At 44.5% G+C, this 72,089-nt stretch overlaps 2 protein-coding genes across 2 annotated transcripts; both read left to right on the forward strand.

The window, feature by feature from the left end:
* Nucleotides 1–26,032: 26,032 nt before the first annotated feature.
* Nucleotides 26,033–28,747, forward strand: LOC147864105 (uncharacterized). Its single transcript, XM_087319940.1, has 2 exons — nucleotides 26,033–26,252; nucleotides 27,689–28,747. The coding sequence occupies exons 1-2, from the start codon at nucleotides 26,066–26,068 to the stop codon at nucleotides 28,534–28,536; spliced, it is 1,035 nt and encodes a 344-aa protein (XP_087176066.1). The 5' UTR covers nucleotides 26,033–26,065; the 3' UTR covers nucleotides 28,537–28,747.
* A 5,994-nt stretch (nucleotides 28,748–34,741) lies between these two features.
* On the forward strand, nucleotides 34,742–37,795 carry LOC147864106 (NAC domain-containing protein 37-like). Its single transcript, XM_087320336.1, has 4 exons — nucleotides 34,742–34,881; nucleotides 35,066–35,818; nucleotides 36,443–36,768; nucleotides 37,053–37,795. The coding sequence occupies exons 2-4, from the start codon at nucleotides 35,632–35,634 to the stop codon at nucleotides 37,722–37,724; spliced, it is 1,185 nt and encodes a 394-aa protein (XP_087176462.1). The 5' UTR covers nucleotides 34,742–34,881; nucleotides 35,066–35,631; the 3' UTR covers nucleotides 37,725–37,795.
* The last annotated feature ends 34,294 nt before the right edge of the window (nucleotides 37,796–72,089 follow it).

Genomic DNA, 72,089 nt, shown 5'->3' on the forward strand with positions numbered 1-72,089 from the left:
GTGAGTGACTAGGTGTGAATGCCCAAGGGGCTTGCACCCTTGTGGATCCACCCCTTTGTACCTATTTAACCCCTTATGGGGAATGAATGAAGACAATAACCATTTCTCTCTCTTTCTCTCTCTCCCCTAACGTTGAACCCCCTTGGGAGGGGGGTGGAGCCATTCTAGGCACCACCCCCCACACCGCAATGCTTCTCAATGCTTGTCTTGCATCTTCATGATCTCTCACCATCATACCATTCATCATCTCCACCATTACACCATGTTTATCTTCATCATCAATCATCATCATTATCATTATCATTAATCCTAACTCTAAAAACCTACAACACCTTTTGGTGACCACTAAGGCGACCCCCCTTTGGAGACGGAGTCGAAGAATGATACGTGGAGAAGAATGATGCAACCCTCATCAACGTGAAATCGAATCGACAATGTGCGAGAACTGGTGGAAATGTAAGAAAGAACAATGGCATGATGACTATTCGCTGTAGAAGTATGCAAGAAAAGTGTTACCCGGACCCGGACAGTCAGTTTTACCGAACAAGTGGGAAAGCGTCGAAAACGGAGTCGGTTCGGATCGACTGTTTGGATCAATGACTCAGCAGTAAACGAAGAGAACTAAGTTAGTTAGATAATTTTGTAATTCTTGATAGTAAGTAGGAATAGTTCTTGATGAGAAAAGACCTTCGGTATACCTATAAAAGGGAACCGAAGGCATTGTAAGAAAGGTCGTTTTATTTAGTAATATAAGTTTAAGTTAGGAATATCCTGTACGGATTCGGTGTTCTTTCTATTGTCTATGTTGTTAAGTGCAAGCTTCCTAATTTATAACTAAGTAACGATCACGGTAATTACCAATTAATATAGTATAATTCCGTTCGTAAAACACAATTCCTTGTTAGAACGTTGAGTAGCGACGTTCACTCTTCTGTATCGGTAGTAGTTAGTAATTAACCGATTAACACAGAAGAATTTTGGCACGCCCGGTTACATCTGCAATTAAGCAGAGAACAAATCGAATGGATGTCGTATAAAGAGGAGACACCGGTCAGTTGTAAGCGCCCTCGTACAAGGTCAGTTACGAAGGCAGTGCAGGAAGCGTTCATTGCGCAAGAACAGCCGGAATCAAGCACAAAGTGGTCGAAACTTCCTGACTTATCCGATCAATTACCTTCAGACGAAAAACAGACGGAAGAGGTATCGTTTTACGACATTTGGGACGATATGCCTTAATACTTATTCTAAGTTCCGGGAAGGAACAGATGCGGAAGCACATGTTAGGGATTTCTTAACGACATGGGAGATTAACCATGGAGCTCAGCGATTGTCGGCAGATGCCGAAGATAAGTCAAAAATCGCTGAGTTCGTCTTATCATTAGACGGATATTTTGCCAATTGGTTTGCGCAGAACGGTCTTCAAGGATTTCCATCCTTTGAAGTGTTAACTAGTAAATTTTTACAATTATTTCATCAACAAATTCCGCAGAAGGATTTGATTGCGCAATTTTATGCGTTATATCAAGAAAAAAATGAAACAGTATCTCAGTTTGTGATACGATTTCAGAACTTACAGCTTCAGATTTCAAGGCCGATTCCGGATAATGAATTAAAAGAAGTCTTTCTGGAAGCTGTAAAAGAACCATTAAGGACGACATTGAAAGTGTTCGATTTTCGAAATCAGACTATCGAACAAGTAATTGATAAAGCAATAGAAATGGGTCGACCATCGGTCAATGTTCAGAGTATGGACATGTCGGCATTACACCGTACATTACCGACAATAGAGGAGTTACAATTTCGACAAGCAGTTCAATGCACCACTTGTTTAAATACGGGGCATTCGGCAATTGAATGTACGTTAAGAACACATTGTACAATATGTCATTCAAAATTACATTCAGTAGAACAATGTGAATATAATCTGCTTAATAAGACTACGACGTCAGTATGACAAATTTTTACTGACAATGGTTACCAAAATAACACTAATTTGTTCAATGGTTATCAAAATAATAATTTTTCACAAAATCAGCAAAATGTACAACAAAATCCGGTTCTACAGCCGAATCAGATCTTTTCACAACAAAATATGCAACCCACTCAAGTGACTCAAGCATTTCAACCAGGTTTTGCTCAATCCAACCCACCATTCGTACAGAATCCGAATCAATATTTTCAACAAAATAATCAAAGTTTCCAACAAGGTAACCCACCATTTCAAGGGTTTCAACAGAACTGTCCGAATGTGCAACCGAATTCTACATTTCAACCAAATCCGGCCTTTCAACCGGGTAATATGACCTTTCAACATAATACTCAAACCGTTCCACAAAATAATCAAATGTTTCAACAGAATAATTTTCCGCCAAATCAGGAGTTCGGGATAACACAAAATGTAGCACAACCAAATGATAATACGGAACAATTTAGGCAGAATCGGTATAAAAACAAGAGATTTTACAAACCAAAAGCTACACGTCAATACCAACAAAACCCGAGTGGTAATGAAGAGCAACAATTTAATAACGGCCACTTTGCACATGGAGAGACCAGTGCAACATTTGTACCCACTTGTTATATTTGTCGACAACTAGGCCATTATGCTAATCAATGTCCGGTTAAAGGAAAGGGTCCAGCAGTTAATATGGTAATACCGGAAGTTCAGCAAGTAACGACACGCAGCAAAAGCAAACAATCAGAGTGGGAAATTCAGGAAGAAGTTCGGAAGGCGGCAAAAGAATGGGTTGACGAAGCAAATCAAAGTAATGTGAATCGAATGTTACAAGACAATAACATTGACCAGAACATCGCTGTACAACAGTCATTGGGGAATAAGGAACAGGAAGAAACTTGGAAACTGTTGGCTGATTGCCAAGTGTCATTGCCACTTACGGGCTTACTTAAGTTAGTACCAAGGTTTACAGAAAAAGTGGCAGCATTAATTGCATATAAAGGTTCCGAACAAATAGCAGTACACTACAATCAGCCAAGTAATAACCCTTCGATCATGGATGAACAGAATCCGTCGATTAAGGTAATACTTTACGGGCAAGAAATCGGAAATGTGATTATAGATGGAGGCTCGGGAGTTAATGTGATTAACAAAGCTACATGTGAAAAATTGGGAATCACGGAATGGGAAGCATGTCCGTTTTGGTTACGAATGGCAGATACAAGTACGGTACGCCCGATTGGTTTGCTTCGACAACTGGATGTAATAATCGGGGGACACAGTTTTCAGATTTCGGCAGTAATTTTGCAGTTAGAAACACAGGGAGCATACCCCTTGTTATTGGGGAGACCATGGTTAAAGACAACTAATATTAAACAAAATTGGAAACAAAATGTGCTAACATTTAGGAAAGGAAAAACTAAGGTCAGGATTCCGACGCACAACAAAGTGACAACAAGCAAACAGAGTTTACCTGTACATGTAGAAGCAGTTAATATGATGGAAGGATTGGACGAGGAAGAAGAAAGTCAGTATTTCAATGATAATCAGAAAATCATCCCTCTATTTGAGGTTGATATTTGCAAGCATTAACACCATATGTAGACTCACACGAAGAAGTGCCAATAGATGAGCAAACAATGAAAGAAATACGAATGCAACAAGAAGCTACAGATAAGGAAATGAAGGTATCTCAGAGAGTGCAAGCCTCAGCATTGGAGGAGATCGATTTGGCAGGAGTAGAGGATGCTGAAAGAAAAACAGTCTTGATTGCTAGAGATTTGGCGGAAAATGACAAACGGACATTAACAACATTACTATTACAATATAAAGATGTTTTTGCATGGTCGTTTGACGATATGAAAGGTCTGGATCCCGCTTTTTGTCAACATCAAATCAATTTGCATAAAGATGCAAAGCCAGTACAACAACGCAGGTACAGGTTGAATCCGAATTATGCTATCAAAGTAAAAGAAGATATCGATAAACTCTTAAAAGTAGGATTTATTCAACCCGTCAAAAAATCAACATGGCCGAGTCCGATAGTAGTAGTCCCGAAAAAGAATGGGAAAATTCGCGTATGTGTGGATTACAGAAAATTGAATGCAACGACAATTACGGATGCGTTTCCGTTGCCATTCACAGATGGGATATTAGATGCAGTAGCGGGACATGAAATTTATAGTTTCTTGGATGGGTTCAGTGGGTACAACCAAGTACGGATGAATCCGGAAGATCAGGAAAAGACAGCTTTCGTCACAGAATGGGGTGTCTTTGTGGCAGTAGTAATGATGTTCGGTTTAAAAACAGCTCCAGCTACATTTCAGCGGGTAATACAGGAAATATTCGGGGAATATATTCCAACTTTCATGCAGGTGTTTTTAGATGATTTTGCGGTATATAGTCGGAAAGCTGATCATTTTGAGCATTTACGGCTATGTTTAGAAAAATGTCGAAAAGGGCGTCTTAGCTTAAATCCAGCCAAATGCGCATTCGGAGTAATGAGTGGTACGTTACTTGGGCATATTGTCAGTCAAGAAGGGATTGCAGTGGACCCAGACAAAGTTAAAGCAATTATTGAGGCAACACCACCAACAAATGCTAAAGCTCTAAGTAGATTTTTGGGTCAAATTCGGTGGCACAGTAGAATGATGAGATATCTAGCAGACATTGCTATTCTGTTACACACAGCAGTACACAAAGTTCCTTTTATATGGACAAGTATAGAACAAGATGCATACGAATGTCTCAAGAAGATGCTGACAAAGGTTCCGGTAGTTCAACCACCAGACTGGAACAAACCATTTCATGTTTTCGTCGATGCGTCGGACATTGCCATAGGCAGTGCTTTAATGCAATTATCCGAACCAAACTGGTATAGGCCGGTATACTATGCCAGTAGGAAACTTTCGTCGGCCGAAAGAAACTATTCAACAACCGAAAGAGAAGCTTTGGGAATGATATATAGTGTGAACAAATTTCGACATTACCTTTTGGGTAAGAAATTTACATTTCATGTGGATCATTCGGCTCTACTGTATCTAGTTTCCAAACAAGAATTGACAGGCAAGTTAGCCAGATGGACGTTATTGCTTCAAGAGTTTGAATTCGACATTATACATCGACCAGGAGCACAACACGCGATTGCTGACTATCTCAGTCGGCTTGAGTTTGGAGAAGAAGCGGTTGGGGTTAAAGATGATTTTCCAGATACTCAATTATTTCGGGTTGAGGCAGTAAAAGCACAAGAAGTGAATGAGGAAAAAGAGGATGAATGGATTTCCGAAATGACGATATTTCTATCAACAGGAATTCCGGCCGAACACATGTCGACAGATGAAAGAAAAAGAATTGCAGTACGAAGTCGAAATTTTTGTTTATTTAATGACATGTTGTATCATAAAGGAGCGGATGGAATATGGCGAAGGGCAGTACGGAAATTTGAAAAATCAGCCATATTAACAGAGTCACATTGTGGAATTGCTGGCGGTCATTACGCAGGAGAAGCAACAGCCAGAAAAATATGGAATAGCGGGTTATGGTGGCCAACGGTGATGAAAGATGCTAACGAATACTGTAAGAAATGCGATTTGTGTCAAAGAATGGGGCAACCGACCGAAAAGGATCGAATGCCTTTTCAACCGGTTTTACCTCTTGAGCCATTTCAGAAATGGGGCTTAGATTTTGTTGGCCCATTCAAACTAGCAGCTGCAAGAACCGGTAATCGATATATCATAATTGCGACTGACTATTGCACAAAATGGGTTGAAGCAAAAGCTCTCAGGGACAATACAGCAGCATCCACAGCAAAATTCCTGTATGAAAATATATGGTGTCGATTCGGTTGCCCAATAGAATTGGTAAGCGATCAAGGCACTCATTTTATTAACAAGTTAATTAACCAATTAACCAATTACTATGCCGTAGTTCATAAGAAAAGTACGCCTTACTATCCCCAAGCTAATGGATTGGCAGAATCGACAAATAAAACAATTCAAACAATTTTAAAGAAGATAGTGAATGAAAATCGTACTGATTGGGATCAAAAGTTAAATAGTGCATTATGGGCATATCGTACTTCGTACAAAACATCCATTAAATCAACACCTTTCCGAATGGCATTCGGACTTGAAGCCGTTATGCCGATTGAATTTCAAATTCCGACACTTCGTATCCAAGCGACGAATAAGTTAAATGAAATAGAATCGGAGCAGATACGCAAAGAGGCTTTATTAGTATTAGAAGAAGAACGGATTCAATCAATGTCAGCACTAGAACACAAGCAGAGACAAATCAAGGCATTCGTAAATCGACATCGAAGGAAATCGGAAGAGCAATTCGAAATTGGGAAACCGGTATTGGTATTCCAGACGAGAATGGGACTTATGCCTCGGAAACTCCGGTATAGATGGACAGGTCCAGTATGGATAATTAATAGTAAAAATGGTACGTATCAGCTGGGATCATTAACCGGAGAGGTTTTACCGAAATGGGTAAATGGATTCCGGCTTAAACCGTATTTGGGAGATATGCCGGTAAATCCGTTTATTCAAACGGAAGAGTAAAAAAAAAAATTTTAAAAAAAAAAAATAACTAACTAACTCACTCAATAGTTCTTGTCAAATGCAAAAATACAATCTTGCCATAACAGTTTGAATCGACTATAAATAGAAAGAGGAATTGCATGATTATTAGTAAGTAGTACAACCACTACACGTAGAGTTAATACTAATTAATTCCTACATTAATAGCAATTACTATTCTTTAGTCATAATGCATAAGTTAATATCTTTAAAGCATATTTCTGTATCGTCTGTGTCGCCAAAACAACAGAAACGAGTGCAGATATCGAAACAGTCTGAGCCTTCGTGCCCTAGTTCGCCCAAACTCTGTTTTTCTGATTTTCATCGCTACAGAAGCTGTGCAGATCTCCAACCGTCATCGACAAGTGATTCAGAACAAGCAAACACAGAAGTCATGCCGATTCTTGTGTCTGAAGAACTGCGACTATGGCTTCATGAGAGAAACTTACAAGGTTTCATCAAAGTAGCAGAAGCGGAACCTCATCCGCAGGCGGAAGAATTGGTACAACAGTTAGACATCACCAAGGTCACCACAAAGAAAATACGAAATGCATTACAGATGCCAAGAGGAGGCTTTGAGGCAGTTAAAAAACCTTCATCAGAAGCACTCCAATCGTATTTCGGGGAATACTCACCCTCGGCAAAAGCATATCAGACTTATGGAGGTCGGGATGAGTTTTTCCATGAAGTGGCTAGATTTTTACTAGAGGTGGGATTTGTCAGTCCCCGTTTTTATTGTATGCCGAAAAAAAGGGCTGGGTTTATCATAGCCGCATACGAAAAGGAGGATTTCAACTGGCCACTATTGTCGGGGGAAGCTCTGAGAGAGCAGCTACAAGGGGTGAAAATAGGAAAACCAATGAAGCAAATTTTTGGTCGTTGGCTATCGGTATTGTTTCCGATTCAAGAATCGGAAATTCCTGTTCAGTCAAGAAGACCACCGATAGTACAAGCACCGCGAAGACACCGACCGGTAGTACATGAAGAATGGATAGATGAAGAATCGGCACATGCCGATAATATACAAACGGATACGCCTCAGTCGGAACCACCAAGACCAGAGAATTCCGAAAACAGGCAACCAACAGCCGAACAAGAAACAGTTGACCATTTGATAAACAAGCAGCAGCCGACAGAAAATCGACAACAACCAGAGAAGATGCGACAAAGGACAAGGGTTAAACAAAAGGCTAATAGGCAATTCCAACCAGAAAACAGTGATGGGTCAGCACCGAAAAGGCAACGCACAAAGGAAAATTCGAATACGCCTGTAGTAGCAGAAGTAATAAAACCAGGGAATGAGAGCGTTTCGACACAACCTCAACAAGGCCAATCTTCAAAAGTAGCAATTCGGGAAGCACATGGGTACTTGGATATTCCACCAGCAGCACATGAATTAGCTGCCATTTTACAGTTCGGAACTTCATACGAACTGGTTGAATGGTTGGCTAAAAGATTGACAGAAGTATCAAAACGGCTGGCTCAAGAACATAATGACCGAATAATGATACAGAAAGCCTTACGAGGAGTGTTGGAACCTCAAGAAAAAGCAGAGATAGAGAAAATCGGCCGGAAAAGAAGTGCACAGAATAGAGGGGAGGCTATTGAAATGCCACCATTACATGAAGCACTGGTCGAAATTCATAAAGAATATGAAACGGCACGCAAAGCAGCCAGTGATATGGCTGAAAGATACAAAAGTGTATCAGCATCGGCGGAGGTGCTGAAACATCAGTTTTGTAACATACAGGCAGAAAATAAAGAACTAAAAGAAAGTCTAAACAAATGGGAAACGCAGGCACGACTTATGGCGTCGGAGTCAGAATGGCAGCAGAAATTGGAGGATGTTGAGAAAGCAAGCAGAAACAACAAGGGCCAACAATGTTGTATTTCGAACTACAGAATTAGAAAAACAAATAGAAACCATTTAGAATGGCCAATACAAAGTTCTCGAAGAAAAAAATCAATTAATAAATGAATTACAGAAAAATCTGGAAGAAGCTAAGACGGCCAATCATACATATACTGAACAAATTGAAGAATTCGAAAGGTATATAGTGTCACAGGAAAGTCAATTGACAGAAAAAGAGCGGAGTCTTGAAGAAGTCAATAGAAGAATTACGGAACACCAGGAGGAATGGAGCAAAGAGAAATCGACATTCGAACAACAACTAAACGAAATTCGGAAGATATCGGAACAAAGGCGGCTGGACATATATGTAGTCGAATCCAAATTAATGCGGGCTGAAAGTGAAAACCGAGCCACTATTACGGATTTACGGAAAGAGTTGCAAGCCGCTCAATTCGTCGCAAGCATCACTAGGGACAAAGTGCAGCGCATCATAGGGAAACATCGAAACCTAGCAAAGGAAATGATCAATGAATCCCTTGCGCAAGGATGGAAGTTATGGACGGCACAAGAGGCGGAATTACAGTTATTGCGTGCCGACAAAAATAACCGTCAGGTCCAAGGTGCAGGTTTTTTTAAAATAGCACAAAAGGATATTGACAATATCCAAGAGGATATCATGAAAGATATGGACGAAATTGCGGCATTTTACAGAGAAGAAATTCAACGTATTATGCAAGAATTCGACAAACATGATATAGGCACTTCCGTTCAGTTGGATAAAATTGAAGCTGAAAGAACCAGCAAGACTCCTGGTCTTCAAACTCCTGGAAGAAGTGAACCAGAGCAGCCAACCGAATCACAACATTCAAAACCTGCTCCGAATGATGACTGTGACACAGAAGAAGAGGAAGATATAGAGGGAATACATCCAAGGCCAGAAGAGCCTTCGATTTTTGATATTTTGAACGATTCGGATGAAGAGCTACAGGAATAGGCGTGGGTTCGCTGGACAAGGTCCTGGCCCACGGACGTGCCAAGTGTTACCCGGACCCGGACAGTCAGTTTTACCGAACAAGTGGGAAAGCGTCGAAAACGGAGTCGGTTCGGATCGACTGTTTGGATCAATGACTCAGCAGTAAACGAAGAGAACTAAGTTAGTTAGATAATTTTGTAATTCTTGATAGTAAGTAGGAATAGTTCTTGATGAGAAAAGACCTTCGGTATACCTATAAAAGGGAACCGAAGGCATTGTAAGAAAGGTCGTTTTATTTAGTAATATAAGTTTAAGTTAGGAATATCCTGTACGGATTCGGTGTTCTTTCTATTGTCTATGTTGTTAAGTGCAAGCTTCCTAATTTATAACTAAGTAACGATCACGGTAATTACCGATTAATATAGTATAATTCCGTTCGTAAAACACAATTCCTTGTTAGAACGTTGAGTAGCGACGTTCACTCTTCTGTATCGGTAGTAGTTAGTAATTAACTGATTAACAAAAAGCGGCAAATGATGGCAATGATGTGCGGGAACTGACAATATGTACAAGTGAGTGAGAAATTGAAAATTGACAATGTCTTCATCACAAAGTGGGGAATCGATGAATCGACAAGGAAGTGTTAAGCATCCCTAATCCATGTTTAGTCATAAGTAGAGACAAATATATCCTCTGATGTGTGTTAAAGTAGAGACAAATATGTCCACAATTTACAAGTTAAAGCTCACATGTGTCTCCTCCTAATCACCATTTCAATCATCATCACCATATCCACCTAGATCATTCTTAAAGAAGATGGAGAAGATGACGATGATCATGATGAAGGCGAATATGAACATGAAATGGTGTGTGGTTCGTGGAATCATGTGAAACTCTACCAAGATCATAGACATGAAATATCTTTATATGAAAACCATGGATCATTCGATGTACCAGTAATCATGAGAATTATCGTCAAAATCACATATCTGAGGTAGAAAATGGCTCAAAACAAAAGATTGGAAAGTAGGAGACAAGAAGGCAGAATGGATCGAGAAACGAAGACAACGATCGAAAACGCAAACGGAGTGACGACAATGGCTGTAATGACAACACAGCCAAAGCCTGAACCGGAAATGCCAAACGGAGATGGTTGGACAAGGCCGACAGTGTAGGGGAAGAGATTAACGGCGACAGAAACAACGAAACAACCAGCCGAAAAGCGGCGACCAGACACTCAACGGCTGAACGGAGAAGCACCAGCTGGAGAGCGGCCGAAGTGGCCGGATAGTAGTTGGAGCGGCTAGACAGAAGCCAGAGAGCCGGAATGGCCGGACAATGGCTGAAGGGCAGCCGAACTACAGTCGGAGTGGTTGGAGTGCCCGGATAGTGGCTAAACAACAGCCGACATCCGAACAAATGCCGGTACGACAGGCGGACAACGACGGGCCGGACAGCCGAATAGTGTGGCCGGAGAAACCAGAATGGCAAAACAACGGTCGGAGTGGCCGGAATGGCCGACGACAAATACCGGATGCCGAACGGGTAGAGACGCATAATGCTAGAGGGAGAGGATAGTTGGAGCAAAGGCCAGACAGGGGAAAGACGAAGAAGGACGTTGGATGGAAACAACCAACATGAGATATTGAGTGACGACCAACAACTACGACAACGGTGACAGAAAGAGAGACTCAAAATGGACAACTGAATAGGGATGAATGGAAACCCTAGCCACACCAACTGAGAGCAATGGAGAAGGAAAAGGAACAAAGATATAGAGAAGGAAGCAGAAAATTAGAAGAAACCAAGAAGGAAAACGCAACAAGAAGAAGAAGAAGAAGGAAGGAATCGGAGGACACAGACAAATAGAAAGGAGGGAAACGACACAAGCAAGAGAAAAACAAGAAAACAAGAAAAGAAAAAAGAGGGAAAAAGAGAATGATAAGGGGCATCCGTGGAGTTTTGAAAACCTCAGGGCATCCGAAGATTTCATAAACATAAGGGTACATAATTAAAATTTTAAAAATCAAAGGGCCCCTACAGAATTTCAAAAACTCATGAACCTAAAAGAAATGGACGCGATCCACACACAATTCACAAGATACAAAGAAGTTCAACACACATACACACAATGTCTTTTTGACAACCTGAATGATGTTACCAAAGTTTGTGAGCTGACAGAACAAGAATGTTCGTGTCGATGAAGTCGTTGACCGAAGGAGATGTTCGAGTCAAGCGCCCCGATCGAGGGAGTCGATCGTTGATGTTACCGAAGTTTGTGAACGACAGAATGAGAATGTTCGTGTCGATGAAGATTTGTTGACCGACAAAGAGGTTTGAGTCAAGCGCTCCGATCGAGGGAGTCGATCGTTGAGAGGACCGATGGAAGTTCCGGTCAAAGAAAGATTATGATCAAGGCATGTGGGATCGACATGCAAGGCACTCTCCCACACGCGTAAGATAGATTTCACTTAGCACAGAACAGTAATTATTAATGATTAAGATACAGAACAATAGCACTCCATTAATTATCCGCTAATGATTACAATCTAACCGGGCCCTTTTATAGGTCTTCGGCTTTAGGTACAAACCGGTGCCAACCAGCAACTGGTTACGAACCGGTCCGGATCCGGATCGGCATACCAATCCCGGGTCCGTCCGTTCGCTTCTCAAAATCATAATAATTCTATATTATAAATAATCAGCTCCCGGTTATTAATTATCCCCCTTTTCCCATTCTGGACTTCCCTTGGCGGCCGGCTAACACATGGCACGCTCGTCGAATCCCACGATTCGGCCTTCATTCTTCCTCCAAAATGTCCAGAATGCTTTGATCTAAGGGTTCCAATGGTTCCTCAGGAAGTTGTTTAGTCATATGTTGTTGTTGTGGTTCCTCCTCCTACTATTGCCCTGACTTCTGCTGTTCCTGCAGGTATGGCTGCCCTCGTTGTTGCTTCGGCTCCAACTGTGGCTGCTTCACTTTAGTTTCCTGCGACTCTGTTGGTCTTACTGGCTCTTCCTCCTTTTCTGGCTCTACTGGTCTTACTAGCTCTTCCTCCTTTTCTAGCTCTAATGGTCTTAGCGTCTCCTAGTGCTACTGTCCAACGTGTACCGCTTCTTGCGGATGACCTTCCTTTAGCGGCTCCTCCTGTTGTTGATTTACGGTATGTCGGTTTCCATCCGTCGGCTGCGCCTCCAGAGTTATGTTTGTCTTCTCCTCCTGAGTTCCATATAGCTGGCTTTCCCCCGTTTCGGCTTCTGTCGGTACCTGCTCCGAAGACTGCTCTTCATCACTAATGTTGATCTCCATAGTTCTTCGGACCACTTCATGTCGTCGCCTTTCTCGTTTATACCACTCTAACTAGAGTTGTGTATCCAGCTGGTCATCGTTCCCAAGGAATATCACTTGCAATGAGACGGAAATTGGCAGCATATGTCGAAGCTGGTTGATCACCTTGACGAAGTGTACGAATCTTGTTGATAGTTGTTCTCCCCCATCAGTATCTTCGAAACAAGCCTTAAATTCCTTGATAAATTCCTCGAAATTATTCAGTAGAGGAGAATTGGTCTCTAGCAATGGAGCAAACCACGACAACGCTATGCCAGTCAATAAGGTGCCCACTAGCCCGACTCGTGATGCATCTGTTGGATAACGCGCGAGATGCATTTGAATCACCAACCGTACTTGATTCAAAAAACCTCGGAAATGCGCCCTTGACCCATCAAATTTAGCTGTGAGGCTAATTTTGGGCTCCTTGATAAGTCCCTGACCTTCAACCTTTTGTTGTTGTAACACTATGATTGTCGACTCTAACTGTTGCACTCGTCGCGTGAACTACTCTTGTAGTTGTTGCTTCTCTATAGTAACCTTTTGTAGATCCCCAAGTAGACATTGATTCTCTACTTCAAGAGATGCGAACTTGGATTTAAGGTTCTCCATTTCTGCAACAAGGGTGAGATATTCTTCTGAGTTAATGGCCGCCATGGTTTCAGGATGGTTACAAAGGAGGATGAGAGAGAGAGAGAGAGAGAATTCGAATCAAACTGTCAGAACCAAGGATAAAAGATAGAGTAATGGAAGAAGGATATTAGAGAACACAAGAAGAAAGGAACCAAATACTAAGAGAAGAATGGATGTATAAGATAGAGAAAGAAAGAGAATGGATACAAGATATGTAATAAGAGCTAAAGACTGGTGTTGATTCGAATTGATTTGAGAATACATGTATGCCCTTATTTATAGGTTCCTATAGAATAGCTTAGAGATTTCTAGAATGTTCTAGAATGTTCTAGACCTAGAATGCTCTAGGACATTCTAGAACATTCTAGAATAATCTAGAGTTTTTACAATAATCAATGTAATACAAGAAGTACCTTTTATTGTTTCATATAACAATAAGCTATCTTAATGGTTGAGGTTTTCAAGTATGGATTACAAGGTTCGAGGTTCAAGTCTGGGTGACGCCATAATGGTCATGTGTTCATGACATGATTAGCCAATTCATGCAGAAGCCGACCGTAGAGCATCTTCAATGCGCGCACTGAATACTGTGGTATGTGAGCGGCACGAAGGACCGGGGACTATTATACCAGCGATCTACTGCGACAACATAAGCAGCATGCAGCTCGCCAAGAACCCCGTATTCCATGCTCGCACAAAGCACATAGAAGTGCATTATCACTTCGTGTGTGAGCGTGTCCTAAGCGGTGAGGTCGAACTTCGGTATGCTCACACGGATCGGTAAGTTGTCGACATCTTCACCAAACCACTCGGATCGGACAAGTTGCAGGACTTCACCGAAATGCTTGGTGTTTAGCATCTCGATGTGCCACACTTGAGGGGGAGAACGGGCAAAAACACCAGAACGGGCAAAGGCAAAGAGACTACCGAATGTGCCGGTGAGGGAAGAATCGATAAAGGGAGAGTCAAGAAGAAGAAGGGAGCCGAGTCGACAAAGGAAGTTGACACATCCGAACAAGTCAGAACAAGCGGCAGCGGCGGCAGAGTCAAGAAGGACAAAGCCGACCGGAAGAAGAAGGCCAAGACCCGGACATGGTCCGATGTGGTGAAGGGCCTAGAACCAGAAGAAGAATCGGGAGCAACCGATTCGGACAAGAGCTGGAATGAATCGGAGACAATCGATTCAGTTCAACAGACATATTCGGAAGAACCGGATCAATTCAAGGCCAAGAGGACGAGAAGGTAGTGAAAGTCGACGCCAACACGAAGGAATCGGCGAACCGGCACGCGCCGAAGTCACAGCAGCGAGGGAGCTGAATTAGGCCTGTTGAGCAGACAAGCTGACTAAGGAGGTCAAGGTGCGCAGAACAAGAGGGGTTGCGGCAAACAGAACCGAACCGGACGAGGAGTGCGAGCAAGGCGGAGTGACGTTAGAAGGACCCGAGCAAAAGGACCGGTTGCCACAGACGTTGACACTACGACCGGACCTCAAGTTGTGCTTGAGGGGGAGTGTTGAGCGGCAAGCTCAATTGGAGCCGACTCGGCTGAATAAGCCTGAGCCGTTCAGCGAGACGGATCGGTGAGCCAGTAAGCACCCGGTGAGCAAAGAGCTGGTGAGTTGGGGAGCCGGTTAGCCGGATCCATCAATAACCGGAAACTTAGTAGCAGCTAGACTACTAGGGAGTTATTACACTCGTAGTTAGTGTCAGATGCTCAAGTGAGCATTGAAGTACACCGTACTTCTGTCAGTCCGTATGGACTTGTATAAAAGTGTTCGTTGAACACATACAATGTACAGAGCATTGATATAATTTTTTGAATAGAGATTCTTGTTCTCTCTCTCTCTCTCTCTCTCTCTCTCTCTCTCTCTCTCTCTCTCTCTATGTCTCTCCACGTACTATTAAGGTTTCCATTAAACCTGTTCTCTGTTTTCTGTTTTTATTGCTTTTGCACGCTATTTGTTTTTACAATAGGGGTACAATTTTTGGGTTTTCTTCTAAATATTGGTTGACCTCTTCGTCAGCAAGCCCCTCGAACATGTTTACACCTTCCGCATATAGTGGTGTCAACTCCTTGCCGGTACTCGATCGAGGGTGGGTAGGTACCCTTACTTTAGCCTTTCTTCACCGAAAGGTAATCATGTTTTTCCGCCAGTTTTCTTTGATATGCGCCGTTTTTAGTAATGGGCGGGCCAACAACAGCGGGTAAGCCCCTTGCGCATTGAGCTGGAGAACCACCGCCGAAATGCGGAATGCGTGTCCTCCGATAGTTACGTCTAAATCCCGTATCAAACCGGTAGGTCTTACCGAACTTGTATCCGCCGTCCAGAGCCAAAACGGGCAAGCCTCCCATTCCTAGATTCCTAGGGTATTACAAGTCCGTAGACTAATCACATTCACGCCCGATCCTCCGTCCACTATCGTCCCTGGTAGTTCTCATCCTTTGACGATGGCTGTGATTGTCGGACTATTCGTATCAACTACTGTTGGCCCTTCTTCCGGATTTGAGAAGAATGCAGGAGCCGGCAACAGATTTGATGTGGTCATTCCTTATTTCAGCTCTTCCGTAAACCAGGGCACTAGCTGTAATAATCGACCCAATGGCAGCGTAATTTGACATTCTTGTAATGCTTGCCATGTTGGGTTTTCCGGCTGAATCGTGTCAATGGCCTCTTACGGTTTCTCCTTTTGTTGTTCAAGCTCAGCCACATTCCGCTCATTTGCCTTCTTCACCCACTCGATGGCTTGCTTTCGAATTGCCTCCTGTGTTTCCCACTCCGTTATTTTGCCTTTTGCCCTGGTGGTGACTTGTTGTATGTCGACGACTTCTGCTACCACCATATTTACGGCTGGTCTTTTTCAGCATTCGCTCCGGTACTCGGTTGAGGTCCTATTGGTGGTCAGTTAGGTGCTTGGCCTTGGTTCGGTTGGGTACTTGGTGTGTCCTTGTCCAGCTACCATTGATGGTCCTCCTTTCAAGCGTTCCATTTTTTGTTGAAGCGTTTTTTGTTCCGATAACCCTGTCGGGGCCGATTTTCATAATTGCCTTGATCCTCCCTTCGTTGGTTGTAACCAGGGGAGTGGTCCCGGTTGTATCGCTCATATCGATCACTGTTGTAATCCCGGTAGCTATCCTGCCGGTCTCGGTCGTGAGCGTCTTTTCTGTCGTTGTACCGGACATCTTGCGTTGGTCGGTAACGCTCATCTTGCCGCTAGCATTCTTCTTCCTCCTCTCGGTTACTCCGGGGTTCGATTTGCCTTACCGGTGCCACTTGCCGGTTTAGCAAGTTATATTCGCATCAGTCCATTGTGTGCGCCCTGGAATGGCATAACATGCACTGTGTTTGCATAGTACATTCTATTGCCGAGTGCCCAGCATTGAGACAAGTCGTACATTATATGGCTTGCCGAAAACGTAAGTCGTCTTCTGTTTTCTCCATCTCCCTAACCCGGTCTATGACTTGGTCGATCATGCTGGTGCGGGAATCAATCACTGCGCACACCATACGCAGGGGTTCCCGGAGTGCTGCTAGCAATATTGCTTTAGCCTATGCTTCCGGTGGTGCTTGATTTAGCTGGTTGTGCATTCGTTGGAACCAGATTACGAATTGTTGAATGGTTTCCGTAGGTTCCTGACGTATAGTGCAGAATAGGCTGACCGTCTCCCGTTGATCCACCTCCTTGTTGAAGAACTATAAAAAACTGGTTTTTAAGTCCTCAAACGTCGTTATGGTGCCGGGAGGGTGCGTCAAGCGCCATCGCGTGGCTGGTCCTTCCAAGGTCATGCCGAACTCTACAATCTTCGAGCGTTCTGCTTTGGCGGCGGTCAAGCGTTGCGACACATGGTTTGCTTCCTAGGTTTGTAGAAATGCATAGACATGAGCTTTCGCGTCCGGATCATCCCGATACTTGGGATATTGGAACACGAGATGTCGTCGTCGTCCGGTGTCGGAACACGAGCTGGTGGTGTCGGAGGTCTCCCCTCCTCTTCTTTCTATGTCAGAGGTCTTTCCTCCTCTTGCCGTTCTAGGGCTTCCAGTTCCGTTAATACCGGTTCTGGTGTCGGCAAGGTATCCGACAGCTCGTCCACCGATCCGTCTGGGGTGTCGTGGATGCTATGGTAATTCAAATGGGCGCTGCATTCGCTGTCCATATTCCGATTCGAGGGCCGAGAATGGTTCTAAATCGCCTTCCCCTTTTGTTAATGCTTGCAGAATGGATTCCGCATCCAGGAGATTGCTCAAGCTGCTTCCTTCATCCGGGTGGGGAGTCTGTTGCATGCGGAGTGACTCCGCGGCCACTTGCCGGATTACTTTGGAAAATGATCGATCCGCACGGATCTCTTCTGCCTCCTGCTGGAAAGCCTCTCGCTTCCGCAATCATTCGGCAAGTCTTCTTGCGTCCTCCGTAACCGGGTCATTCGTTGGTCTAGTCATCCATTCCCGCTGCTATTCACTACGTTTGTGCAGGAATCGTGGTCGCCAAAAACTGTGTTAACGCTAGGGCCGGACAATGGCCTAACACAGGGTGTCCCTTTGAGACACTTCACCAAAGGGGTGTTGTGTTGAGATAAACTTAGACCAACTATTAATGAAACCCTAATTGGTTACTCATTGGCAAGATCATTAGTCACAATACACGCGTAAGATAGATTTCACTTAGCACAAAACGGTAATTAACAATGATTAAGATACAGAACAACAACACTCCATTAATTATCCGCTAATTATTAAAATCTAACCGGGCCCTTTTATAGGTCTACGGCTCTAGGTACAAACCGGTGCCAACTGGCAACCGGTTACGAACCGGTCCGGATCCGGATCGGCATACTGATCCCAGGTCCGTCCGTTCACTTCTCAAAATCATAATAATTCTATATTATAAATAATCAGCTCCCGGTTATTAATTATCCCCCTTTTCCCATTTTGGACGTCCCTTGTCGGCCGGCTAACACAAATGAGAGAGCAACAAAGAGTAGGAAGAGACGCAAGAGCGTGTGCGAGAGAGTGAGGCAGAGTTTAGAAAAACTTGCCTAAACCCTAAGCGGGTATTCTCTATTTTACACAGACTTGTAAATCTTCCCTTTGTACCTTTGTTCATAGTGAAAACTTATTGTCCCATGGTTTTTCCCTTTTTAGGGTTTTCCACGTAAATATTGTGTATTGTGCAGTCTTTCTGTATTTGTTGTTTCTCTGTTGTCTATTTCCGATTTGTGTACATTTCAATCTATCGTTCTCATAGATATACGGTCCTATCTCAACATCATACCTATTAAGAACGCTCCTACCACCCCGAGTCGGGTGGAATCCATTAGATATCAATTGGGATGCATATGGATCACAAGGTGTACCTGGATTAAAAATGTTCGAAATTGAGATTAAGTACCATCAAACTTTCCTAGTAGGCTGATCTTTGCCTCCTTGCGGGGGATTTGGAAACTTGAACCTTCTTGATGTAAATATAATAAAGTTGCTTTAAGTTGAAGAATGTTTTCTGATGCTAATTGTTGTAAATCCCCAAGCAATCTATGATTTTCTTGCTCTAATGCCACAAATTTGGCAGATAAAATAGTGTTCAAAGAGAACATATACATAATCATGATTACGAACGGACTCTATTGCAACAATAAAGAGTGAAAAACTCTCAAAAAGAAGAAAGATTCTATTTCCAAACACTAGTGATGGAAAAGCTTACTATTATATTCCTTGTGACAACCATTGAGACAACTTGCTTATTTCCAAGCACTAGCAGTGGTGAAGCCTACTGTCATATTCCTCATGGCATTTATACTAGCCACATTGAATGTGACCAATGCTAAATAGATAGGGAGCGATTGTTGACGAGGAGAGATGAGATCGACGTAGCCAACAAGATTTCAAGAAGGAGAGGCACAATCAATGTTGTGAGGGATTCCTCAATTAGGGAAGCTATAGATACAAGAGTGAGTTAGAAAAACTAAATAAGACGAGAATGACTGAAGCACCAACTTAGATAACATGGTTGAACCCATGTATGTTCACCATCTTGCATCAATTGATTATATTGTCTCTATTAGTAGAGAGTGGAACCATGAAGAGTGACACCAATATGAAAGACATGTAATTAAATGCAGTTTCTTGATTGGTTTGTTTGTTGGTTGGTGGCATTGTGCCACAATGGGACTCTTTAAGCCATCTTCTCAATATTTCCATGAGCTCATAAAGTCAATTTAGAGATCATCATCATCATCATCAATTTTTATATTTTTTGGGAATTCATCACACAAACATAGTATTGTGAATACACTCATGTAAACTATCAGTTTGTTCACCTTTTGTGAGGGTCAAGGGCATGTTGACTTGAAAGACAAGGCCCCACAACTAGACTACGCAAGCAGTCATGGAAGGTAGGACAAAGTTGCCATTGAGCTAGTATTTAAGAGAGACAATTTGATCAATTCTATGGTTAGAAAGGGATGATTGACTACTAGATATAGATATTGGTATGATTCTTCATCCTACGAGTTAACAAAGCAACGATGGATTGAATCAAATTTTGATGTGAATCTAGGAAAATGTGTTTGTTGAGCGAGCAAGCTCAACTGGATCGGATTGAAACCGGTAGGCCGTTAGAGGCCTACGGATCCAGCCTAGTATGTAGGCATATTTTTGGGAGTCAGTGTTAATCGCTCATATGAGCATTGAAGTACCTGTCAGTACTTCTGTCAGTCCTTTATGGACTTGTATAAAAGTGCTCTTTGAGCACATTCTATGTACAGAGGATTATTGTTTTTGAATTGAGTTTATGTTATGTTCTCTCTGTCTCTCCCGTGTATTCTCTGTGTAAGGTCTCCATTAAACCTTCTTCTCTACGTTCTAGTGGTATCCCGTTGAGCCGGTTTGTCATATGCTTCTGCATATTAACTTTAACATGGTATCAGAGCGCGAGGGTTGAGACTCATCTGCAGCTAACAAACGCTTTCGAAGACAAACCCTAACACCCAATGAAGAACAAAAGAGAACCAAGATGGACAGAGGTATGGCAAGTTCGCTTCCCACAGAAAAGCTCGACTAGAGCAACTATGCATCTTGGTCATATAAAATGCATCAGTACCTACTCGAGCATGGTTACTGGAGCTATGTGGAAGGAATGAACAATGTAGTGCCGGAGACGGCACACAAGGACTTCCCGGCATGGGAACAAGGAGCGAGCTGAGTGTTATATTGCCCCGCATCCTATGTGCACAATCAGATGCCCGGTTATATCAAGGATGCAAAAACACTGAAGAAGGCCTGGGAAAATCTTCGAAAGATTTTCACCGCAAGTACCACAGCCCGTAAGTTGCAGCTCCGGCAAGAGCTGAACAACATCCGGCAGAGAGATATGTCGGGTACGGACTACACCACCAAAATAAAGGAGATTTGTGACACGCTCAGGTCCATCAATGTGACGGTGGACAAAGACGAATTCGTACAAATCTGATTTGGAGAAGCCATCGTCCTTCTTCGACCTGCAATCGATGTTGATGGTCGAAGAAAACCATGCGAGTGGGTGGAGGACCACTCAACCGGACAATCGGATGTTGTACACGGAGGTGGACCGGCCCCGTGGGCATGGAGGACGAGGTGGGTTGGCACGCAATGGAGGCGGCCGGCAAGAGTAGAATCGAAGGCACTGAGACAGTGCCGAAAATAGTTTCGGACCCTCCACGAGCAGGGGGAGTCAAAACAGCACTAGAAACCGTCGGAAAAATCCGGATCCGGCAAGGCCGGACAAGGAAACCGGCAAAGCTCGCACTACGCAGAAGGATCGGAAGGATTTGGAACCGGGAATACTGGCAAAGGCCAGCCTTCGTGATGAAGCAGAAGGCGAAATCGATGAAGAAGACCACTTCCGGATCGGAGGAAGTGTGGTACGTCGATTCCAGAGCATCTAATCACATGACAAGCCATGAAGAGTGGTTCTCGTTTTTAGAGAAACCGGAACAATCGGGAATTTTCAAAACTGGAGACGACACCCCTCACCCGATTGTGCATTTCGGAGAAGTCCCTTTAAGCCATGTCCAATAAAAGGGAAAGTTGATGAACGTACATCATGTTCTGACAATCACAAAGAACCTAGTGTCGGTCGGACAAATCGAGGAAGAGGGCCGGATAATCGCGCAAGGGCATAGAGACGGGAGGATGTTCATCCTCAACACCAATGACGTAGGCACTGCCTTGTTTGCCAAAGGACAGAAGACTGAATCGGACATCAATCTCTTGCACAAGCGGATCGGCCACGTCAACTACCAGAGGCTTCAAGACCTACAATCGAAACAGGTTGTTCTTGGATTGCCGAAATTCAGTGGCCGGAAGGCCCAAATATGTGAAGCTTGCCAACTCGGAAAGCAACACCGACTTCCATTCCCCACTAAACAAAACCGGAGCCCTAACAAGCTCGATTTAATCCATTCGGATGTATGGGGACTGGCACAGAATGTTAGTCTTGGCGGGAGTCGGTATTTCGTCTCCTTCATCGACGATTACAGCTGGCACACATGGATCTACCTCATTGAGAGGAAAAGTGAAGTCTTCGACTGTTTCCGAAATCTACAAAGCCTAGTCGAGAGGGAAACAGAAATAAAGATCAAGTGCCTGCGATCGGATGGCGGAAAAGAATACTTTTCTGGCCAATTCAACAGTTATCTGCAACAAAAAGGAATTCGGAGAGAATTTAGCTGCTGATACAGACCGGAACAAAACGGTGTGGCCGAGAGAAAGAACCGGTCGATTATCGATGCGGCGAGGACAATGCTGGAGGAGAGAAGCATGTCGAGGTTCTACTGGGCTGAGGCAGTCCAGACGACCGTCTACATCCAAAACCGGATCGGAGATAAGGTGTCAGCACATGCGCTATATTTCGAGCGAAAGCCGAATTTGAGACACCTTCGGATATTCGGTAGCATGGCATATGTGCATGTACCGGATAAGAAGCGGAGGAAGTTGGATCCAAACTCGGAGAAGTGCATACTCGTCGGCTACTCACATGAACAAAAAGGGTATAAGTGTTATAACCCCTAGACTAAATAGGTTCGAGTAAGTCGAGATGTCGAGTTTGATGAGTCGGCATCCTAGTACACTCTACCGACTCCAACTGCCGACGAAGACCCGATTCCGAAGGATGAGGCTAGTGAACCCGGAGAGGTTCAAGTAGAAGATGAGGAATTCTATACTCTAGAAGAGAGTCCGATCTCATTTCGGCTGAGCGGGCCAAACGATGGACTGAGTCGGAATGACCAGTCGGATGAAGAACCAACGAGTAGTGGAGACTCTGTCGTGCTCTCCCCGCACAAGGAACCGAGGAGACGGTTCATGCACAAAGAGAAGGGGAAGAAGAAGATGTTGGGATACAACACCGGCAGTGAAGGGTCAGATCGGAGCGAATCTAACTCCAGAAAGGATGAAGGCGGAACTTCAGAAACGAAGTCCGAACGGGCCAAGGGCCTCAAACCACCTACCGAAAAATTGCGTCGGTCAACCCATCAAAAGATCCCCGTAAAACGGTACAGATACAATGAGTACATGGTGCATCACTATGTGTACATGACCAAGGTGGCGAAGTGCGTGATCCGGAGAGCTACGCAAAAGCAGCGAAAGACACAAATTGGTGTGTTGCTATGGAGGAAGAAATATAGGCACTCGATGCCAACGACGCATGGGACCTAGTTGACCCTCCCTATCATTGTAAACCGATCGGTTGTAAGTGGGTATATAAGGTAAAGTACAATGCCAACGGTTCGGTCAACCGGTACAAGTTCGGCATGACGGAATGCCGATCGATCTCCACACCCCTAGACCAGAACTTGAAGCTACGTCCCAACTCCGGACTGGCCTACAATGAGAAACAGTTCTGACAAATTGTCGGAAGCCTTATCTACTTGACAATCACCCGACCCAACATCAGTTATCCGGTCGGAGTGATCAATCAGTTTATGCAGAAGCCGACCATGGAGCACCTTCAGTGCGCGCATCGGCTATTGCGATATGTGAGCGACACAAAGGACTGGGGACTGTTATACCGACACGGTATAGTTGGGAAGCTAGACAGATATATGGATGCCGACTAGGTTGGTGATGCATCGGATCACCGATCCACCTCCGATTATATGTTCTCTCTTGGTAGCGCGGTTGTTGCATGGAGCAGCAAAAAGCAGCCAACAATGGCTCTATCGAGCACTGAGGCTGCATACCGGAGCGCTACCATTGCCAGCTATGAAGCCATCTGGCTTTGACGACTGTTGCGAGACCTCTGGATCAAGGTGCCGACCCCAATCCAGATCTACTGCGACAACGTAAGAAGCATATTGCTCGCTAAGAAACACTGTATTCCATGCTCAGACAAAGCACATAGAAGTGCATTATCACTTTGTCCGTGAGCAGGTCCTGAGCGGTGAAATTGAACTTCGGTATGTTCGCATGGATCGGCAGGTTGCCGACATCTTCACCAAGCCACTCGGATCGGACAAGTTGCATCACTTTTCGGAGATGCTTGCCATTTAGCATGTCAACGTGCCGCACTTGAGGGGGAAGAACGGGAACCGAAACGGGTAATGGCACTGGACAAGGAGCCGGAGAGAAAGAGAAACGAACCAAGACTGGGGAGATAAGAAGAAAAAATAAGCCAAGTCGACTGGAAAATTCGACACATCCGAACGAGTCGGAGCAAGTGGCAATGACGACAGACTCAAGAAAGACAGAGCCGACTAGAAGAAGGCCAAGACCCAGACGCAGTCCGATGTGGTGAAGGGCCTGAAAATGATATCCAAAACCAGGAGCCAGATCAGATTGAAACCGGTAGACCATTAGAGGCCTACGGATCCAGCCTAGTACGTAGGCATATTTTTGGGAGTTAGTGTCAGTCGCTCGTATGAGCATTGAAGTACCTATCAGTACTTCTGTCAGTCCTTTATGGACTTGTATAAAAGTGCTCTTTGAGCACATTCTATGTACAGAGGATTATTATTTTTTAATTGAGTTTATGTTATGTTCTCTCTATCTCTCCCGTGTATTCTCTGTGTAAGGTCTCCATTAAACCTTCTTCTCTACATTCTGTTGGTATACGGTTGAGCCGGTTTGTCATACACTTCCGGATATTAACTTTAACGGTATTCAACAATATACCATGGAAACAAAGATGGAAATTTATACTTTCAAATAATATGAAAAAGAGTAGTTGAAATGTCTTCCAATGCCCTAAAAGTGGCATGTGATGCATTTAAGTATTGCTCCATTAAAGACATAAATGGCTAACTTTAATTTCTAAACATTGTGGATGTCTTCAGTTTCTTGAAAATCGATATAGCAACTTGGTATTAGAACAAAAACTATGAAAAGATATAAAAAAGGTCCATACAATAGTAGAAGGATAGTTCTAGGTTAATGGTCTTTTGTGTCCAATTTGAAGGAATCAATGATTTGTTGGTTCAAGTATATGTTGGACCCATGTGAATCAATATCTTGCTCATTGTCAAAGCCTTTGAAGGCTTCAATCACTCTAAATAAATACTAGTGATATTTTTGTTTCAAAATACGCAAAAGAACAAAAGCAAAATGATTGTGGAAAACTATTTAAATGCTATGATGATTGAATGTTTTCTCGTCAAACAAATCCATGTGATGTTTAACAAGGTAATCACTTCTTCAATGAGTGGTAGATTAAATCGCCTAGCAATGGAGAGAGATGGTTGGATATATGGATAGGGTGGGTGACATCGAAACAAGTAAGAGTGTCAGAAACTTTACTAGCTTAAGATGATCTAAGAGGGGGAAATACATTAATAAGGTTGCATGCATGTAACCACCTCAAGGAGACACTAGACCAAAGATTGTCCCATCATTTCATGAACAATCACTCACATGTAGGCATATGGGAATTACTTTTTCTCACTATTATAGTATCCACAAACCCAATTTCTTAAAGGTACCATTAAAGAACATGCTGAAATTATCATAATTAAATCCGTTGCATTTCATGGACGAAATAGTAGACCAACACTTGGCAGAAATTTGGACAACTCAAACAAACAACAACTGATTGAGAACTAACAAAACTGTTGGCCTCTGAAAACAGAGTAGACTAGAACAACAAACTGATAAAGTGTGATGATGAGTGGGCCTTAGAGCAAAGCTCGTTCTACATCTAAGAACAATGTGGAATAATCGAGAATGAATAGAGATGTCGGTGAAGATGACAGATCTATTGCCTAGCCAAGAGAGCAAGGAGGTCGGGGGCAAAAAAACAAAGGTGTAAGCTCGAGAACATCGAACCTACTGTCTAAAAAAAAAGACGGTGACGACGGCAACAACGACGAATCAGAAGGGGGGGGGGGGGGGGGTGTATCCGAAAAAGAGCAGGTGCGCAAGAGGGTGGTCGAGAGACCGGAGGGGAGATGGTGCCGCTCACAGAGAAGGAACAGACAAACAAACAGAGCGGGCCAAGCGACACATCCATCCATCCATCCATCCATCCATCCATCATCGAAAGGATAACACCCTACACACAATTACACACACACAATTACAGAGTAGTGAAGCAGGAGAAGAAGAAGAAGAAGAAGAGATCCAACCAATGAAGGAGAGATAAGGGAGAGAGAGAGAGAGAGAGAGAGAGAGACACACACACACACAGAAAGAAAGAAGAAAAGCGAAGGGAGGGGTGCGTGCGTTTGGGTCCTTCTCCCTGAAAACGCAGAGCAGAGCCAAGGAACAGAGCACCCAAAAAAAATGCAAGCTCCTTCCCGATCCTTCATCCAGGATCAGCCCTTCCATCGTCTCCATCATCATCATGGGACCTCCTCCCTCCCTTCTATCTCCATGGCTCCATCAAATACAGCTAAAGCTTCTCTACGATGTACCACTGTCTTCCTGCTGAACAAATCCATCGCCATATCTCCAGTCTTCGGAAATACCTGTAAGTCGTCCCCCACCCCTCCTTCACAAATCTGTTTTTCTTCTTTTGTTTTTGTCCATTCTTCCATGTGTGTGTGTGTGTGTGTGTGTGTGTGTGTGTGTGTACGTCTGTGTTGGCATAGTCATATTCACTTGCATAGATACTGCCTGTTCTTTGTACCTGTGACTTAGTTTTTCCTTTTAATTGTTGTAGTTATCAAAGAAACTTGCAATTGTGCAGATCTTCGTAAAAGGACAATAGAACTATAGTTTTATTGCATTTGATCGGATATTTCGTCAAAAGGATTCTGCATTTGTACATATGAGTCAGTGGTCTCTTTCTACAATTATCAAAGAAACAGGAATCTCTAGGGAAAAAAATATGTGCATCTTTAACCCAAGTTTTGCGCTTTGTACTTTACACCTCTAATTTGTAAAGGCGAAAAGAAAACCTTATCCCTACTTTATCTGCATTTTATCAGATATGTTGTGAGCAGATTATACTTTTGTCTGGATGAATTAGTTCTTTTTATTTATTTATGAAAGAAATTTGTGACCAGCCAAGATCTATGAAACAATTAGAGCAAAATTTGTGCATCCTTCACCCTACCCATACTGCATTTTATCAGGTATGCAGTGAAAGGACTAAGCCTTTGTATGTATGAATTCCTTCTTTTCTTTATCAAAGAAACTTGCAATCCGTAAAACACTGTATTAATGGGGAAAGAAAATTAGGGCAAAATCTGTGCGTCTTAATTAGACATAGTTTTTACTGCATTTTGTATGTGAAGCTATCAAATATTCGTAAGGGTCAGTACCAAGGTATGGGATTTAATTTATCTAACCTAAATTGCTCCCAAACTTTGGCTAGTCCAAATGTTTGTTAAGCTAGAGAAATGCATATGATTAACAGTGCAGTCCCTTGTTAGATGCAAATGTTTGAAACAGAAATCTTTCATCAGGTGTACATCTCTTTTCTTGGCTAGTAATCATTCCAGTGATATCACCAGCTATCTGAATCATGGCTGTGACATTTCCTACCCAGTTTAACATGTCATTAATCTAGCTAAAATTGCTCTTACCCTAACCTTTATGTTTCCATCTGATGTAAATTATTGCTAAGGACACATTAAAAAACGCACATGATTGGCAGTGAGAAATCATGGTTGGGTGTGAAGATTGGAGATGGAAAATCCTCATCAGAAGACAGTTTCTTTATTCGTTATTCATCATTCGAAAAATTCAATTTCATTATTTTTTATTCATCATTCAAAAAATTCAATTTCATTATTTTTATTCATCATTCAAAAGATTCAAATTCTTTACTTCTTATTCATCATTGAAAAGATACAAAATCTTCATTTGTTATAAATTGTTCCAAAGACATGTTAGTGATCATTCGAAAGATGAATTGAAGCATCATAACTGAATCACTGTTATGATTTTTTCTTTTTATAGATTGTAAACATGTTTGTAGGGCATCGGAAAAAGCAAACAATAATCAAGGCAATTCCTCCGAGGAAGATGATTTTTACAGCATACAAGATCCAAAGCCTACAGTTGGGAACACCAACAAGAGTGAACCTTCTAACCAAACAAGTAGTATAGAAGACTGGCGAAGTTTCCGAGCTCGGCTAGTTGCTTCTGAATCCACAGATGGGGTATCTACAGAGCAACAGAATGCTCCATTACTTGCTAACAAATGGGCGCACCCTATTCTTGCACCAGAGACAGGGTGTCTTCTTGTTGCTACAGAGAAACTCGACGGCCAAGCACCATTTGAAAGATCAGTTATTTTGCTTCTCCGATTGGGCTCTATCCAACCGCAAGATGGCCCATTTGGTGTCATTTTGAACCGTCCAATCTTGAACACCATCAGTGAGTCTGAGCCAATAACACAAAAGATGGCTCAAATCCTCCGAAATAGCTTGTTATTCTATGGTGGCCCCCTGGCCACACATATTTTTCTAGTGAAGAAGGAAGGCAGTGGTGACCAATTGAATGGGTTAGAAAAGATAATGAATGGTATTTACTATGGCTTTTCGGATGGGTCCCAATTGCAGCACGTTGAAAAGTTTGCAAAAGCCGGCGAGGATAAAGGCCATTTCCGTAATTTCTTGGGATATGCCGGTTGGGATTTTCATCAATTGGAAAATGAAATCAATGAAAAATTTTGGTACGTGGCAGCATGTAGCCCTGACCTTATTATGGAGACACCTAGTGAGTCCTTGTGGCAAGAAATCTTGATGGCAATGGGAGGAGAATATGCAGAAGTAAGTAAGAGAACAAGAACGGATGGCATATGAAAAGAGGTAATGACGCAGAAAATGGTAGAAGAACAAGAATGGATGGAATATGAATGTGTTATATCAATATATTATCATCATATGTTGGGTGGGAGTTGATTTAGTTACTTGTTTCTAAAAGTCATCAATTTTGAGGCTTGTACAAATGTATAGCAGCATAATGGGATACACTTTCTTAACAATCAGTCAGTTAATACCTGTGGATTCCATATTTGATCTCTTTTTATCATTAACCTGGGTCCTAAGTGCATGCGGCCTGCCATTATTAATAAATACTATGGGCGGTGTCCTATCCATTAATGCTATGATGAGAGAAATTTTGTTTGTTTTAAGAGGTTTTATGTGTATAAGATGGGTTCTCTCTTCGATGATCTCGTATTGCCGCATGGGACCTTTATGTGGATGATCTTATTTGCATGACACTGCAATTTGAATTTTAGTAGCTTTGAAGTTTCTAGTCTCATCATGCTTATTTAACCTTGATTTTTGGGACTATAAAATTGTGCATGTGATACAATAACAAAGAACCAGGGAACTTGATGTGGTATGATCTCCTTCGTCTTGGTTTTTGGTTTCTTCACATGCAAGAAGGGCCTCCCAATGCACTTATGGTGAGAAGTTTGTACCCCACAATGACTTGAGGTTTGAAAACTGCACACCTTTTGATTGTCTAGATCAACCGAGGTATTCTCTACTTGGAATTGATAAGGACTCTTAGAATCCATTTGTTTTATCATTTAGTTTGAACACGCTTATGATTGTGGAGGATTCACTTTTGCATGCTCGGTTTTAGCTAACTTGGGGAGAATTGCTTCTTGTTTTGAGTTCATAGAATTTCATAAATATCCTATAAGGAATGGATCTTGCATCATAAAATTGTGGTAAAGCCATAATTTATGAGGTTCTTGAGAGCCAATGCCATTGCATGATTGGACTTGAGGAAGTACCTCAACATGGAGTTGAGCAATGTACCATGTGCATGTGTGCCACAATGCTATGTACTCATGGCATTGGCATGCTACTAATTAAGTAGCTCATACATACATTTAAGAAGAATTAGGAGGGCCATGTGTATATGTCCACATACATACCATGTGTATATTATATATGTGTGTATATGTGCCACAATGCTACGTACTCATGGCATTGGCATGCTACTAATTAAATAGCTCACATGTAGCTCATACATACATTTATGAAGAATTAGAAGGGCCATGGTAGCATGGATTGTGATTCCACATAGAAGAGAAGCATAATGAGCTATTAATTGAATCCACCCTTCAAGAAGCATTTCACTATTTTTGAGGCTTATCAAAAAACATTGTCAATCCAAACGATATTTAGAAGACAATTCCAACATTTATAGGCTCATCAAAAGATAATGTAATTTGGACACTTGGGCACCAAAAAGAATGGAAGGGACCTTAGTAGAAGAGTATGTGTTATGAAATCATATCCAACGCGGCTCAAGTGCAAAGCCAACTTAGGATATGAATGCTTTCTTGTGGAACATCTTTTGTGATAGATCTATGTCCCATGTATGCACATTGTGGAGATATGGACACTATAGCCCCATACAATCCAAAGTCATTTGGTATGCCGACATTTGCATGCACCGTAGTTTTGCTCATATTCATCTACAATCATTATGTGAGGAATGTTGTGTGCCATTAGTGTAAACCATATAACACATACGTATGTACACAAGCTAATGCGACCCATGTAATCATTTTCAACCCAGGGTAGATTTGTGATTGGTCAAATGTTGATGAGATTGTTCTAGATATTACACCTACAAATAGTTTTGAAGTTTGACGTGAATAGTGAAAGATATCTCAAAAGTGATTGTAGAATTTGTCAAATCACCATGAGAATGATGATTGACGTAGGGATGATAAGAAGGGGTATATAAATAGCTTAGCGCACATAAAGCAAGAAGAGGCTTTCATGTGGAGAGAAGAGAGAATGAAGGACCAAGCAATATGGATTTCATCATGGAATGTAGGCTCAAAACTCTTATTGGTCATTTTCCTTGCTACCTATATAATGGGTAAGGGATCCTAAGTTTATTTTAACATGGATTGAAACCTCAATTGCCTTTATGAAGGCTTCAATTGATCATAGTTTCAATATCATAGCTTGATAAATAGTGTTAACCTTGTTTATGCTTTGAATGGATATATTGTATTGGATTTCGATGCATTATCTTTTCCTACAACTGTAAAGTTTTCACAACCTTCAACATAAAGCTTTATATTATTAATTGGGATGGGATACAATTGAGTTGCAAAAACTTTTGATACATTTTAGAGAGTTGTTGAGATGTGTCTTTAGGACGACAAGGTTCTTCATGCTTGGGGAAAAATGTCTTTACATGCTTTAAAGAGGTTTGGGATGTGTGCTCATGACTACTAAGGGTTTTAAGCTCAAACCATGAGGTGACATCATCCAAATAATAAGAGTATTTTTCGGATTAAAGAAAAGAGTTTGAGGACATTGTCATCCAAGAGTAACCTTGTGTGGGCAAGGTTTTGATTTGTATTACGATCAATATATACATATATTAAAGTTGTATACCGAGGTAAATTTCTTTCATAGTAACATTTGAGTCTAGCACAGGAAAAGTTTGAGACGTACATTAATTGAGTACAAAACGACATTTAATTGCATAGATTTAATGGGCAATTAAGATATTAACCTCTTTGTTTAAGTATAGAACACATAAAATGGTGACACATACATCAAACCGCAGCTTCATTCAACGTGGCTTCGAGTCCTTCCAATAGGGAACGAGTTAAAGCTAACTTTGAGGCATGGAAGATGGAATTGGTTAAATTATTGTTGATATTGACTTCTCCAATTGAAGAAAAGGTACTAACTTTCAAAAAGTATTGTACCCTTTGACTAAATATGGGTATTATAAATTTATACCGTGTTTCAGTTAATATACATACGACTAAAGTTGCAAGTTGTGCTTATTATTTTTCATGGACTTTTTACGGACTTACACAGTCATACATTTTACCTATGTGTATTACATCCACATGATAGTGTCTTTGCAAAATCAATGGCGCCAAATTATTCAATTAACAAATTGTCTAGTAAATTTACTACCAACTTTGAGAAGCACCTCTAAAACCACAATCTTTTATATATTCCAAGTTTCTTTAGTGAATTTCATAATTCTATAACTTCCAAGGTTATGTGGGATGTTGTGTTTTACTTACCATTTTACCTCTCAGGTCTAATTTATTTCTTGTATGATCATTTACTCACATTTATTCCATGTGTTCATCAAGGTGTATATATGTTTATTCTAACCAGCAACATATATCGAAGTCTTGAAGTTAGATATCAAGGTATTATATGTCACATTTCATTAAAAACCGCTCATATGATTCGATGAATCCTATGTAAGTTTTGCCTTCCTCAATGGAATTAGGTAGTAGAATTAGTAAGACATGTCCACAAATGTTTTGATTTCTATGTGAGAGCAATAATATACTTAAGGAGAATGTATGTGGCGGTCGAGGATGTCTCAATTTATAGGCTCACTATTGTCTTGTGTCCACGTTGAGATTCTATACTATTTTCTCGTATCCACGTCAAAAATCTACCCTAAAAGAGAAGTGATTTATGTTGCCAAGATGATAGACACAAACTTTCCAAATGCAATAGAATACTTCATGGCTAAAGTAAAAGCAATGGACAAAAAGCTTTCGAATAAACCACTCAATCTACAATTTCATTATAAGAAGCTGGCTGAGCCATTCCCCAAGACATTCCAATACACCTAGTGTCCAATATGTTGCTATGGATAGCCAAATCCACGTCCCTATTCTTAATTCCGAAAATATTTAAAATATTGTCTTTGTAGACAATCGTCTTGGACATATCAAGTTTGTCAATAATCAATAAAACCAATTGTGCATATATTTTGGGACAATTCACATGCATCCTACATCTTTTTCATGAGCAATGGAAGGTTATCGATCACCACATATATTGTACGAAATGAATATATGTAGATCAAGATTACTGCTAATTTATGACTAGTGACGAGAATAAACTACAGATTCATCAAAACTTTATAACCATGATAATTTTAATAGAAACGTGCAACTCCACGTAGATGAGAACTTATATAAACATTTATGAAATTCAAACATGAAGCAAACTATGTAAAGTCAGCTACTTTATCGTTTATGGAGCATTATGAAGTAAAAGTAAACATCCATTTATAAAGTCACAAAACTACAACACGACAAAAAAGGAATTGTATTGCTAGGAGCTAGCTTTTAAATATTCATCAACATTTTATACATTGCATGCATATTTTAGTGTAAGTGAATATTCTTCTTGATCCACTTCCTTACTTTTGAAGAAAATTGAACATACTAACTACATCCATAATTGTTATCTCAAATTTTCATGATATAGGGCCATGAAACCTAATAGAGACGTGGTTTTACAATAGTTCCCACTTGTTTATAATGGTTGAAAAATGGGTACATGTTCCAATGCCAAGACAACTCTCCAAATCCTAAATATAACTATACACTCAAAAGACGAGAAAATCATTAGATTTGATATATGAATGTTACAAATTGACAAGTAGCTCCTTCATGACTAATCATTTGTACAAGAACCCATGTGGAGATTTTTAGTACCTCAAACATGTTGATTTATGTAGTGTAACTATGTTTATGAGAAAATATGTCGAATGCACTTGTATGCATCTTTTCGTTCCTAAATTCATTCAACTAGATTCTTTCTTTATATCATAAGAAGTGACAAACAAAATGATTGGGTATATCCAGAATGTCCTAAGATTATAAAGTTTATTTCTAATATGTTTGATCATGGTAGAACTTTCTATGTTCCTTGAACTGTGATATTTACTGAACTTGGAGTCTTGCCTGATTTTGGAGTAGGTTGGGTTAGTGAAATGAGGTTGCATGGGGGAAATGTACAACCTTCAACAAATTTTATCTTTGTCGAGAATAATGTATTGTAGTCCAACATGCCATTCATAAACACCCTTGAGTTCCAATAAGTTAACCTTGAGAATCTAAGGTCTCTTATATTACGTATAAACATAATGCTTTCAAACCTACAAAGTTTTTTTTATTCACCATAGAATTTGATAATGAAAAAACAAGCCTCAATAGAGCCCCAGTTTCTTCGAATCCATGACTATACATACTCCAAACACATTTCTTCATTTGTAGAGTATCCTCTATATTTCTGTAAGTAGTTATACTTCTTATAATGTAATCCACGGTCAAACAAAATAAGCACAAATTCTTGAAAATGTGTACTCCAAGTTAATTGCATGTTAGTCTATATATTTATTTCCCCATTAGGATATCGCTCTCTCTCTCTCTCTCTCTCTCTGGGCTCAATTGAATTCTACTACACATGTTCAAAACCAATATGGGCATTTCTTAATGTAGAGTCAATACACCTTTAAACCTACCTTTTCTGAAGCTTGATTGATGTCAAATGGACTTGTGAAGTTATGCCAAACTCCTAAAGTTGATCAAAATTATTTTTAGGTGGATGAATGTGGATATGACAGATTACCTTACATTAATGTGAAATTCATGGACTCTAAATATATAAACCGACACATTTGCAAGCGTCAGATTCTATATTTTTTAAATGGGCATACTACAAATCTGGTGATATAGCATGTTATGTGTAATAGTATCCTAAAATAGACAAACCAGTGTTATAGAAGGCTTACGCACATGGAATGTAAAGGTCCTACAAGTCAGTAAATTTTAGGGTTCAACCATTGTAATGTGTAGATTTGGACAAACATTAATTGGCTTGCGCGCAATATTGTTAAAAACAACAAAGTTTGGGATAAGCAAGACAGAATGATATTATGTCGAACAAAAAATTGTAGATAATATAGCGAGGATATCTTTTTACCAATATTGATTTACATGTCACTAAAACGTCACGCCTATTTTTTCGACAAAAAAATGCTTAACGTCAATGCTCATATAATACTCAAGGAAAAAAAATGGCATCCACACACATAACAAGGAAAATGAAATGTGATGATGATGACTTTACCTTGGAACTCTTATCAAAGTCAAAGCTTTTTGTTTTCTTAGGTAGCCCAAGAAATGGACCTAAATTCCATGCAATAAGGAGTGGCTCTACAAAGTTCTCATACATTAGTACTCCGTGTTATGTGTGCCAAATGCACTTTACTCTCCATCATTCTCTAAATATTGAGTTGTCATCTTGCTCTCTCTATAGATATTGAACAAATCTAAATGTTATATTTTTTCTGCAAGGAGATGTGATGTTGGAGGAGATGATATGAAGGTGATACTCTTCTTGTGGTTCATGAAGAGAAGTTTTAAAGATTTACATAGTGCATTCCTTTTTTATTTCATTTAAAACTTCTATAGGTTATTAGGTTATTATTCAAGAGGGAAAAAAACAAAAACTTACTATATTTTTCTCTTAAAAGACATTAATGTATCTTTCTTTCTTTCTTAATGTGTAGGATGACAAATAAAACAAGTATACAAATATGATATGGATGAAGGCTATAGGGCAATGTCCGAATATTCAAGAGGAGTTAAGATGTTGTTAAGATAAATTCATATCTCTGTCCGACTATATGGTAGCCAAGCCAGGTGGTATGATCTAATGCGACAATGCTATGTGCAATGAATGAGTGAAGATTGGGCAACCAGAAGAATGGTTTGAAATCAAGTGTAACATAATTGGTGAAACATATGGTGGAAAAGCAATACTACTACTAGCTCCCATAAGAATAGCTTAGGCTAAATACTTAAAGGAATAGTAACCTCTACTACTACTTCTTCTATTCCCTTGGGTAATAAAAAGGTGATGACATTATAAACATTAACTAATAAATGGAAAGCTTTCTTTTCTGTCATTAATGTTCAAGCAAACAAAAAGTCTTGCACCACAATACATATATACGTGTGATATGCGTGTGCAATTTTTTAGATAAGACAAAAAAATTTGTGTTGTGTCCATACAAGCATTCATCATTTGAGCATAAATAAAATTGTGTTGTGTCCATACAAGATATATACATAGATGGAGGAGAGACGATGCACCTTGCCTCCTGGGTTTAGGTTTCACCCCACTGAGGAAGAACTCATTCATTTCTATCTCAAGAGAAAAGTAAGGTGCTCCATCTCTGGCACACATGCGCATGACTTCGATTTCGACCATATCATCCCGGAAGTGCACCTCAACCAACTTGAACCATGGGACATTCAAGGTACTAACTTCTATGCCCTTTTTACATAAGCATTGGTATCATATATGTACGCACAAATAATGGTTTCCATTATTGAATTTTGTGTGTTGTTTTTGTAAGTATGCATGTGTATTTTGTGTTTCTACATTTTTAAAGAAATACTAGAACATATAAGCAAATAACATTGTTTGCCATGTCGAACTCTTCAAATACGTTTTTTATGGGTAGGGTGGGGGGATGATGAGATCACATGCTTGGATGAATCAATTATTTGTGCACGATTAGTTCAAGCATTTCTGAGATTTGCCCTCGATATAATTAGTACAAAATATCTTGTGTCATGTGGAGAGCAAGTTATTACCATAATTTGATTGTCTTTTGATAACTTTGAAATACTCCAAGGGTTTGAACTCCTTACAAGTTGGGGTAGCATACGGTGATAACCTTGCCATACCCTCTCAAGGAATTGTGGGTTGATCAATTGTGTTTGTTAAAATCTCCATTGCAAAATAATACAAAAACATTTGTGATAATATAATATTGTTTCATGATATAAAGGTAATTCGTCTTGTTTATCACTTCATAATTCATTCTAGTAATTAATCCACACATATCCTTAACACATTTTCTAATGGTAATGTATAGAGAAATGCAAGGTGGACACAACTCATCAAACAGAATGGTACTTTTTTACTCATAAGGATAAGAAGTACACCACTGGTATGCGAACTAACAGGGCGACCAAGGAAGGATTTTGGAAAGCTACTGGAAGGGACAAACCCGTGGTTTCCTCGTGTACCACTTGGCATGACCAAGATGAACCTCGACTTCTACACATTGGTATGCGTAAGACCCTTGTTTACTACAAGGGTCGTGCTCCACATGGTATCAAGTCAAATTGGATTATGCACGAATTTCGTCTTCTTCAACTTCTAGAGAATAAAAACACGGTTAGGTCATATTCCTCTCAGGTCTTTACAATGCCTTATTCTATATTTGCTTCTAATGTCATAGGCTTTCTTAATACATAACGTTATCACATTCATCCCCGTGAGATTTCCTCCATAAAATACCCAAGCAAACTTATATTAGTGGTACATGTACTATGTCATGTGTACAATGACATCTTTCATGTTGTACCCAATATGCATCATTATATATTAGAGTTTCAGTAATCTTATTGATCCACTTATTTTTTAAGCAACTGTATCTTAAAATGAATGCATTTTTACGATGTTGTTGTTGAAATCTACAGGAAGATGGAGGATGGGTATTGTGTCGTGTTTTTAAGAAAAGCCATTATGATGAGAGAAGAACTTATGGTCAAGTTAATCCAACTTTCTCTGATGTAGATGAGTCAATTGATGGACCTCTTGTTAAAATGTATGGATTGGAAACATCTATGGATAATGAGAATGTGGAACCCATGATCAAGAATGTCTTTTGTAAACAAGAGTTTGTAGATGAACTCCCTCAATTGGAAAGTCCCAAGATAAATCCTAATATTTCCAACATTAATCTTTATGATAATGGCATTGGTTTACATTCAAACATAACACTTAATGATTTCATAAGAGCAAACCTTGCTGAGACCAGTGGTCCTCTCCAAAGAAAAGCATACCAAGTACCTTTGTATCCTCATCACCTCTCAATACAAGAATACCTTCTAAATCAAAGTAGAAATTTCAACATGGTGGAGGAAGACATGTCCCAATGTATTGAGAACACCAATACACAAGTGTTCATCGATGGTGCATATTCTTCTAGTTATGACAACTTCATTAAAAGCCATGGTCTAGAAGGCCTTAATCCAGTTCCAAATGATCCATTCTTCCTCCATTCAACTACACACATAAGTCGGATGCATCCATCACTAGATACTTGCTCCTCTAACAATGAGATAGAGCTATGGAACTTCTCACGATAATTACAAGTATTATTGAAGTCAAAGTCTCCATTGTAACTAACACATGTCTAATAAGGTTTTGTTCATTTGTAGGTTTGTTAGCATTGCCTAAAGAAGGGTCGAGTGCTATTATTTTCCACCTTATTAATGTGCAAAAGGGAATTTAGAAATCCATACTGTAAGAAAAAACAATCAAGATGCATGTTCTTGGATACTGGTCTATACAACTATGAATAAATCATGCAAGCATGTGAAGTATTTCCTTATATGTAATGAGCCTATCATGTTTGAATCCATTACATGAAGGGTATTACCATGTGATTTCCAGCTTTTGCATCTCTTCAACGACTATGATTTACTTATTAGTAAAAGATGCAATTTGTGGTTTGATGTAGACGGATGTGATGAGTTGCTAAACTTGGGCCCCTTTGCTTACCTTGCTCTCTTGGATGATAAATCAATGTTAAGTGTGATCTCCACTAATATAATATAATATAATGGATTTTTTATCATCCATGAAGGGGCCAAATTTGACCTATGGAACTAAATAAACATATCATCTTATATGTGACTTCTTCCTATACTATAAACTCTTTACGTGAACATAATGCACATATGTGCTCACCCTTCTTGTCGAAGATTTGAGTATGAAACTTAATTAGGACTTATATCTCGTATGTGACAAATAAGTGATATTCATCCTCCACTAGGTTTTCATTGCATACCTTGCATATCTTCATAATTAGGTGATGATGTCATGATGCTACCTCACACTTAATTTGTGTGAGCAAGTTCGAAGATGGGCTCTCCAAGAGCCAAGTCTTGTGGGGGTAGTAAGATGCGGTTGGATGTATTTTGACATTTTTACCTTGTATTACAAGCAACGTTGATGGTTAACATTTGCAATGTAGTATTCCTATTTTCATGATGTCAAGCACCTATTGTGATGAGATCCTACGTTCCAAGCATGTATTGAGAATAAACAATGCATGATGAACACTCGATTCAGTTTGATATGTCAAATAGATATGAGATTAAGAACACATTAACAATCACTACACCAATATGGCTCCAATAATCAATCCCTCTTACAAGACTGGGAGTTAGCACACTAGTTTTACTACAAATGAGGAGACATTAAGATAGTTACAATAATTAATCTTGCTTAAATAAGTCGTTCTCTCATTAGTCTCTTTTCAAAAGGTTTTATACAAAACAATGGAGTGCTTGTTATTGGGAGAGGTGTGCATTGCATTTCAATTCATTGAGGTCACATGTGACATTCTAGTACCTTCTTTTTCTACCCATATATGAGTTATCTTCAAAAGTACTCATTTATCTGACTTTGCTACTTAGCTATTGTGCTAAAGGACCAGTTAGAGGAATCCCATAATATTCAGATTCCTCCAACTATAGTATTTGCCTTACCTTACACCTTTATACGATAGATTATAGGCATATAACAAGTACACATTGTCAGGATGCCTATATAGGTACATGTATTTTTATATGTACATATGTATGCATTTGTGCATGTGTGTATTTATCTTGGATGTATCTTGTAGTTCAATGTGCAAACTTTAAGTAAAATGTTTGCACATCTTTCTTTTGCATGTGATCACTGATGAGTGTATGTCCCATAACACCCTCATAATATATGGATGTTTTGTTTTTATTTAAAAGTGTAATATGCCTATGTATTGTATGAATGTCTCATAGCGCCATAGCTAGCGGATTTGATGATACTAAAAATGATTTATGAGATAACTATTCATTTTGTTGTGTGTGGTTCCATCTCCATGCGTTGTAACATATATTGCTAATGAAATATGCATACTTTCTTGTATGCATTCTAAATGATGGCTATAGGGTTGTCAATAAGGATAGTCTCTTCTACTATGTATGTAAAGAAGAAGCAAACTCCACAAGAATTCAGTAGATGTCACAATCATGCAAAATCTCTATAAAAGTTGACACTTTGAGTGGATGGTTGAAAGCTAACACCAAGTGATGAATTTTTAACATTATTACCATTGCCTTTTAAAAGGCAATATACCTTGGATTTTGGATGATGGATTTATAAAGCCATTCCTTATGAGCAAATTGTTTGTGTTCATTAAATTGAAGCATAATAATGTGGATTTTCTATGATGAATATAAAAATAGACCCATTACTCGAGAATTGGATCAATAACCTGTAAAGAATCGGTTATGATTCTTGTGAAGCGGAAGAGATGTGAGTTATGTGTGTGTATGAGAGAGAGAGTGAGTGAGAGAGAGACAAGGAATAATACACAGAGAATACGCAAGGTAAAAGTATCTTAACAAAGGAGAAAGACTCAACACTATACAAGGTGGGAGGAGGGTGCTTTATATAGTCACCCTCTCTTTTCATTAACTACAAGACTCATGGAGCATGGGGAATGTGAAAGCTCATAAGTTATGTGTCATAGAATATGATTCTATGACTCATACTAAATGCTAGAATACAAGGAGGTGATATAATGGTGACTCTTGACCGTTGGAGTGTCTATTCACTCTCAAGGTGAGTTCACACACTAGACCAACTTGAGCTTGATTCTCAACAACTATAAATCATGAAAATTTATGCATTTGAATTTAAGAATGAATCCAAAAGTAATCACATGTGAGAGAGAGACAAGGAATAATACACAGAGAATACGCAATGTAAAAGTATCTTAAAAAAGTAGAAAGACTCAACACTATACAAGGTGGGAGGAGGGTGCTTTATATAGTCACCCTCTCTCTTCATTAACTACAAAACTCATGGAGCATGGGGAATGTGAAAGCTCATAAGTTATGTGTCATAGAATATGATTCTATGACTCATACTAAATGCTAGAATACAAGGAGGTGATATAATGGTGACTCTTGACCGTTGGAGTGTCTATTCACTCTCAAGGTGAGTTCACACACTAGACCAACTTGAGCTTGATTCTCAACACGCCCCCTCAAGCTCAAGTTGGGTCGGTTTCAGACGGTATCCGAAATCCGCTTGGACTCGTGTTCCGGAGTCCGCGTTGACTCACATTTATGCGGAGTTGCGGAATCCGTGCTCCAGCTTGCGTTGTGCATAGTTGCGAAGTCTGTGCTTCGGCTTGCGTCTTCCTTCGCGGCTTTGCGTGGTAGATCGGCTCTTCGCGGCTTCGTTGCGTGGTTGCATAATCCATGCGTTCTTGTGTAGTGTGCGTGGCTTGCGGAATCCACGTGTTATTGCGTAATGTGTGCGGTTTGCGGAATCCACGCATTATTGTGTAATGTCTTTAGTACTCCCCCTCAACCTTGGCAGGTCAGGGATTGTCAATCCGAGATCGGTCATGAATTGCCACAGCTTGTCGGCTCCTAAGGCTTTAGTGAAGATGTCGGCCATTTGAAGATTAGTGCTAATGTGTTGTAGGTCGACATCGCCGGCTAGAACGTGCTCTCGGATGAAGTGAAAGTGCACTTCGATGTGCTTTATTTGTGCGTGGAACACCGGGTTCCAAGCCAGATAGATACTGCTCATGTTGTCGTAGTAAAGGGAAGTCGGATCCTTGATGGGTATGCCCAGATCCTTGAGTATCCTTTTGAGCCATACGGCTTCACATGTGGCCACTGCCATGCCCCTGTATTCCGCCTCTGTGCTCGAAAGAGCAACGGTAGGCTGCTTCTTGCTACTCCAGGATATTGCTCCGTTGTAGAGGGAGAAAACAAATCCAGAGGTTGATCTTCTATCGGCTTTGTAAGCCGGCCCAATCGGCATCTGTGTACCCCTCAAGTCGTATTGGCATTGCGGTCTTGTAGAGGATGCCGAAATCCATTGTGCCACTCACGTATCGTAGAACTCGCTTAACGCATTCCAAGTGAGTATCACGCGGTGTCGTGAAGAAAACCGTCCACAAGCGGAATCGGTGCGCCGGAGCGTAGGAACCAGCTCTTCATGCACGTGCGCCTTATGTTGTACATAGGAGATCCTAGGCAGGCAGATTCGGTAGGTAGGAAGTAAAGGGGAAACGGCTCCTTCCTTGCCTATAAAGGGAGGGAGGACGAAGTGCTGTCGGGCTGTCGGTCGAAGGCTTCTCTCTACTCTCCGTAGCTTCTTTTTGTGCAGGTTTCGGGAGGCTCGCGCTGCTCTGAGGAATGCCCGAGCGCTTCCGGCAACACCTCCAACCTACTCCTTTCCTTCTGAGTTTTTGCGAACAGGCATCGACATCTGTTCGCCGGCCTGTTCGGTTGTAACGGACCTCGTGCTTCTTGTTGTTTGTCTTGTTTATATATATTTTACATACATTCGTGTCTCACTGTGTCGCTGTCGCACTCGCGTCTTTGTGTCGAAGGGCCGTGTCGAAGCTCGCACCTAGTGGGTCTCTTCCCTTCTCCTTTTTCTCTCTTGCTCTTCGGTACAAGACCCCCGAGGTCCCGCCTCGTTCCACGCATCCGCGAGGAATACCTCGATATCTTGGTGAACCCGACATGAAGGAGGCGGCAGAAGAGCAGAAGATGAAAGGGTCGGATCTTGCAGAGGCCATGGCTTCGGCCGTGGATCGGATATTGAGCGCACGCGAGGGCTCCGGCGCCCTCGACAGAGCCATTGAGGCGGTCGTCGGTACGATCGGCCGGTTCAGCGGAAAGGATGCCACGAAGTATTTGGCATCCTACGGGGCAGAAATGCTGATGCGGGACATTCCGGAAGAGAGGCGTCTTGCCGGGTTTCCTCGAGTGGCGATGCCGAGCATCCATGCGGAGGTGCTCGAGGTGCGGGCGGAGAGCCGTACCTGGGAGGAGTTCGAAGGCCAACTCCTGGAAAAATACGGGCTGGACGACGTGCTCCGGCTTTCGAAACGAGACTTCATGGAATGGGTGGAGTCCCATGGCAAGGGAAGAAACGCATCGGCACTCCTCCGGGAGTTCGAAGAACGTTTTGTGCGCCTTTCGGCGCTTGACCGAACCGTTCTGGATACGAGCCGGGTCCTACTGTTCGTCAAGTCAGTGGACGAGCGGGACCGGGATCAAGTCGGCTCCTTGCTGGAAACCGAAGACGGGCTGACGACCGACTGGGCTGCGGTTAAGAGGGTCTGTGGCTGTTTCGACAAACGGCGAGAATGGGCTGATAACGGGGCGGCCGGTGCGGGGTCTGTCACAGCAAGGAGGCTTGAACCGGCACCGCAAAGGCGAAGGGAAGAAACCCGGGAATGGCTCGAAACCGGTCCGGCTGCGACCGGCATGGTCAGTGGCTCGTCCGGAGGAGCAGCGCTCGAGGAGTTGACGCGGGCGATAAAGGATCTCCAGATCGCCCAGACTCGAAGGGAAGGCAACGAACCGGCTCGTGACCGACGGCCGGCAACAGGGAACAGGTGCATGTGGTGTGACGAGGTCGGCCACATCCGGAAGGACTGCGGCGATTTCACAGAAGCGTTAAGGAATTGGGTGGTGTACCTGTGGGAAGGCCGGGTGCACGCCGACGACACCAGAAGGGCCCTAAACCGAAACGACAGACGAGGAGGTATGAAGAGACTGATGGAAGAGGCAGCGGCCCGACACGTGGAGGCCATCCACTACTCGGCGTCGGCCGACATTCGGGTCGGGGGCAACGAGGCCCGAAAGGAGGGCAAAGACGGATTCTGGTCGGCAATGCTGGAAGGTCTTGCCGGCACACGGCTAAGGAAAGACGAAACGGACCGTGCTGAGAGGTGGGTCCGGGAAATAACCGGGTGGAGCGATTCGGTCGAGGAGAAGACGGGCTTCGTAGAAGCTACCTGCCGGAACTACGAGGCTCTGGTAGAAGACAAGCGAGTGGGGAAAGCCGAAGCGGCCGGGCCCTCACAACGGTACGAGACCCGATTCGGGCAACGACGGAACGATGCCGGTGGGTCTGGCTCGCAAGATAACCCCAGGAAGGGCGGATACCGACTGGAGACGGAAATAGAAAGGACTATGGACCTACGAAAGGTCCTAGAAGAACGGATCCTCGACAGCAAAGTGGAGCTGTCATTGCGGGAGGTGCTAGGGATCGCCAAGAAGGAGTTCCACGACTCCATTGTGGACCTGGTGAAACGGAAGAGGCTGTCGACGGAGACGGAACCGGAAAGACCGGTGGAGGTGCGGACGACGCACATCGACAACATGGCGATGGAAGACGAGTGGGCGGAGAGCCACTATTCGAGGCCACACTGGGCCCGAGCGACCACGGAGACCCCGGTAAAGATCGGAGATGTTCAGGAACCGGTGGTGGTGTTGGTGGACCACGGTTCGGAAATTAACTTAATGTCCATGGACTTCTATAAGAAGGGAAAGTGGCCGATCAACACCAGGCACGGGTGGAAGATACGGGCGGCGACGCGCGCCACCGAGGAACTGCACGGGGCCTGCCCGAATGTGCGAGTAAAGATCGGCGACGTCGAGATCGACCAGCACTTCTTCGTACAGGAGACGTCCTCGCACCCGGTCATATTAGGGGAACCATACATCACGGCGGCACGAATGGAGACCAAGGTGCTGGACAACGGTTCGGCCTACGCTAGGGTCAAAAGCTAGGACGGGCGCCATTCGGTCCAATTTCTGACGGTACGGCCGAACCACGAGCGAAACCGCGAATCCCTCGGTGGCGAGAACCGGGAGGATTTTTAGAGAGGGCTGCCAAGGCGTGGGGCCGAGACAGTCCGGACACTCGGGAAAGACCCCACAGCTGTACGATAGAAACGAAACCGAAGGAACCCTGTACGATAGGTAGGAAATTTTGCTTCTCCAACAACGAAGGGTGTATGATAGTCGGCATCGTTGGCCGAGAAAGGGCAAGGGCGGAGGAGCGACTTCGAGCGTGCGGAGTTCTCAGCCCGGACGAGGAAATCAGCGGGGCCGTGGAGGCGGTCTCCTTCGACGACACCTTGGGGATGCTGAGGAAGGTTGCCGGAGAAGACCTTGACGAAGACCGGACGATACCGGTATGTTTCGAAGAGATGTACGAAGTCATCGCGAACTTCAGTCGGGGGCTCGGGTCGGATTGGACGGCCCGAGTTAGCACGAGGTACAAGACTGTGGACCGGAAGGTAAGGCCAGTCGCGGCACCCTTGCCGGAGGGCAGCGAGTCCCGAATCAGAGGGGTGGCGTCGGACCCCAGTTTACGAGATCCGGCCTGCATAGGACACACCTTCACCGACGGGACGCTCCGGGAGCTCAAGATCGGTGGGGGCGGGTTCCTACTGCCGGCGGAGGAAGACCGGTTTCGGAGAATGCTCGGAAGGCACGGGAAAGCCTTTGCATTCTCGCCGGAAGAGATCGGGTGCGTAGACCTGACAATCGTGGAGCCGATGGTGATATTCACGGTACCGCATGTGCCGTGGAATCTCAAGCCGATTCCGGTACCAAGAGCTCACATCCTGGAGTTGATGAAGCTATTGAGGCAGAAAGTCGATATGGGCATTCTCGAACCGTCGAGTGCCCCATACTCGAACCGATGGTTTACCATACCAAAGAAAAACGGAACATTGCGCTTCATTCAGGACCTGCAGCCGGTCAACAGAGTGACCATTCGGAACGCGGGAATCGGACCGACCATAGACGAGTTCGCGGAGGCCTTCGCCGGAAGGTCGATTTACTCGGTCGGTGATCTGTACTCGGGGTACGACCAGTTCCAGCTAGCCGTGGAGAGCAGAGACATTACGACGATGCGAACTCCCCTCGGCCTAGTGCGAATGTGTACCCTGCCACAAGGAGGGACCAACTCGGTGGCCCACATGGTGAATGCAATGAACAAGGTACTGAGGGATTGCATCCCGGACATCACCATGCCATTTCTAGACGACATTCCGATCAAGGGGTGCCCGGTAGGACGCAACACTCGGACCGGACGGATGCCGGCGATTCGTGGCAACACACATCGACGACTGCGAGAAGGTGCTACAAAGGCTAGAGGATGCGAGACTCACCTTCTCCGGGGAAAAATCGGCCTTCGAGCAATCGGAAATCCTGGTGGTCGGGCAGCTATGTGGACCATATGGCCGGAAGCCGTCTCCGGCAAAGGTAGAAGCCATCTCTACGATGAAGACCGACTGTAGCTCAGTTACGGAAGTTCGGAGGTTCCTGGGAGCATGCGCGTTCTACCACATATGGATCCCGCATTACGCCCACGTTGCGGAGCCGCTATACGGGTTGCTAAAGAAAGGGCGAAAATTCGAGTGGCGAGACGAGCACACGGAGTCGGTCCGGAAGCTGAAGGAAGCTCTTGCGGTAGCACCGGCGCTCCGGAAGGCTGTCTACGAGAAGGATACCCCGATATACATAATGGTGGATACGAGTCCGACCGGGATCGGATGGGTCGTCAACCAAGAAGACGGGGACGGCATTCGGTTCCCGATCCGATTCGGCGCGAAGGTCCTCAGTGAACGACAGCGAGGGTACGCCCAGGTTAAACGCGAACTCTGGGGTATCGTTTCGGCAGTAAAGGCCGACAAAGACTACCTGATCGGGACAGAAGTGATCATCGAGACGGATTGCTTGCCAATTCTCGGCATGGTTTCCGGATGCGCGACACCAGACCTGGCGATGCTCAGGTGGATAGCGTACATCAAGTCCCTGGACCCGGAAATACGACATATTTTCGGAAAAGACAACGCCATGGCCGACATGCTTTCGAGGGTGAGGTTTGATGATGAGGGCGGCATGGTTTCGGAGGACGAAGAAGTCGGCGTGGACTTCTTCGAGGCGGCGTACGTGACGACCGATGGGGCTAGCACTCCGGCACTTAACGGCTTTGACGAGAGCAAGTACGACGGCGAGTGGCTGCAGATCGGTGGGTTTCTGAGGACAATGACGCCGGATGCGTCATGGACGAAGGACGAGGCCAACCGAATCCGGAAGAAAGCTTACCGATTCTTTCTCCAGGACGGATACTTATGGAAGCACCCGAAGAAGAGGAACGGCGTCCCGCTCTGGGTGGTGGCGATGAAGGAAGAACAGGAGGAGCTGCTGACGGCCTACCACGACAGCCCTTGGGCTGGGCACCGTGGAACGTGGGCCACGTTCGAGAAGATAAAGGGGAAGTACTGGTGGCCGGGACTGTACCGGGACGTGCATCGGTTCGTGACAACTTGCGAGAGCTGTCAGATGCACTCCGTAGTCCGACACCGGGACGAGCTTCACCCTATGTACCCTCCGACCATCCACTTCAAATGGATGGTAGACCTGGTGACGATGCCGATGGGAGTAGGACAGATGCGGTATCTGGTCCTGGCTCGGGAAGATCTGACGAACCAGGTGGAAGGCCGAGCCCTTCAGAACAAAACGACCGCAGCCGTATGTCGGTTCCTAATCGAGGACGTGATATGCCGGTACGGGTGCGTCGGGAAGATCGTGGCTGATCGCGGGGAGTTGGACGCCGAAGAGGCCGAGGAGCTGTTCGACCGGCTAGGAGTCAAGCTCTCGCTTACCACTGCGTATAATCCGGAGGCGAATGGGAAGGTGGAGCGCGGACACGGACCGATCGTCAAAGCGTTAGTTCGGGCATGCGGAGGTCAAGTCGGGAACTGGCCACGGCTGCTGCCTTACGCGTTGTGGGCGGACCGAACTACGCACAGTTCGGTAACCGGATTCATGCCGGCAAAGCTCATGTTTGGGCAAAAGCCGATCACGCCGATGGAACGTACGATCTCCTCATGGGCAACCGTGGACTGGAGAGACGAGATGAGCCGGGAGGAACTGTTGACGACGCGCATACGACAGCTCGAGCGAAGACCGGAGGACGTGGAGCAGGCCGTGGAAAAGCTTCGGGTGGCCAGGACGAGGAACAAAGCCCGGTTCGACCGGACGCACCGGCTCCGACCGAAGAAGATCGAGGAAGGCGACTAGGTGCTAGTCTACGACAGCAGCCTCGACAACTAGCACTGAGCGACACGGAAGTTCGCAAGAAGGTGGTTCGGGCCTTACGTAGTACAAAGCGCCAACGACAACGGGACGTACCATCTGGCGGAACTCGACGACACGAGAATGGCGATACCGGTAGCTGGGAAGCGGATCAAAGCGTTCAAGAAGCGTCACGACGACGAGCCGGATCCGGATAACCTGGACCGGGACGACGAACGATCCGAAACCGAAGAAGAACCGACGGGCGGGGAATAAAGGCTGGACCGGTTTTCTCCGTCCCAACTCAATTTGGCGCATGCCGGTGGATGCGCGGTTAGGTGGGGGCGGATGTCGTGAAGAAAACCGTCCACAAGCGGAATCGGTGCGCCGGAGCGTAGGAACCAGCTCTTCATGCACGTGCGCCTTATGTTGTACATAGGAGATCCTAGGCAGGCAGATTCGGTAGGTAGGAAGTAAAGGGGAAACGGCTCCTTCCTTGCCTATAAAGGGAGGGAGGATGAAGTGCTGTCGGGCTGTCGGTCGAAGGCTTCTCTCTACTCTCCGTAGCTTCTTTCTGTGCAGGTTTCGGGAGGCTCGCGCTGCTCTGAGGAATGCCCGAGTGCTTCCGGCAGCACCTCCAACCTACTCCTTTCCTTCTGAGTTTTTGCGAATAGGCATCAACATCTGTTCGCCGGCCTGTTCGGTTGTAACGGACCTCGTGCTTCTTGTTGTTTGTCTTGTTTATATATATATTTACATACATTCGTGTCTCACTGTGTCGCTGTCGCACTCGCGTCTTTGTGTCGAAGGGCCGTGTCGAAGCTCGCACCTAGTGGGTCTCTTCCCTTCTCCTTTTTCTCTCTTGCTCTTCGGTACAAGACCCCCGAGGTCCCACCTCGTTCCACGCATCCGCGAGGAATACCTCGATAGCGGTGTTTGCATGAATTGGCTAAGGAGACCGACCAGATAACTAAGATCGGGTCGAGTGATCGTGAGGTAGATGAGACTCCCGATGAGTTGCCGATACTGAGTCGGTTCACATGCTTTGGAGCCGGAGTTCGCATCTAGTTTGAGATTGCGATTGAACGGGGTTTCCGCGGATTTGCCCTCAGCCATACTGAACTTGTATAACAAGTTGAGGATGTAGTGCCGTTGAGAAATCATGATTCCGACCAGAGTCCGAATTACCTCGATGCCGAGGAAGTAGTGGAGTTCCTTCATGTTCGTCATCTCGAACTTGTAGGAAAGGAGAGATTTGAACTTATTGATTTCGACGAAATGCTCACCTCCAATGACTAGGTCGTCCACATATAAGATGATGACGAGCGGACTTGCGGAATCGCTTCATATGTAGAGGAAGTTGTCCGATTTTGACATACGGAAGCCGATTTGATGAAGATATTGCATTATCTTCGAATGCCAAGCACGTGGTGCTTGCTTGAAGCCGTAGAGTGACTTCTTGAGTTGGCATATGGCTTTTGGATGAATGCGCGATTCGAAGCCAGGTGGTTGTATCATGTACACCTCCTCTTCTAATTCGCCTTGTAGAAAGGCGTTTTTGACGTCCATTTGATGGAGGTGCCACCCTTTCGCCGCGCCAAGCGCAATTACGGTCCGTACTGTCGTCCTCTTTGCCACTAGGGCAAAGGTCTCCTCGTAGTCAACTCTGTGCGTTTGGGCGTAGCCTTTTTCTACGAGTCGCGCTTTGTAGCGGTTGACAGAACCGTCAATATTGTACTTCACTTTGTAAATCCATCTGCATTCGATCGCCTTTTTGTGTGGTGAGGTGGGAACGAGATCCCATGTCTCGTTCTTGCGTAGTGCCTGCATCTCCTCGTTCATGGCTTTGATCCATCGCGGATCCTTGGCTGCTTAGGAAAAGGTTTCCGGCTCCTGCACTATTGCTACCTTCATCATAAAGGCGTAATGGTACGCCATATAATCGTTGTAGCCGAATCGGCTTATAGGGTTCTTTTCACGGGTGGATAGGTGGAGCTTTTCATTTGCAGAGATGAGGGCTTTCTTAGCTCCGATTGGTACCTCGAAGCCGCCGAACTCACTGTTGAGTGAGTGAGTCGACTCATTATCGGCGAAGCGATTGTCTTCGTATTCTGACATTTTCGCCTTGCCTTTGTCCATCTTCGGGCTAGGCCGTGATCTGCTTTGATCGCTCAAAGGCTCTTGTGGTTCACTCAGTCGGGTCATGATCGGACTTTCTTCGAACATGCGCGTAAGGCGATCTTCATCCTCTATCTCTTGTTCGACGGATTCCGGGTCGAGCGGAGTCGGAGTCAGAGTTGTCTCTAGTGCGTACCAAGATGCGGACTCGTCAAAAACGACGTCTCGACTTACTCGAGATTTTCGAGTTCAGGGGTTGTAGCACTTGTACCCTTTTTGCTCAAGTGAGTATCCTACGAGGATACATTTCTCCGACTTCGGGTCAAGCTTTTGACGCTTCTTGTCAGGGATGGGCACGTACGCTATCGCGCTGAATATGCGGATGTGCAATAAGTTCGGCTTCTTTCTGAAGTATTTTTCGTGCGGAGTGACCTCGTGCACGCCGGATGTTGTGCACCGGTTCATTAGGTAGACGGCCGTATTTGTAGATTCTGCCCAATATGACTTGGGCATATGCTTCTCGTTCATCATGGCCCGCGCTACTTCGAGGATGTGCCGATTTTTGCGCTCGGCTACTCCGTTTTGTTGCGGAGTGTGTCGGCAAGTGAATTCTCGCCGAATTCCTTCTTTTTGGAGATACGCCGTGAAATCGTCCGAGAAGTACTCCTTGCCGCCATCCAATCGGAGACATTGTACATGTCGGCCCGTGGCTTTCTCGACTTCATTCTTGAATTTTTGGAAGTGTCCGAACACTTCGCTTTTTTGCCGCATCGGATAGATCCAAGTGTGCCTAGAAAAGTCATCGATGAAGAGCACGTAATATCGGCATCCGCCGAATGTAGCCGTCTGCGTCGGTCCCCATACGTCGGAATGGACTACGTTGAGTAGACCTTTGCTCATGTTCTGCTCTTTCGGGAATGGGTGTCGGTGTTGCCTAGAAAAGTCATCGATGAAGAGCACGTAATATCGGCATCCGCCGAATGTAGCCGTCTGCGCCGGTCCCCATACGTCGGAATGGACTACGTTGAGTAGACCTTTGCTCATGTTCTGCTCTTTCGGGAATGGGTGTCGGTGTTGCTTGCCGAATTGGCACGCTTCGCATACACCTTCAATCTCCTTCTCTTTGAATGTCGGGAGTCCGATGACGACTCCTTTCAATTTCATTGCTTTGAGTTTGTTGAGATTCATGTGGTCGATTCGCTTGTGCCACAACTCTATGTCGGAGTCGGCTTTCATGCCCTTTGCAAACATGGCCGATTTCATCTCGTGTGAGTCGAGAATGAACATTCGGCCCTCTCTTCGTCCACGTGCAATGAGTCAGCCCTCTTTTTTGATGACGCAACCGCCTTGATTAAATCGAACTTGCATCCTTTGCTCTACAATTTGGTCGATGGAGACCAAATTCTTCGTAATGGTCGGTACATGCAAGACATTTTTAATGTAATTTTGCTTACATTCTTTTTTGAACGGAACATTGTTGATGTGCCGAGTAGTGTCATCTCCGATTTCGACATAACCGGATCGCTCCGGCTCTCGAAGTTCGAGAAACCATTCTTTATGAGATGTCATATGGTTTGAGGCTCTGGAGTCAACAAACCATACGTCCTCAGGATTGAGGGCACTCTTTGAGGTAGAGGCCGACATAGAGTTTGCTCTATGTTTCATCATGAACATTCCGCCACGGTCGGAGTTGTATACGTACATTCCGCCACGATCCTCGTAGTCAGAGTTGTGGCTGTACATTCTGCTATACTCTTCGTAGTCGGAATTGTGCGCGTAATTCGTGAGTTGTCGGCTTGTGGAAGCCGATTCACGCATCTTCTTTCGACACTCTTCTTCATGGTGGCCGAGGTTTCCGCAATATCCGCATTCGGTTGCGTTTTGACGGCTCGGGCCGGAGTGGAAGCTCCCCCTTCTTGCGAAGGTTCCTCGTTGGCTTCCATTTTGCGGGCGAAATTGGGAGTTGTTATCGTAGGTCGGACCTCGTCCGCCTTGTCCTTGGCCGAATTGGCCTCTCAACCGTCCGTGTCCTCTTCCTCCGTTCAAGAGCATGTAGAGCATGTGGCCTTCCGACTCATTGCTCCTTGTACACACGTGGTTTTCTTCGACCAATAGCATTGATTGGAGCTCGAAGAAGGAGGGAGATTTCTCCCATGCTAGAACGGCGGTTTGCATCGCGCCGAACTGTGGTACGTGGCCACCGAGGCATATTTGAACCATCTCATCATCATCGATATTTACGCTTATTGAGCCGAGCGAATCACAAAGCTCCTTGATCTTCGAGGTGTATGTCGTGATGAACATGTCCCTTTGTTGAATGTTCAACTCTTGGCGGAGTTGAAGCCTTCTTGCGGTTGTGTTCGCCGCGAAATCTTTCGTAGATTCTCCCATGCCTCCTTCGGCGTCTTGGCTTCGTGAATGTAGCCGAGCATGTGATCGTGAACACATGTCCCCAAGCAATACATCACGCGGCTTGCGGCTTGCTGTCATGATATGGCAAGACTCGAACCCATGACCTTATGATATATGGGTCGAGCTCTTAACCATCACACCATCTATTGTAATTCATAGGATATTATTTTCATTTACGTTTTATTATAAGAAAGTAATGTATATTCCAGATTTCTCTGGAACATTCTAGAAGTTTCAGGATTACTCCTGACAACACTATAAAAAAAGGCACTAGGCATTATGTTGAACCAAATTGGTTCAACGCCAGTCTTAAGCCTCTCAGCCGCTTGTACTTATCTTTTCACATAATATATTAGCTGCTGTCATCATCTTTCTCTCTCTCTCCTCTTCTCACTTCCTCTCTCGGGAATCTTACGTAGTCCCGTCCTCTTAGTACTAATAGTACTTCTCTTCTTAGTACTAATTCCATCTCTGCTTTAGTACTATTCCTGACACTTGCTCCCATGTCGCGTATCCGGGAGCCGCTTCGGCGGGTCGGTCTTCATGCGCTCCTTTGATGTAGCTCCAATAGCCTTGTCCAACAAGGTATTGGTGCATCTTGTACTCCCAAGATGCGAAGTTGTTTTGATCCAACTTCTCGGTAGGGAGAGCGCTCCCCATTTGAGTATTCATTATGTCGATTCTTCTTCTTCTTCTTCTCTCTTCTAATGCGAGCTATGTAGAGAAGCTACGATAGCGATGAGCCGGTTCTTGGTCGTCGGCGTAGAGTACAACACACGATCACGATGAGGTGAATGGGTTAGATCGAGCTACCAAATCGCTCTGATACCATGTAAAGAATCGGTTGTGATTCTTGTGAAGTGGAAGAGATGTGAGTTATGTGTGTGTATGAGAGAGAGAGTGAGTGAGAGAGAGACAAGGAATAATACACAGAGAATACGCAAGGTAAAAGTATCTTAACAAAGGAGAAAGACTCAACACTATCCAAGGTGGGAGGAGGGTGCTTTATATAGTCACACTCTCTTTTCATTAACTACAAGACTCATGGAGCATGGGGAATGTGAAAGCTCATAAGTTATGTGTCATAGAATATGATTCTATGACTCATACTAAATGCTAGAATACAAGGAGGTGATATAATGGTGACTCTTGACCGTTGGAGTGTCTATTCACTCTCAAGGTGAGTTCACACACTAGACCAACTTGAGCTTGATTCTCAACAACTATAAATCATGAAAATTTATGCATTTGAATTTAAGAATGAATCCAAAAGTAATCACATGTGAGAAGAAATTGGAGGGGGGCATGGAAACTTTATGATATGATGCCATAACGAAATGAGCAACCAAGAAAAGTAAAATATAAGACAATGCTTCGTAACATAAGAATGAAGATTGTAGATTGAGTTTGTCACTCTCATTCAAGATATAAGGTCAAGTAGATGAGCTAAACATTGCGAGCAACTTCCACGATCATTTGCAACACTTAAATGTTGTCAACATTGTCGTGCTAAAAATCCCAACTGAGACTTTCACGAGTGCAATTGTAGAGACAAAGACAAAATTGGAGACATGCAGATGCAGGACGAGACAATGTGTTCACTTTTTAAGAATGTGTGAGATTACTTCATGTAATACATGTGAAAGTGAGTGGCAGCTCTTGATATTCAAGAGCTTGACTAATGAATGTTGTTATATAGAGTGCACACTAGGAATGTGAGAGGAATTGCAACAAGGGTTGGGTTTGGTTGAAGATGTGTGGATGCATAGTCAAATGTGATCAAAGGCAGACCATTGTATCGAAGTGTGATACTCCGACTCTCATCAATTGTGCCCCCAATGCCTTGTCTCACGATGTTATGTGTGAGCTATGTCACATAGAAGCAATAGTTCAGATGGCCAACAATAGGATGGGCCCTAACATGAATTGACGTGTGCAATTTCCCTGTTTGGCGAAGAATATGCTTTTGTAGTTAGATGCAGTATATATAGTATGATGTGTAAAGCATGAGCATCCACATTTCTCCCATGCCATGATAATTGGCATTGCAAAAAGGCCTCCTTTATAGAGGAATCTAGTGATGCATCATAAAGCAAGTGTTGAGTAACAAGCTCAACATGAGCCGAATTTGTTAAAGGCAGAAAGGCTAAGTTGGCTGAAGAAGTTGAGAGCTGAATTGTCTAGGCCAGATTGGCTAAAGAAGCCGACATGCAATTTAAGCCGGATTGGTTGGGAGCCGACATGCCATTAGGGCATACATTCCTATTTTAGTAATAGGAATATTATAGGCTATTTAGTACTAGTCAATACTTGTGTTAGCCCCTTGTCAAGGGCTTGTATAAAAGTGTTCAATAAGCACATTGTATGTAATGAGAGTTTTGTAATAGAATTTTTTGGTTGTTTTCTCTCTCTCTCTCTCTCTCTCTCTCTCTCTCTCTCTCTGTATTCTCCACCCTCTATGTATACCTAACTGTGTTCTGTTGTCTGGTTGATCTGACTGTGTCTGTGTACATAATTGTGTACTATTGTTTGACTGTGTTTGTTGAGTATAAGCTTTCGCAACTTACCTTTTACAACAAGTGTGTTGCATCCCATCTTCCAAACCATTTTCCCATATAGCAAGTTTAAAAAGTATTGGTCTGAGCTTCATAACAACATATAGCAAGTTTAAATTGGACATGGTCTATATTCATAGCAGCAATAGAAACATGTACGTGTTGCCAGGATACACATACTCGACACCCATTACGAGCCTCCTATTATCTTCATCATCTTTAATCTTTTTTTTATCATGGTACACTAATTGTGGGGCATATTAATGTTAGTCGATCGACTACCAGGGTTGAAGTTGGACAAATGTGAAAGGAAGTCGAAGTCGACAAGGTTCGGAGTCGAACAAGTATGAAAGTGTCGGAGTCAGATCGATGAGTCAAAAATGAATTAATATATATTTTGCCAAGTAGGAAAAATAGTAGAGTTAGTTAGGACAGTTTTGTCGTAGTCTTGCCGAACACGATCAATGTAAATCTTGAAGAGAGAATCTCGGAACACCTATCAGAAGAGGCCGAGAGCATTGTAATCCTATCATTCTATTTTGAATTAATATAAGTTCGTAGTTAGAGTATATCTCTGTCGACTGTGTTCTTACTATTTTGTACTGCTATCTGTGTCAAACTTTGGTTCTGCATCTACTAATTAATTATATTAAGAATAATAGTCAATCACGGTTACTAAGTAAACAGAACAAGGTTCGAACATAGTTCTGTTTACAACATTTGGGAAGAGGACAATATGCCTTACCCTTACTCAAAGTATCGGGATGGAGCCGATACGGAAGCGCATGTGTGTGATTTTCTGACGACATGGGAGGTGAACCATGTGGCACAACGACTGTCGACTGCAGCCGAAGAAAAATTCGTATTATCGATGAGTTGGTATGCCCAGAATGGGCCAAAGACGTTCGACTCATTCGAACAATTAGCTTCAAAATTTACCCAATTATTTCATTGACAGATCCCACAGAAGAATCTAAATAGCCAATTTTATGCAGCGTATCAAGTGTTGGCATAAAAGGTCGAATCCTTCCACTTTGTATCCTTACTACTGTGAACACGTCCAATAGTTAGGGATTGAGTACATAAGCCCTAAACTAACATTGTATTACGTGCTGCTTGATTATGTTTTATCTTGAGTCTTTGAGAGAGATGAAAACAATAACGAGAATCACCATTGAAACTTAATTTCTTGTCTATCTACTCCTTTAGCTACATATCTATGTATGTTTTTTGTTGTGCATAACCGATAGGTCCTCAAACGTTCTTCTACGCATATCTACTCACAACTGGTATTAGAGCGAACCTGCTGCTCGGCAGCAACGAAACAAGACACTGAAGGAAAAGACCAGGTCAGTCAAAAATCTCACTTTCAAAGTAGAATATGGCTTCAATATCCAGTATAGGAGTTGAAATCCAAAAGTTCGACGACAAAAACTTTGTCCTATGGAAGGAGATGATGCAGGATGTGTTGATCATCAGAAGACAAGTCGAAGCTATTCAACACAACGAAAAACCCGCTATGATGTCAGTTGAAGAGTGGAGATGATTAGACGAAATTGCACGCTCCACCATCTGAATGCATTTGGCCGAGAATGTCTACTTTAGTATGGCCAAGGAGATGACAACCTTCTCATTATGGGAGAAGTTGCAAGTAGTGTACGAGAAGAAGTCCTCGTCGAAACTCATATTGATTCAACAACTATTCAATATGAAGATGAGAGAGTCAGATCCTGCAACCTCCCACATCAACACCTTCAGTCGAGTGTTGTCTGAACTCTCCTCCCAAGGGATTAACTTCGAAGAAGAAGTGAAAGCCCTTGCCCTCTTGTCAAGCTTGCCGGCGAGTTGTGAGGTATTCTACACAACATTTGCCAACAACCGTCTGATCCTAAATCTAGATAAGACGATCGGCCAAGTCCTCACCGAGGATATTCGGCAAAAATTGATGGGACTCACCATCGACGAATCGGCAGAAGCCCACCACTCAACTAAGACGACCGACTGATCGAGTCGATCGAGAGAACAAGCAGATAGAACTGGTCGATGCCATAGTCGATTGAAAACAAGGGCAGACCGACAACGGTCGAACTATTCTGAGCATAGCTGCCAATATGGATCTAGAGATCGAACAGTTGGATGTCAAGAAAACATTCTTGCACAGGGAGCTGGATGAAGAGATCTACATGCAATAGCCCGAAGGCTTTGTGGAGAAAGGGAAAGAGAATCTGGTGTGTCGACTCAAGAAAAGCTTGTATGGGTTGAAACAAGATCCACGCCAATGGTACAAGAAGTTTGAGTCCTTCATGGCGGAACATAGGTTCCAGAAAACACAGGCTGATCATTGTGTGTTCGTCAAAAGGTACGATGAAGGTGACTTCTTGATTCTCTTGTTATATGTAGATGACATGTTGATAGTCGGTCAAGATACAAGGAGGATCGGAAGCTTGAAGAAAGCTCTTAGAAAATCATTTGCCATGAAAGATCTTGGACCGACTAAACATATCTTAGGGATGCACATAGTTCGAGATAGAACTAAGAAAGTGTTGTGGTTGTCACAAGAGAAATACGTGACTAAGATCCTAGAAAGATTCAACATGTCGGAAGCAAAGACCGGTCGGCTCTGTGTTACCGACTAACTCCAAGTTAAATGCAAAGCAATGCCCGAGAGAGGGGAAAGAAAAGGTTGAGATGAGGAAATATGCCTCAGCCGTTGGCAGTCTAATGTATCCTATGGTCTGCACGAGACTAGACATAGCTTTTGTTGTGGGAATAGTAAGCCGATACATGAGTAATCCAGGACGAGAACACTTGGCAACTGTCACGGATCATAAACTCAAGAGACAACCAAGAAGATAACCAAACGGACAAGAAAGAAGATAGTACTAAAGGAAAGAATCCATAACTGGTGTTGTTCACCTTGAATTCCTTCAAGGTGAACTCCTCTATTTATACTACATGGCATGCATACTTGTTGCACGCATGTGAATCTACAATAGAGCATGTAGGTATGCATGCATGTGCCAAGTGTAAATACTACAAGGGAGCAACTATGCACATGATGCTAGCAAAATAATAAGGACCAATTACATACATAACTAGTACTAGATATCTTGGTTAACTCATAATAGTAGATTATAACATGGTCGTGTCAAGAGTTCGAATCTTGACATTATCCCCCCTCTTACCCCGCCTTCCCAAATCGGCCGCTGGTTTGTGGGGATATCGGTGATGAAAATCTTGGACGACCTCTGGGGCATTTTGTAAATTTGCCGATGGTTCCCATGTGGCCTCAGACATGGGGTAACCCCTCCATAGGACGAGGTATTGCAAGTGTCGACGGTGCCAACGCGAGTCAAGGATTTGGTCGACCTCGTATTCCTCCCCTGTCGTCAATTGCACAGGTGGTGGTGGTGGGGCTTGACGTCCTGAGAGTTGTGAAGCATAATGGGGTTCGAGGAGGGAGACATGAAAAACATCGTGAATCCGGAAGTGGGATGGAAGGGTGAGCCGGAAGGCGACGGGATTGATGCACTCGATGATACGGAATGGTCCCAACTTCTTGTAATCAAGTTTCGCACATGGACGAGTAGTAGAGATGTGTCGACGTAACAACCAGACCATGTCTCCAACGACAAAGTGTGGAGTGGAAGATCGATGGCGATCAGCCTGCTTCTTGTATCGTTCATTAGCAAGACTAAGCTCCAAGGATAAATCATGATGTACTTCTTCCAAAATGCGGCCACGATCCTCCGCCGAAGGGTTCACGGAAGTGGTAGGAAGGGAAATGTTGACGCGAGGATGTAAACCATAGTTGGCAAAGAAGGGAGTGACGCCAGTCGATGCATGGAGAGAATTATTGTAGGCGAATTCCGCGAGCGAAAGTAAGTTGACCCAATCATCTTGTTGGTAACTAACCGAGCACCGAAGATACTGCTCAAGGATTTGGTTGACACGCTCCGTTTGCCCGTCAGTTTGGGGGTGATAAGCGGAGGACAACTTGACAGAGATGCCTAAAGTTTGTAGCAGGCGCTGCCAGAAGTGAGAGACAAACTGGGGTCCGCGATCCGAGATGACATCATCGGGGAGTCCATGCAAGCGTACTACATTGTTGAGTAGGAGATGCACCATTCCTTCTCCGGAAATGGTTTTGGAGCATGGAGTGAAGTGAGCCATCTTTGTAAACCGATCGACAACGACCAACACCGAGTCATAGCTATTGACCAAGGGTAGATCAGTTATCAGGTCCATAGAGATAGAGGCCCAAGGACGACGAGGACATGGAAGCGGTTGTAGTAAGCCGTATGGCCGATGATGAATGGCTTTGGAGCGAGCACAAACCTCACAACTCTTTATGTATTCTTTGACCAACTTCCATGGTTGTGGCCACCAATACCCCCGAGAGATTAGCTCGAGGGTTTTCGCGACCCCGAAATGACCTGCAAGTGGGTCATCCTGGCATTCCCGCAACACCCGGGTGCGACATGGGCCCTCTGGGACGTATAAGAGATGATCTCGGAACAACAAACCCTCTTGTATGGTGAAGGTGTCAAGATCCTTCCTTTTGGTCGCCGTGGAGGGGTTTTGCAGACTATCTCGAATCTCGTTGGCGAACGCATCGGTCTTGGATGCATCAGTGATTTGTTGGAGTAAAGAATCATCCTGCAACATACAAGTGGCAAACATATGCAATTGGTCGGGTTTCAACAAACGTCTAAATTGTTGAGCATAAGCAGCATCCCCAGGGCGGAGTGCAAGGTCAGCTCAGCGAGAAAGGGCATCAAACTTCCCATGTTGGCCACCAGGTCGAAATACGATCTCAAAATCGTAGTCGGCGAGAAATGTAGACCAATGGGCCTGCCTTCGATTCAAAGTACGAGTGGTGGAAAAATAAACTAAATTTTTATGATCAGTCACTACCTGGACACGATGTTGTGCGCCGGCCAAGTAGGGTCGCCATTCTTCAAAGGCAACAATGATAGCAGCAAGCTCCTTGTCGTAAATGGGATAATTGATTTCGGATGCCGTAAATTTTCGGGAATAATAAGCCATTGGGTGCATTAGGTTGTTGTCGTCTGCTTGGGATAAGATGGCGCCAATGGCAAAGTCAGAGGCATCGGTTTCGACTTGGAAGGGTTTTGTGGGGTCGGCATGTAGCAGCACCGGGGCAGTGATGAATGCGTGTTTGAGTGAGTCGAACGCATTTTGTGCCTCCGAGGTCCATAAAAATGGAGTGCCTTTATGGGTGAGAGCGATAAGAGGTTGTGCTAGGGTGGAAAACCCCTTGATGAAGCGACGGTAAAAATTTGTGAAGCCGAGGAAGGATTGCACATCTTTAAGTCGCCTTGGAGTCGCCCACGCCTGAATGACAGAGACCTTCTTCATATCCATGGTGATGCCAGTGGGCGAGATGATGTAGCCTAGAAATTCGATCGAGGTACGGTCGAACTCGCATTTCTCGCCTTTGGCATAAAGGCCATGCTCGCGAAGTTTGGCCAGAACTAATCGGACTTGGTGAGTATGCTCCTCCATGTTTGGCGAGAAAATGAGAATATCATCGAGGTAAATGACAACAAAAAGATCAAGATATTCCCGGAAAATATCGTTCATCATATGTTGAAAAATTGCGGGAGCGTTAGTAAGACCAAAAGGCATTACCTTGTATTCGAAATGCCCATACCGTGTTCGAAATGCGGTTTTCCATTCATCCCCCGGCTTGATGCGTACTAGATTGTACACGCCACGCAGATCAACTTTGGAGAAGACACGCGCAACTCGGAGCTGATCAAGGAGTTCGGGGATCAGAGGTAGCGGATAGCGGTTGCGCACAGTGAGTTTGTTGAGACCTCGGTAGTCGACACATAAGCGTAGAGAGCTGTCCTTCTTCTTCACAAATAAAATGGGGGCCCCGGCTGGTGACTTAGAAGGTTGAATAAAGCCTTTCACGAGGTTCTCATCAAGATACACACGAAGGGCCTTCAACTCTGGTGCAGACAACGCATATAGAGGACCAAAGGGTGGACACGCACCTTCTTGAAGATCAATCGGACAGTCGTAGAGCCGGTGTTCAGGCAACCGATCAACATTACATTTTTCAAATACGTCGGAGAAGTGTTGGTATTTTTCGGGAATAACATGGAGTGTGTTAGAAATGGCGCCACAAACAAACCCATCCTGGATGGATGATGGGGTAGTCAATTCGGAGTCGACCGTCTCCGAAGGATAGGAAACTGAATTTACCTTCATACTTTTGCACGAGCATCTTGGCTTGCTAAATGTGATCGAGCGGTTGCACCAATCCACTATTGGATTGTGCGCCTCCAACCACGTTAGTCCTAAGATGATCGGATGTCGAGGAGATGCGATGAGGTAAAATGGATACTCAGGTACTTAAAAGGCACCTCAGGTGTGTGTCTTAATTATGGCATCAAAAAACCCATGCTCGAAGGGTTTACTGACTCGGACATGTCAGGGGATGTAGACTCAAGCTGATCCACACCAGGTTATGTGATGACCTATGCAGGGGGAGCAGTGTCGTGGCAGTCACGATTGCAAAATTTTGTGCCCTTATCGACCACAGAGGCAAGGAACTTATTTGGATGAGAAACTTTCTTAGCGAGTTGGGGATGAAGCAAAGGGATTTCTTGCTTCTTTGTGACAGCCAGAGTGTCATACATCTAGCCAAGAATGTTGCATACCACTCTCGGACCAAGTACATACAGAGAAGGTATCACTGGTTACGAGACAAAGTCGAAGAAGGAGAGTTTACCCTCATGAAGATCCATACTGATGACAATGGATCCAACATGCTAACAAAGAACCTACCAATGGACCGACTTAGAGTTTGTCGACAGAGGACAGGAATAACGGACTCCTCCCCACATGTGTGAAGGGGGAGTTTGTTAGGAATATGTCCCTTCAGTTGGAGGAGCCGACTGTTCGGAGAGAGCCGACGGTTGAGGAGTCGACTCAGAGAGAGTTCATCGAGGTCGAAGACACGACCGGCTAGTCAGGCCGATTGGATGGTCGATGACCAGGCCGACTAGTCGGACCGACCCGATAGTCGAGGAATGAGTCGGTTGATTTGTAAGACTATTATTAATATTAGATAATAATAGGAATGACAATAACAGGGGCTACATTTGTAAATAGCCCATATAGGGCATAAGTATAAATACGCTTAGGGCAAAGAGTTTGTGTAGATATATGTAGAACGGGTGCAAGTGTGAGCCTCTATAGCGTAGGGTGACAGAGAAGAGAGTGTGTGTGAGCGTGAGTGAGTGAGCGACACCAAAGCTGTGTTTAGAAACAACATACGCCAAGAGCCTTGTGAGGATGTTTACACACTTTGTGTAGAGAGTGTTGTACTCTGATCTCGTGGTTGTATAACCACTATATAGTGGAAGCTCCGTTCTTCGTGGTTTTCTCCCGCTTTAGGGTTTCCACGTTAAATCTGTGTACATTGTTTTCTGTGTTTCAGAGTTGTGTATTTCAACATATTCCTTTTCTTGTGGATTGACGATTCATTTCGCAACATTTAATAGGACAATGTGAATACGTCCATTATACACCCATATTCAACAGTATAGAAGTAATTTAGACACCAGTCGGGATCATGATCTCCCAACGGCACTACATCCTCAACTTGCTATACAAGTTCAAGATGATAGAGTGCAAACTTGTGTCAATCCCTCTCGATCGAAACCTGAATCTTGATGGTGACTCTGGGACAGAAGAGTGTGAGCTGACTTAGTATTGTCAATTGGTTGCTAGCTTATTCTATCTTACCATCACACGACACGACCTCAGCTATTCGGTCAGTATACTTAGCCAATTCATGCAAAAACCTCAGAATATTCATTTGGATTGCGCTAAGAGAGTACTCATGTACATTAGTGGGACAATGGATTACGACATCCTATATAAGTCTGAAATAGACGTTCTCCAAAAAGGGTACACAAATGCAGACTGGGCCAACTATAAGGCCGACAGACAATTGACCTCGAGATTTGTCTTCGCCCTCGGTTGTGGAGCTATCTCCTGGAGCAGCAAAAAGCAACTGACAGTAGCCTTGTTGAGTCCAAAAGCTGAATATAGATGCGCGGTCGTCGTAGAATGTGAAAGCGTTTGGTTGAAGAGAATATTGAAGGATCTGGGTGTTCCCATCAAGGATTTGATTTCCCTTTATTGTGACAACATGAGCAGTATTCATCTGACTCAAAACCTAGTATTCCAGTGAGCATGAAGCATATCGAAGTGCGTTATCACTTCATCTAAGAGTGCGTTCAAGCTGGAGATGTCGACCTGCATCACATCAGCACGAACCTTTAGGTAGCCGACATCTTCACAAAAGCCTTAGGAGTCGACAAGCTCAAGCAATTTATATCGGATCCTGGCCTAACGATAGCCGCATTGCCAAGTTTGTGATGAACACGGTGCTCGGCCACAACCGAGGAATAGGATCGACTCACAGAAAACAGGAAATACAAAATACACGAAGACAACAGAGAGAAAGGTACACAGGATGTTTTACGTGGAAAACCCTAAATGGGAAAAACCACGGGAGTCCTCAAACTCCAACTATCACTATAAACAGAGATGTACAATGGTGAAGCTACAAGACAACTACCTTGAGCTCACTGTCTTCGCCACAGGCGGTGGTAATACACAGAGGCAACGACCTCTTCGTCTCTCTCTCTCTCTCGGCTGCTCTCACTTCGCTCCCTCTAAGTGGAAAAACAGAAAAATGAGCAACAACTACAAAACTGTTTGCCCTAAGTCATATTTATACACATATGACTTTCGGGCTATTTACAGATGTAGCCTAGAGGGCCCTTGGCAAACATATTCACAAATATGTCCCCGCATCCGGATCTCTCTCCGGGTACATTCATCATCCGGCTCCGTAGCCGGGGTCTTCATCATCCGGATCCCGGACATCCGACCATCCCATCCGGAGGGACCGTAATCCCAACAAACTCCCCCTTCACTTCGGCATGGGATGTCTTTCCAGTCCCACCCTCTTCCGGCACGCTTCCAGCTTGTCGGGTGTGAGCACTTTCGTCAGCATATCTGACCCGTTCTCGTCCGTGTGGATCTTCGTCAGCACGAACTCCTGGTCTTCTATCCTTTCCCGGATCCAGTGATATCTTCGCTGGATGTGCTTCGTCCGGGAGTGATAGGCCGCGTTCTTCGCAAGGTGGATGGCACTCTGACTGTCGCAGTAAAGTCGGTACTCCTCCTGCCGGATACCGAGCTCTCTAATGAAGTCCTTCATCCATATTATTTCCTTGCCGGCTTCAACAGCCGCCATGTACTCCGCCTCCGTGGTTGACAACGCAACCGTCTTCTGCAGCCTCGACTGCCACGAAACAGCTCCCCCTGCATACGTCATCACATACCCTGATGTGGACCGGCTGGTATCTGCATCAGCCGACATATCCGAATCGGTAAAGCCGTCGAGTTCGGGCTTACCGGAGCCGAATCGGAGGCACACGTTTGCCGTGCCCTTCAGGTATCAGAGTATCCACTTGACCGCGTTCCAGTGCTCTTTGCCGGGATTGCTCATGTACCGGCTCACCACTCCGACTGCATATCCTATGTCCGGTCTTGTACACACCATTGCGTACATCAAGCTTCCGAAGGCAGAGGCATATGGTACTTTCATCATGTCCTCCTTCTCAGCCTTTGTCTTGGGGCTTTGCTTGCTAGACAACTTGCAGTTTGCCGGGAGGGTTGACCCGACCGGTCTTGCTTCCGACATGTTGAACCGGTGAAGCACCTTTGTCACGTACTTCTCCTGTGACAGCCACAACTGCTTCTTCCTCCGGTCCCGGATGATGTGCATCCCTAGTATTTGCCTCGCCGGACCCAGGTCCTTCATTGAGAAGGTTCAGTGAAGCGCTTTCTTCAGCATCCGTATCTTGCCCTGGTCCCGTCCGACAATCAACATGTCGTCCACGTACAGGAGGAGTATTAAAAAGTCTCCTCCTTCGAACTTCTTCACAAACACGCAGTGATCGGACTGCGTTTTGTGGTACCCTTCGTCGGTCATGAAGGAGTCGAACTTCCGGTACCATTGCCGGGGAGCCTGCTTCAGTCCGTAAAGGCTCTTCTTCAACCGGCATACCAGGTGCTCCTTCCCTTTCTTCTCGAATCCTTCCGGTTGTTGCATGTAGATCTCTTCTTCGAGGTCACCGTGAAGGAATGCCGTCTTCACGTCCATCTGTTCTACCTCGAGGTCCATGCTTGCCGCTATGCTCAGCACCGTCCGGATGGAGGTCATCTTCACTACCGGGGCAAATATCTCGTCGAAGTCGATGCCCTTCTTTTGCTGGAACCCCTTCACCACGATCCTGGCTTTGTATCTCGGGGGGTTTCCGGCATCTCCCGGTTTCAGCTTGAACACCCACTTGTTTCGAAGTGCCCGTTTTCCTTTCGGCAACTCCACAAGTTCATATGTGTGGTTCTGATGCAGGGAATCCATCTCCTCCTGCATGGCACTTAACCACATGCGGCTATGGGTGTCGAGCTTTGCTTCTTCAAAACTCTCCGGCTCCCCCTCGTCGGTTAGCAGCACGTGCTCTGGTTCCGGAAATCTCCGGGGGGCCCTTCTCTCTCTTAGAGGATATCTCCGTTCCGGAGCTTCGGTAACCGGCTCCTCCGTTTCCTCTTCATCCGAATCCATTTCGGGATCGGGGCCGGTTCCGGTATCAGTTTCATCTTCCTCGGCCGGTTCTGTTTCTTCACCGTCTTCGGCCGGATCCTCGAGTGCTAACCGGTCCCTTGCCGGTCGGGACTGCTCCTCGTAGAGTTGATCCTCACCGGTCGACTTGGAGCTCTTCATCTTCTTCTCCGACTCCCAGTCGGCAAGTGTCTTGTCCTCCATGAAGATGATATCTCGACTCCTGAATATCTTCTTGTCGACCGGGTCCCATACTCGGTAGCCGAACTCGTCATCGCCGTAACCGAGGAATATGCATGGCCGGGTCTTTGGATCTAGCTTTCCTCTCCGGTCCTTTGCCACATGCACATATGCGAGACACCCGAACACCTTCAGATGCCGGTAGGATACTTCCCTACCGGTCCACACTCTCTGCGGCGTGTCTCCGTCCAAAGGTACTGAGGGTGATCTGTTTATCACGTATGTCGCCGTCGACATTGCCTCAGCCCAAAACCCCTTGGGTAATTTCGCATGCGCCAGCATACTCCGGACCCTCTCCATTATGGTCCGGTTCATCCTCTCGGCCAGCCCGTTCAGTTCCGGCGTCTTCGGCACAGTAAACTCGAGCCGGATTCCCTTCGAGCGACAGTACTCCTCGAACTGCCCCCGGTATTCCCCTCCGTTATCCGCTCGTATCGCTTTCAGCTTCTTGCCGGATTCCCTTTCCACTCTCGCGTGGAGTTCTTTGAAGACGCACAACACTTGGTCCTTTGTCTTCAACGGTGCCGTCCACAGCTTCCGGCTGTGGTCATCAATGAATGTCACGAAGTACTGGGCTCCGCCATGTGACTTCGTTACTACCTGGCACACATCAGTGTGTACCAACTCCAATGGTACACTACGTCTCGTCGGTGGCCTTGAGTGAAAGGAGGTCCGGTTTTGCTTACCGGCCAGACAGTCGGTGCACTTCTCCAGGTGCACATGCTTCACTGGAATAAGGTTGTCTTCTGCAAGCCTCTTCATCCCCTTCTCACTCATGTGGCACAGTCTCTTGTGCCATAGCTCACCGGCAGTGTCGGCTGCCACGTTCAGCTCCTCCGGACATAGCCGGGAATTCATCAGGTACAGTGTGTTGACCTTCCGGGCCCGAGCCACTATCAGGCTCCCTTTGCTGAACTTCATGACACCGTTCCGGATGCTACCCGTGTAGCCTTCATCGTCTAGCCTCCCGGCCGAAATCAGGTTCAATCGAACCTCCGGAACGTGTCGAACATCCTTCAGCAGCATCTTGCATCTGGTTGATGTCATCAGCCACACGTCTCCTATGCCGGCAATCCGGCATGTACCTTCATTTCCCATCGGACACAGCCGTGCTCACCGGCTGTGTAGGATGAGAAGTATTTCTTCTCCGGGGTCAGGTGGAACGACGCTCCGGAATCGACCACCCAGGTCATCTCTTCACCGGCAAGGTTCAGCTCCCTCTCTTCGGTAATGAGCATTATCTCTTCTTCACTTGCCGCGAGTGCCGTCGTTCCTTTCCGGTCCTGCCCTCGCCGATCCGGACCTCTCCGGTCCGTGGCTCCCCGGTATGCACCGTTTCGCTCCGGTGACTTCTTCGAATCGGTACCGTCGGTTCCGTTGTCTTTCCGGAAATGCCGACAGTTCTTCTGGAAGTGCCCCGGCTTCCCACAGTAGAAGCATGTAGGTCTTCCCCTCGACTGCGACCGTGTCCCCGACTTCTCCCGTCTTTGCGGACTCCGGTTCCGTTGTCTTCCCCATTCCGATTCGGTAAACAGCGCCTTCGAGTCGGAGGCCGGTTCTTTATCTCTCCGACGTGCTTCTTCATTTAGAATACTTGTCTTTACCGTTAGTAAAGACAAGTTCTCTTCCTTACAGGAGGTGCTGAGCGTAACTACCAAGTTCTCCCAGCTCTCCGGAAGGGTACACATCAGCATGATGGCTTGCATTGCATCATCCAACGGGAACTTGATCGCCGCAAGCTGGTTCACAAATCCCATGAACGTGCTGACGTGTTCGACCATGCTCTCGCCGTCCCGGTACTTAAGATTCACTATCTTCCTCATCAGGGAGGTCCGGGTCAGAGCATTCTTCCTCTCATACAGTCCGGACAGCTTCTGCCACATCTCATAGGCGTTCGTATCGTTCGCCACATGTTGCAGGACACTTACATCGACATATTGCCGGATCGTCGCTACAGCTTTCCGGTTCAGGAGCTTCCACTCCGACTCTATTACCCCCTTGGGTATCTCGGCATTGTCGATCGGTTCGTACAGGTCTCGGACGATGAGAAGGTCTTCCATCTTTATCTTCCAGTCGGCGTAGTTCTGTGAGTTCAACACCATCATGCCCGGAGGCCCACTACCGCCGCCTTCCATTTTCTGTGTTACCGTTGCTCTGATACCACTTTGATGAACACGGTGCTCGGCCACAACCGAGGAATAGGATCGACTCACAGAAAACAGGAAATACAAAATACACGAAGACAACAGAGAGAAAGGTACACAGGATGTTTTACGTGGAAAACCCTAAATGGGAAAAACCACGGGAGTCCTCAAACTCCAACTATCACTATAAACAGAGATGTACAATGGTGAAGCTACAAGGCAACTACCTTGAGCTCACTGTCTTCGCCACAGGCGGCGGTAATACACAGAGGCAACGACCTCTTCGTCTCTCTCTCTCTCTCTCGGCTGCTCTCACTTCGCTCCCTCTAAGTGGAAAAACAGAAAAATGAGCAACAACTACAAAACTGTTTGCCCTAAGTCATATTTATACACATATGACTTTCGGGCTATTTACAGATGTAGCCTAGAGGGCCCTTGGCAAACATATTCACAAATATGTCCCCGCATCCGGATCTCTCTCCGGGTACATTCATCATCCGGCTCCGTAGCCGGGGTCTTCATCATCCGGATCCCGGACATCCGACCATCCCATCCGGAGGGACCGTAATCCCAAAAGTTTGAGGGGGAGTACAACACAACCGAGGAATCCAAATAGAAACGCAACAACTGAATAACAGTCGACCATCCGATCTAAGTCGACCAAAGGAGTAGTCGAAGTAGCATCACAACTGACCAATGGGAGTTGAAGCACGAAGCTAAACTTAGGAGATGAATAGACATGCTAGTCGAACAAGGAGCACGAAGTAGTCAGACAAAGGAGAACATATACCAATCTACCAGTCGAAACCGCCCCGACTGACCATCCGGACATAGAGCCAAGGAATTCAAAAAGCTGAAACGAGCCAAATAGCAAGATGACTTTCCAGAGACCGAAAGTTATGTTTGACAGGGCGTTTTGAGAGTCAAACCCAACTTCCCCAATGTAATGGGTTTCACATTGACTATGGAAACACTAGGTTTAGGCTAGTTTTGCAAATAGTAGAAAGGACAGTTGCCCTAAGGTAGTTAGTATTTAAACCAACTCTTTTGTAACCTAGTTACTATTGGATGTATTTTTTGTTGTAATCGTTTTCTTGTTGTAAAGAATTGGGTATGATTCTTGTGTAGCGGAAGAGATGTGTGCTATGTGTATGTGTGAGAGGAATTAGAGGAGAGAAGAGAGAACACAAGATAGATAGAAAAAGGAATACTCAAGAAGAAGGTGTATATTCACAAGTAGAATAGGAAATACAAAATGTAGCATTACAAGGAGTCACAACCGATTTAGTATGAAGTTGAGGAGGGTGCTTTATATAGAGTCACCCTCTCTCTTCATTGACTTTACAACAACCACTCTCTCTCTTGGGGAATGTGAAGACTCATATAGTCATGGGGAATATGTAACTCATTAGTTAGGTGTCATAGAATATGATTCTATGATATATAGTTAATGTGTAGAGAGTAGTGGTGTGACTCTTGACCTTTGAGTAATCATGGATTCTCAAAAGATGTGTTCACAAGTTGCATTATGTTGAGCTTGATTCTCAACACGCCCCCTCAAGCTCAAGTCGGGTTGGTTCCTTTTGATTGATGTCCGCCTCGGCTGGTATCCGGTTCAGACGATCTCCAGTGTCCGCTTCGGCTCGTACCCGGTTCGGACGGTATCCGGTTCTCGCTTGTACTCCCCCTCAAGCTTGGCAAGTCAGGAATCGTCAATCAGAGGTCTGACATGAATTGCCGAAGCTTGTCGGATCCTAAGGCTTTGGTGAAGATGTCGGCCATTTGAAGACATGTCCAGCCTGTACGCGCTCTCGAATGAAGTGATAGTGCATTTCGATATGCTTTGTGCGTGCGTGGAACACCGGGTTTCGAGCCAAATATATATTGCTCATGTTGTCACAGTAAATGGGAGTCGGATCCTTGATGGGGACGCCCATATCCTTCAAAATCCTCTTGAGCCATACGGCTTCACATGCAGCTACGGTTGCGCCCCTGTATTTGGCCTCCGTACTCGAAAGTGCGACGGTAGGCTACTTCTTACTACTCCAAGATATTGCTCCGCTACCAAGCTAGAAGACAAATCTGGAGGTCGATCGTCGATCGGCTTTGTAGCCCGCCCAGTCCGCGTCTGTGTACCCTTCAAGTCGTATTGGTGTGGCCGATGCATAGAGAACATCATAATCCATTGTGTCACTCACGTATCGTAATACTCGCTTAGCGCAATCGAAATGGATATCTCGCGGAGTTTGCATGAATTGGCTAAGGAGTCCGACTGGATAGCTAAGGTCGGGTCGAGTGATCGTGAGATAAATAAGGCACCCGATTAGTTGACGATATTGGGTCGGCTCGCACTCATCTGTGCCGAAGTCAGCATCAAGTTTGAGTTTCGATCAAGAGGTGTAGCAACCGATTTGCACTCAATCATCTCAAACTTGTATAACAAGTTGAGGATGTAGTGCCGTTGAGAGATCAAAATGCTGGCCGGAGTCCGAATTACCTCGATGCCTAGGAAGTAATGAAGCTCCTTCATGTCCGTCATCTCGAATTTGTTGGAGAGGAGGGACTTCACCTTGTTGATGTCGACTAAATGCTCACCTCCAATAACCAGATCATCCACGTAGAGGATGATGAAAATTAGACTTCTAGAGTCGTGGCGTACGTAGAGGGAGTTGTCAGATTTCGACATTCGAAATCCGATTTGATGAAGATATTGCGTAATCTTCGAATGCCAAGCATGCGGTGCTTGCTTGAGGCCGTAGAGTGGCTTCTTGAGTCGGCACATGGCTTTCGGATGAATGCATGACTCAAAGTCGAGAGGTTGTACCATGTACACCTCCTCTTCTAATTCTCCTTGGAGGAAAGTGTTCTTGACGTCCATCTGGTGGAGGTGCCACCCTTTTGCCGTTGTGAGTGCAATTACAGTCCGCACCGTCATCATCTTTGCCACTGGGGCAAAGGTCTCTTCATAGTCGATTCCATGTGTTTGTGCGTATCCTTTCACTACAAGTCGAGCTTTGTAGCAGTTGACAGAGCCGTCGGCATTATATTTCACCTTGTAGATCCATCTGCAGCCAATTGCCTTCTTGTGTAGTGAGTGGGGAACGAGATTCCATGTCCTGTTCTTGCGTAGTGCACGCATCTCCTCGTTCATTGGTTCGATCCATCGTGGGTTCTTCGCAGCTTTGGAAAAGGTTTCCGGATCCCATACTATTGCTACCATCATCATAAAGGCATAATGGTGCGCCATGTAATCGTTGTAGCCGAATTGGATTACGGGGTTCTTTTCACGGGTGGATTGGTGGAGCTTCTCGTTTGCGGATACTATGGCTTTCTCCGCTCCATTTGTCCGGATGTCAAGGCCTTCGAACTCACTATCGAGGGAGTGAGTTGATTCATTTCCGTCGAAGTCATCATCTTCATACTCCGGCATTTTGGCCTTCCCTTTTTCTAGCTTCGGACTCGGTCGAGATGTGCTTTGATCGCTCAGAGGCTCTTGTGGTTCGCTCAGTCTGGTCATGATCGGACTTTCTTCGAACATGCGCGTAAGGCGATCTTCGGCTTCTATCTCTATTTCGGCGTATTCCGAGTCGAGTGGAATCGGAGTCGAAGTTGTCTCTGGTGCGTACCAGGATGTGGACTCGTCGAAAATGACTTCTCGACTTACTCGAGATTTTCGAGTTGAGGGATTGTAGCACTTGTACCCCTTTTGCTCCAATGAGTATCCTACAAGGATACATTTCTCTGACTTCGGGTTGAGCTTTTGACGCTTCTCGTCGGGGATGTGCACGTCGGGAATATCCGGACGTGTGATAGATCCGGCTTCTTTCCGAAAAACTTTTCATGCGGCGTGAGGTCATGCACGCCGGATATCATACACTAATTCATGTGGTATACGGCCATGTTAGCCACTTCTGCCCTGTACAACTTCGGCAGGTGCTTTTCGTTCATCATGGCCCATGCTACTTCAAGGATGTGCCGATTCTTTCATTCGGCCACTCCGTTTTGTTGTGGCGTATGTCGACACGAAAACTCTCGCCGAATTCCTTCTTTCCGTAGATATGTCGTAAACTCATCCGAGAAATATTCCTTGCCTCCATCTGACCAAAGACATTGTACATGTTGACCCGTGGCTTTCTCGACTTCATTCTTGAATTTTTGGAAGTGTTCGAACACTTCGCTCTTTTGCCGCATCGGGTAGATCCAAGTGTGCCTAGAGAAGTCGTCGGTGAAGGTCACGTAGTATCGGCATCCGCCGAATGTCGCCGTCTGAGCCGGACCCCATACATCGGAATGAATTACATCGAGTACGCCTTTGCTCACGTTCCACTCCTTCGGAAATGGTTGCCGATGTTGCTTGCCGAATTGGCAAGCGGCACACACGCTTTCAATCTCTTTCTCC

Source organism: Azolla caroliniana, unplaced genomic scaffold, assembly GCF_043228905.1.
Source record: "Azolla caroliniana isolate FFs.n. ecotype wild unplaced genomic scaffold, voAzoCaro1.0.p SCAF_5, whole genome shotgun sequence".
NCBI classification, from domain to species: domain Eukaryota; kingdom Viridiplantae; phylum Streptophyta; class Polypodiopsida; order Salviniales; family Salviniaceae; genus Azolla; species Azolla caroliniana.

What these genes read in the sequence shown, in the direction of transcription:
- LOC147864105 (XM_087319940.1), top strand. Translation starts at nt 26,066, where the DNA reads ATGCAAGCTCCTTCCCGATCCTTCATCCAGGATCAGCCCTTCCATCGT. An exon ending in TCCAGTCTTCGGAAATACCT is followed by an intron (nt 26,253 to 27,688) that starts GTAAGTCGTCCC and finishes TTCTTTTTATAG; the next exon opens with ATTGTAAACATGTTTGTAGG.
- LOC147864106 (XM_087320336.1), top strand. Translation starts at nt 35,632, where the DNA reads ATGGAGGAGAGACGATGCACCTTGCCTCCTGGGTTTAGGTTTCACCCC. An exon ending in TGAACCATGGGACATTCAAG is followed by an intron (nt 35,819 to 36,442) that starts GTACTAACTTCT and finishes GGTAATGTATAG; the next exon opens with AGAAATGCAAGGTGGACACA. An exon ending in TTAGGTCATATTCCTCTCAG is followed by an intron (nt 36,769 to 37,052) that starts GTCTTTACAATG and finishes TGAAATCTACAG; the next exon opens with GAAGATGGAGGATGGGTATT.